The sequence below is a fragment of the Scyliorhinus canicula genome, chromosome 5, assembly GCF_902713615.1.
Source record: "Scyliorhinus canicula chromosome 5, sScyCan1.1, whole genome shotgun sequence".
Taxonomy (NCBI): Eukaryota; Metazoa; Chordata; class Chondrichthyes; order Carcharhiniformes; family Scyliorhinidae; genus Scyliorhinus; species Scyliorhinus canicula.
The window spans coordinates 185,015,293-185,087,381 of NC_052150.1; positions in this window are offsets into that span (position 1 = coordinate 185,015,293).

The window sequence follows — 72,089 nt, forward strand, 5'->3', positions numbered from 1 at the left end:
TCAAGCACCCCTGCTGACTTATGGGAATCCTTGGCTTGTTATTGATCAAAATGGAGGCGGCTGTTCCGCAAAGGCGGGAAACCTTGTCAGGAATGTGCAGAGGTGAAGTTGAGGCATCGGACTGGAGGGCACGAACTTCCTAACTTCCAAACCGTCAGGCAGGACGTGCCTCGCATGTGGCAGAGATCGCATATTGGATTTATCAGCCATGTCTGAACCCAACGAACTGGAGTGGAAGCAAAGTACCCTCCATCCTGGGGAACTGCCTCAGAAGGAGACTGCTGTCATGTAGGAAATGCTGCAGCCAATTTCTCACAAAAAGCAATGAAATAAATGACTAGCTAATCTAGATTTATAAATGCACACACCTTTTTACTTCCGGGTAAAATAGAAAATAAGATGTAATTTTATGGAATAGTTCTGTGCCCATATATCATGGAATAGTTGTCTATCTTGCCAAACTGGCTCCACCAACGAAGCATCTGGCAGATGGGATCAATAGTCCAGCAGAGCTGCAACAGTGTAAATGTTCAGAGAATGCTGTGCATGTTTTTTCACTTTGCCAAAAGTCCTGTTGCTTTGTTACTCATTCTCGCAGATGATTATGTGCAGTCACTACTTATTACAACGAATAAACTAATAAAAAGAGCAGATATTTATGAATCTGGCCCACAGACTCAAAAGATTGCCAAATCACTTGCTGAGCTAAGTAATACGATCCAATATTTGGGCAGGTAATAGAAATCATTTGGAAATGTTTGTTTTCCTTCATTCATTCCTCGGTGGTCTTTATTTGTATTTTATGATCCTTAAAACATGAGAGGCAGTAGCACCAAGTACTACTCCTCTGTTTAGATCATCTGTTTGATCTAATCTCGGAGATATTGAATAATGCCAATCCATTTACCCTTCCGATGCACCGTCCTGTCTGTTCCGTCGTCCCACTTATCAAAACTGAAGAGACAATTTTCCACATCGGGAGGTTTTTTCAGCTTCCAAATACTTAGGGCGCGATTCTCCGCTCCCGCGGAAAATCGCGTAGGCCGTCGTGAAATTGGCCGACTTTCACGATGGCCCGATACGCCCCACTCACGAGCTATTCATGCCCCGGAAATGGGCTAGGAGGTTGGCACGGGTGAAGGGCACAGATTAGCTGTAGGGGCTAGGGCATCTGTAAACTATGTTAACCATTAAACTCAGGGGCAGCACGGTGGCCTAGTGGTTAGCATAGCTGCCTCACGGCGCTGAGGTCCCGGGTTCGGTCCCGGCTCTGGGTCGCTGTCCGTGTGGAGTTTGCACATTCTCCCCGTGTCTGCGTGGGTTTCGCCCCCACAACCCAAAAAAAAAAATGTGCAGAGTAGGTGGATTGGCCACGCTGAGTTGCCCTTAGTTGGAAAAAATAATTGGGTAATCTAAATTTTTTTAAAAATTAAAAATTAAAAAAAAAACCATTAAACTCACTGTTGCACCTAACTTGTAAGACTGTGTGATGTTTCCGTTGCCACAGGGATCGTGATGGTGACCGGGTGTCGCTGGGGTTGACGAGCGGTGAAACTTCGGTGCCGGGTGTGCAGTCCCGCCACCCACCCCCCCCCCACCCCTCCCACAGCTACCCCACGCGGGCAAGTGATGGAGTGTCCCTGACGAACTCAGCGGCCACCGAGATGGATGGTTCAGCTATTTCCATGAGTCAGACTTTGTCTAACGATTCTGAGCTCACAGCTCATCGCAGAGTGGGCTGTCATCAAACAACATAGCACTGATCACACCCGCTGACACAGCCATCAATGTCGTGGCCATAACCGTTGTGCCGCAGTGGTAAGGGAATGTACAACTGGAGCAGTGTACACAGAGCGGGGGTGCGGGGGGGGGGGGGGTGGCAGTTGTGTGTTGACCATCTGAGCGACTGCCGATGCAGGTGGTAGCGGTGCCGTTGCGCACAACGCATGAATCTGGCTGCCACCAAGGCATCGCGTGCCCGCCATCCTCGCCGGGTCCGTCGTGCAGCCTCCTGGGCATCACCAGCAGCCGGTCCTGTCTGCGTGCTGCTCCCGCCACTCCACCAACCTCCTCCTCCTCCTCCTCCTCCTCTGTGCTGGCACTACTGCCACTGGCTTCTCCCTCCGCCTCCTCCAGCAGGGCATCTCCCCTCTGCATCGCTATGTTGTGCAGCGCACAGCAGACCACTACAATGCGAGCGACCCTGTCGGCCTGGTACTGCAGGGCTCCTCCGGAGTGGTCCAGGCACCTGAATCTCATCTTCAGGAGACCAAAGCAGCGCTCCACCACACCCCTGGTTGCTGCATGGGCCTCGTTGTATCGGGTTTCCGCATTGGTCTGAGGCCTCCGTATGGGCGTTATCAGCCGTCCTCAGCGGATAACCCCTGTCGCCTAGCAACCAGCCCCTCAGCCAGGGGGGCCATCCCTCAAACATCGCAGGGATGTACGACTGCGCCAGAATGTAGGGGTCATGCACACTCCCTGGGATCCTTGCGCAGATGTTCATGATCCTCATGTGGGTGTCGCATACCATCTGGATATTCATGGAGTATGTCCCCCTCCTGTTTGTGAAGACCTCCCTGTCCCCTGCAGGCGGGCGCATGGGGACGTGAACACAATCGATGACCCCCTGCACCATCGGTATCCCAGCCACACTGGCAAGTCCACGAGCTCGTGAGTCTTGAGTTGCTCGGTCCTCGGGAAAGGTGATGTAGCGGTCCGCGATGGCATAGAGGGCATCGGTCACATCCTGGATACACCTGTGGACCGATGGCTGGGAGATCCCGGAGAGGTCCCCGCTCGGAGACTGGAAGGAGCCAGTCGCATAGAAGTTAAGAGTGACCGTCACCTTGACGCCAACCGGGATCGCGTGTCCTGCTCCTGTTCCATGTTGCGCAAGGTGCGCCATGAGGTGACAGATATGTATCACCGCCCCCCCTACTCAGCCGGAGTCTCCTCCTGCAGGTGATGTCCGTCATTGTTAGGAAAGAGATCCGGACACGGTACATCCTCGGCCTCGGTCGTCGCCTCTGGCGCCGTGGCTGCACCCTCAGTCTCTCCTCCTCCCCCTCCTCCTCCCCCCTCCCACCATGCTGCTCGACGACTGGCAACTCCTCGGCCCTTCCCTCTGCTGCTGCAGCTGGCCCTGCATCCACTGCGGGTTGTGGCAGCGGACGCTGCTCCATCTCCAACTGCAGTGCAGCAGCCCCAACCACTGTGCTGAACATAGCTGTTCTGTTCGCATACATTCTGCTAGCCGATAGAAGGGTGGTGGGGGGCAGAGAAACGACATGTTAGACGGAGGTTAGTCGACACCTCGGCAGCCGCCTGCCACGGGATACCTGTGTGTCCCGGTGGCCTGGTCGCGCTGCTGATACACGGCCAGCCTAACCCCTGGTCACTTTCTGCAACCAACGGGCAGTTAACTACGTCCTCCTCACCGGTGCGTCAGTGTCCTGTGGCCGTAAGCCACAAGGCAACCAGCGGCCGTGTCCTCGTGACCGTCCTGCCATGGCAGGGTGGCTGACATTTTGTAACCGGGGGTTGACGAGTCACTCCCTCCCTCCCTCTCCCTCCCCCCCTCACCCCTCCTCTCCCCCACCCCTCTCCCTCCCTCCCCCCTCCCCCTCTCCCCCTCCCTCCCCCTCCTCACCCGCCTCACACCTCCCCCCTCTTCCCCTCCCCCCCTCCTCTCCTCCCCCTTCCTCCCTCTACTCCCCTCTCCCTCTCCTCACCTGTCTCTCCCTCTCGCCCTCTCCCTCTCTGCCTCTTGTCTTCCCTCTCCCTCTCACCTTCCCTTCTCCTCCCTAACCCCACCCCCTCCCACCCTCCTCTCCCTCCCCTTCCTCTCCTCCCCCTCTCTCCTCTCCCACCCTCGCCGCCCTCTCACCGCTCCCTCTCTCCCCTCTCCTTCCTCTCTCCGCTTCCTCTCTCCTCTCCCTCCTCTCCTCCCTCGCTCTCGCCGCTCCCCTCTCTCCTCTCACTCTCCTCTTCTCTCACCCCTCTCTCCCTCTCTCTCCCTCTCCTCTCTCTCCCTCTCCCTCCCTCTCACCTCCTCGATCCTCCGGTCAGCCAGCACGACTGTCTGACGACTTTAAAAAGCAGGTGTGATAGCCGGCGTCATAACCTGGCATCACAAATTCGGGCCGGAGAATAACGGGGGGCCAGATAGTCGGCTGTTTGGCTGTATCGGGGTGTTTGACGAGATTATCCACGGGAAAACCGATGTAAAAATTTCGGAGAATAGCGGGAGCGCATCGGACCGGCGTCGCGTGAAAAACCGGCGCGACCCGCTATTCTCCGAACCGGCGTGAGGTCGGAGAATCACGCCCTAAATATGTTTAGTACATGAACAGAGCTTTCTGGAAGTGCATTGCATCATGATGTTTTGGGTGTAACTCTGAAGTGTATATATATCCACTGTTATCAATGTTGATCTGAGGATTTGTGGAGATTGTCCCTTTAAGGGCAACGCCAAAGAAGAGGGTCACCTGACTTGAGGGACCAATTGGGATTGAGAGTGGCTATCAGCCCAGGGGGTGAAGTCCTCTCTCAGGCAGAAGACATGTCGTGACTGGGGCAACCGTGTGGGCTGCTGATCTCTGTACAGTTTTTCTTCGTAATAAATACCCAGTGTGTTTCGAAAGAAGTCGACAATGGGCATTGTCACATTTGGCGACGAAGATAAAATTATGTTGACGCAACCTGTAGTCACCATCTGTGAGTATCTGTGAAAATCGAAGTCTGAAGAACAATATCCACCCAAATGCTTCTCTTTGGGCAAATAGACCCATTTGAGATATTGCCAGACCCTGAGGGGTGGTTGCGGAGCAAGATTGGATTGGCCAGTACCATCAGAAGTTTAGAATGGAAAACAAAAGAGAAAATAACCCTCAGAAGCAAGAGCTAGGACTATGAATTTGGGGGGAAAAATGGAGCTCAATAGAAAACAAAAGGAGCTGCTGCAAAGTTTTTAAAAAATAAATTCAGAGTACCCAATTCATTTTTTCCGTGCCTCCAGGTATGAAAAAATCTTCTCCAGGAGGTTTCCTTTTCTTTAATGTTAATTTAGAGTACCCAATTAGTCTTTTCCAATTAACGGGCAATGTATTGTGGCCAATCCACCGAACCTGCACTTCTTTGGGTTGTGGGGGCGAAACCCACGCAAACATGGGGAGAATGTGCAAACTCCACACGGACAGTGACCCAGAGTCGGGATCGAACCTGGGACCTCGGCACCGTGAGACTGCAGTGCTAAACACTGCGTCACCGTGCTGCCCTGCAAAGTTTTTTTAAAATAAAAAAGCACGGAGCTGTGTTTTGGGTGGAAAGTGAAAACTCCCCCTATGGAACTGCAGCGTGGCCTCCAGAATGGCAGGAAAATGAAGAGGCCGAGATTGCTGGGCTCCCATGCAGAGCAGAGCCATAGCGGGTTCTGGGTAGTGGTCCCTGCATTGAGAGACTACAGGCAGCAAAGTCCGATGTTTCAAAAAAAGTCCTCAACCTGTTTGCAAGCGAAATTGAAGAATTAAAAAAATTCTTAAAAAGGTCCCTCGGACCTTCAGTGTCAAATCAACAAAAATTGGCACATCGAAAGCAGAGGAAAGATGGACTCTCCAAACAGCCTGAGGGGGATCTCAGGGAGACTTATAACATTCTAACAGGACTAGACAGGGTAAATGCAGGGAAGATGTTACCAATGATGGGTATGTCCAGAATCAGGCGTCACAGTCTGAGGATTCAGGCTAAACCATTTCGGACAGAGATAAGGAGACATTTCTTCACACAAAGAGTGGTGAGCCTGTGGAATTCATTACCACAGGAAGTAGTTGATGCTAAAACATTGAATATATTCGAGAGGTGGCTAGATATAGCACTTGGGGAGAATGTGATCAAAGACTATGGGGAGAAAGCAGGATTAGGCTATTGAGTTGGATGATCAGCCATGATCGTGATGAGTGGCGGAGCAGGCTCGAAGGGCCAAAAGGCCTCCTGCTCCTATCTTCTATGTATCTATGTATAAATAAAGCTGCAGCGATCACCAGAAGGGCTTTCTCCTAGCTGAAGTGAAGTTTTAAAGTTTTTTTTTTAAGGTTTCAAGGTCACCTTTTTTTAAAGGTCACCAAGACTTCAACAGCGTGAGGAAAATGGAGAACCAGTAGCTGCTGATGGCTGAGAGGAGATGACAGTCTTCAATGTGTTTAAAGAGGTAATGTACTGAAAGCAGCAACAGCAAGAAGTGACAAACGGCAATGGGCAGGAAAGTTGGAGAAGACCCCAGACAGAGGGCACTTCTCAAAAAAGGTCCATAAGCAACAAAGACCTCAGGAGACAACTGGAGACATCCGCAGAAAGGAGGGCAACAGAGAGATCCGGCATGCAGTGAAGCCCAAAATGGTGATCGCTGAAGTTAAGACAAGTAGAAATGAAGGTTCCATTTGTGAAAAATGTCCAGTAAGAACATGATGGACTCCCCTCGGAAGAAACGCAGAAATTAAAGACTTCAAAAGGAACTGGCAGCTATTGAGCATAAAGAGGAATCGGCAAAAAAATAAAATAAAGCTCAAGAGAAGATATTTAAACAACAAGCTGAAATGACTGACAGCAAACATGGAAAGATAAGTTGCAAAAATTTGCAAAATTAAGTTGAGGAGGAGGAGAATTTAATGAGGCAATGGAGAATAAGCTGAACTTTGTGAAAAAGCAACCAAAAAATAAGAAGCACGCCAGTGAAGAATTGAATCAAAAGAAGAACTTGAAGAAGGGAAGCTTGGCAATGAGAAATTAACTGAATACGTAATAAAAGCATTCAAATTGACAGCTGAATCAGCAATTCAGACAGGGAAAGGAACTGAGATTACTGAGAAGCCGAGATTGGGTGGCACGGTAGCACAGTGGTTATCACTGTAGCATTACAGCGCCAGGGTCCCAGGTTCAATTCCCGGCTTGGGTTACTGTCTGTGCGGAGTCGACATGTTCTCCCTACGTCTGCGTGGGTTTCCTCCGGGTGCTCTGGTTTCCTCCCACAGTCCAAAAATGTGCAGGTTAGGTGGATTGGCCATGATAAATTTCCCTTAATGTCCAAAGAATTGGTTAGGTGGGGTTTCTGGGTTACGGGGATAGGGAGGAGGTGTGGGCTTAAGTGTGGTGCTCTTTCCAAGCACTGGTGCAGACCCAATGGGCTGAATGGCCTCCTTCTGCATTGTAAATGCTATGATTCTATGATGTGCCAGAACATGATTGCTGAAATTGTCACGCGAATGGAAAAGCACGAGAACCAATCTGATAAAATGGTCACTGAAAAAGATGCTGAATCAAACTGCTGGAAAGAGAAGAAACTTTATCACATGGCCTAAAGTACCAGAAACAGAGGGTGTGATTCTCTGATCGTGTTTCTCGGCGGCGTCAACATGGCCTCAGGAGCAGAAATTCTGGCCCCTAATGGGGGCCAGCACGGCACTGGAGCGACCCACACCGCTCCAGCTGCCGATCCCCGGTGTCAGATGGGCGCCGCTGGTCTGCACATGCGCAGTGGGGCCGGTGCCAAAGTGCGCATTCGCAGTGGAACCGGTGCGATTGCCACGCATGCCCAGTGGCTCCCTTCTCCGTGCCAGCCCCGACACAACATAACATAGGGCTACAGTGGCCGGCGTGGAACAAAAGAGGCCCCCAGCCTGAAAGGCTGGCCCGCCTATCGGTAGGCCCCAATCACGGACCAGGCCACAGCGGAGGCCACCCCCGGGGTGGGACCCCTCTCCCTCCCACCAGGCTGCCCCCAGATGCATCCACGCCGAGGTTGCTGGGTAAGAGCAGGTGTGGACTGCACCGGCGGGACTTGGCTTTTTTAGAGTGTCCGCTCGGCCCATCCCTGGCCGAGAATCGCCAGGGGAGCCCCGTAGAGCGGCCCCCGACCGGCACCGCGCCAGCGCCAATGGAGGTGATTCTCCGAAAATCGGCAGACCGCCGTCGGGGCGGCGTTGCACAATTCGCGCTGGTCCCAGCGATTCTCCAGCCCGGCCCCAGGGTAGGAGAATCCCGCCCAGAGTACTACGACCATTCTTTCACATAATAATAATAATATTAGTGTCACAAGTAGGCTCACATTAACACTACAATGAAGTTACTGTGAAAATCCCCTCGTTGCCACACTGCGGCGCCTGTTCGGGTACACAGAGGGAGAATTCAGAATGTCCAATTCATCTAACGAGCACATCTTTCGGGACTTGTGAGAGGAAACCGGAGCACCCGGAGGAAACCCACGCAGACACGGGGAGAGCATGCAGACTCCGCACAGACAGTGACCCAACGGGGAATCAAACCCGGGTCCCTGTCGCTGTGAAGTAACAGTGCTAACCACTGTGCATTGTGACATGCCGAGATTGAGAAAAAACTTGCAAGATCATATTACGAACTGGACATAGTTAAAGCTTAGCAATACAAGTTGTGTGTTTAAACACGCAAGCCTCAACATCTCATTAATGAAACATCACCATTGCAGCAATTTAAAATAAACCTGTATCAAGTACATAATATGATATGGTGTTAGATCCCTGGAATTGTTGTCTCTCTGACTGGACTCCTGTCCTAGACATGGAGGGACAGTTCGTTTGTACACATGTGGACGGCTTAAGGAGTAGAGACACTCCAGCAGTTAGTGCGGCCATCACAAAATTATATTGAACCTGTAAGCACTAAAGTACCTGATCGTCTTGTTATAGACATAACTGGTGTCTCTAGAAACAAGTAGTGATGAAATGAAATGAAAAATGAAAATCGCTTATTGTCATGAGTAGTCTTCAATGAAGTTACTGTGAAAAGCCCCTAGTCGCCACATTCCGGCGCCTGTCCGGGGAGGCTGGTACAGGAATCGAACCGTGCTTCTGGCCTGCTTGGTCTGTTTTAAAAGCCAGCGATTTAGCTCAGTGAGCTAAACCAGCCCCTGTAAAATTTCTGTTAATGCTGATTCTGTGGCAGCATCCCAGACTACAGAATTATACCACTCCTACAAGAAACAGAAAACCCCCTGAAAGACTTGATTTGTCCAATTCATGTGTACAATGTTTAATTAGAATTTAGGACTAAATAACTTAGTTACTGAAGATTGTATGAAGGAGTTAAAGGGGGAGGGATGTGATGATTGTCCCTTTAAAGGCAACATAGCAGAAGAGGATCATCTGGCTTGAGGGACCAATTGGGATGAGTGGGTGATCACCCCAAGGAGTGGGGTCCTCTCTCAGGCAAAAGATATCGAGAAAACATGGCTAGCACTGTAGCTTCACAGCGCCAGGGTCCCAGGTTCGATTCCCCGCTGGGTCACTGTCTGTGCAGAGTCTGCACGTTCTTCCCATGTCTGCGTGGGTTTCCTCCGGGTGCTCCGGTTTCCTCCCACAGTCTAAAGGCGTGCTGGTTAGGTGGATTGGCCATGCTAAATTGCCCTTAGTGTCCAAAAAGGTTTGGAGGGGTTATTGGGATACGGGGTGGAAGTGAGGGCTTAAGTGGATAGGTGCAGACTCGATGAGCCAAATGGCCTCCTCCTGCACTGTATGTTCTATGTTCATGTAGGGTCTGTGGCAGCTGAGTGGCTGATGGCCTCTGCACAGTTTTTCTTATTTTGAAACACAACAGGTATTTATTAAGACATCTGCATCCTGCCTCATTACGGTTGACTGAGCTGTTATGTATTTCCAGCTTTTTGTGTTTTAATTCTCAAGTTCCATCGTTTGCAGTTTTTTGTTTTCATTCCACCGTTATGAATAACCGATAACCAAATGTTTCAACTTAAATATTCAAAATTCCAAATCACCTTCTCTCCACCATTGATATATTCAATCCTTTCTTTTATAAATTTAGAATACTCAATTCAATTTTTCCAAGTAAGGGCAATTTAGTGTGGCCAATCCACCTACCCTGCACATTTAGAACATAGAACATAGAACAGTACAGCACAGAACAGGCCCTTCGGCCCTCGATGTTGTGCCGAGCAATGATCACCCTACTCAAACCCACTTATCCACCCTATACCCGTAACCCAACAACGCCCACCCCCCTTAACCTTACTTTTTAGGACACTACGGGCAATTTAGCATGGCCAATCCACCTAACCCGCACATCTTTGGACTGTGGGAGGAAACCGGAGCACCCGGAGGAAACCCACGCACACACGGGGAGGACGTGCAGACTCCGCACAGACAGTGACCCAGCCGGGAACTGAACCTGGGACCCTGGAGCTGTGAAGCATTTATGCTAACCACTTTGGGTTGTGGGGACGAAACCCACACAAACACAGGGAGAATGAGTAGACTCCACATGGACAGTGGCCCAGAGCCAGGATCGAACCTGGGACCTCGGCACTGTAAGGCCGCAGTGCTAACCCACTGTGCCACCGTGCTGCCCGATGTATTCAATCCTGAATGATTTTAGCATATTGCTTCATTGGGGTGACACTTTTGCTGCAGGTTACTCCTTTTTTCTGGTTAGCTGTCCTTCAAGTCCCCTTGGGACAGGTCAACAGGCTGCAGCAGTTATACTGGTTTTCAGCCAGTTCATCCAACTTAACTGTGATGGGTATTAGTGTCATTAAAATCCTGTCCTTGTCTGATGTCCAAACAACCACTCAGGGCTAGCAATCATAAACATGGGAACCCTAGCCATTTATCTTTCTTCTTGGCCCAGGGGATTGTTGATGTAGATAAGGACCATGCCTGCAATGCCCTCACCACAAACCCAACTGAGCATAAACTAAGAATGGAAGCAGAAGTACTCTCACCCATACAGGTCCAATCTTACACGAAGGATGGTGCATTTACTCAAACATTATGCCGGACAGGTTTTCTGAAACTTCTTATGATGGTAAACATAAAGATGAAATTGAGAAATGTGGAGGACATTTCCACACGTACAAATCATTTTAAACTGTAAAGTGTTAACATCAGACGCGCACGATGCAGATGTAATGATGATGATGTGGTATCACATGATTGAGTAGCAAGAGATCTGAACTAACCATTGATGCCCAAATCTTAAAAATGAATACAATTTTTAAAAAGATGCAAGCTAAGAGACAGACCCAAGAAGCAGGAAAACCCCTGAAAGAATTGATTTGTCCAACTCATGTGTATAATGTTTAATTAGAATTTAAGACTGTGGGTTAGCCCTGCAGCCTCATGGCACCGAGGTCCCTGGATCGATCCTGGCTCTGGGTCACTGTCCGTGTGGAGTTTGCACGTTCTCTCCATGTTTGCGTGGGTTTTGCCCCCACAACCCAAAGATGTGCAGGGTAGGTGGATTGGCCACACTAAATTGTCCCTTAATTGGAAAAAAATAATTGGGTACACTAACTTTAAAAATAAGAGAATTTAGGTCTAAATAACTTAGTTATTGAAGATTGTATAAAGGGGTTAATGTCAGGACAGCAGTGAGCACAGACACATATCAGCACACAACACCAGCGAAGTAGCAACAATTCTAGCATTCAGTATGGAAGCACACAACATGCAGTACCACTCCTGGAACCATTTTCGAGCATTGAAGGCGCAGAACTGGAACAGCTGAAGAAAGGGGTTATAGAGAAAGAGCTGCTTCTGGTTTACACCAAAAATATCAAATGGACCAAGTCAATGCACTCTTTCATGCAGTTGGATCTATTGCTGATGTTGCTATAGCGAGGCAGAGAGTTGATGAGACTTCAATTTCTTATGTCGAAGACCTGTTAGCATCTGTTTCATATTTCAGTATTCATAGAAACTTAATAATAAAAAGGGTAAAATTTAACAAGAGAAAGCAAAGAACAGGCGAAAGCATGGCAACAGGAAACTGCAATTATGGAATCTTAAGAAAGGAGTTGTTTCATGCTAGACACGTAGTAGGTGTCCAAGCTGAACAATTATCAGATCTCTTACAGACGAGGGGATTCAACACTAGTCAAGGCAGTACTAATTGAGAGACAAACTGAACTTAGAAAACAAAATTGGGTGTTTGTTTGCGGAGAAGGCAAGGTCATGTGGAGATGACCGAGTGAGGCCATTAAGCTTTTAGGCTATAAGAGAGAGAGTGTGCCAAAAGCCTAAGCCCACCAAAATGGAGAAAGACGTGACAACCATCATTTTGAAATAGAATCGCAGAATTTGGCAGCACATAGGGAGGCCATTTGGCCCATCGTGTCTGCACTGGCTCCTGAAAGAGCGATCTAGGTAGTCCCACTCCCCAGTCTTATCTCTGTAGTCCTATAAATTCATCACTTTCAAATATATTTCCACCTCTCTTTTGAAACTTCCGATGGAACCTGCCTTCACCACTTTTCCAGGAAGCTGGAGCTGGATTCTCTGATCCTGAGGCCAAGTGTTGGCGCCGTCGTAAACGCCATCGCGTCAACAGACGCCCAGGAGCAGCGATCCTGAGCCCTACAGGAGGCCAGCATGGCACTGGAGTGACCCACGCTGCTCCAGCTGCCGATACCGGGTGCCGCGAGTCTGCACATGCGCGCTGCGAACGGCACGAATGAGCGCATCCACGGTAGCTTCCTTCTCCCCGCCAGCCCCGATGCAACATGGCGTAGGGCTACAGGGGCCGGCGCTGAGCAAAAGAGGCCCCCGCCACAAGAGGCCAGCCTGCCGATAGGTAGGCCCCGATCGCGGGCCTGGCCACGGTGGAGGCCCCTGGGGTCGGACCCCCCTCCCCCCCCAGTATGCCGACGCCCGCAGAATGGATGCCGAGGTCCCGTCGGGTAGGACCAGATGTGAACGGTGCCAGCGGGTCTCGGGCTTTTTTGGGCAACCACTTGGTCCATCCCGGGCAGAGAATCATCGGGGGAGGGGGGGGGGGGGGGGGGGCTGTGTAGAGTGACCCCTGACCGGCGGCGAACCAACCTCGCTGCGCAGATGGCACCGATTCTCCGCTCACCGGAGAATCGGTGGACTGGCGTCGGGGTGGCGTCGCGCGATTCGCTCCCAGCCCGGCAATTCTCCGACCCGGCATGGGTTGAGAGAATCCCGCCCCACATTCCAAATCCCAACAACTCTCTGAGTGAAGAGGTTTCTCCTCAACTCACCCATGGCTCTCTTGCTGACTCTCTTGAAATTGTGACACCTAGTCACTAACGTATCAACTAGCGGAAACAGAATATACTTCTTTAGCCCAGTAAATTATTCATAATTCTGAACACCTTAATAAGGCCACCTCTTCATCTTCTCTGCTCTAAGGTCAACAAGCCCAATTTCCGTAATCTTTCCTTATTGGGACGGAGTCCCACAATGGGCGGGACCCAGTTTCGCACAGCGACGCCGGATCTAACCAGCTTCCAGCATATATCGGCCTCAATTGGGAGACTCCAGTCAGGCACTGATTAGTACTGGTCCTCGCAAATGTGGACCAGGCAGAATGGACCAGGGGGATCTCAGAGGCCATTGGAAGCCCCTGGGTGGTCAGGGGCAGGGCAGGGTGGCATCCTGGCTCTCTACTGGCACCCGTGCAACTTGGCACGGCCATGTGGCACTTGGGGGTGTGTGGGGTAATGCCCATGTGTGTGGGGGATGACAGCGCCCATGGTTGGGGGGCTTGGGGGACAACCAAGCTCATTTCGAGATCGGGGCACCCGATCAAAATGGTGGCCCGATCTCTGAGGAGCCAATCTGGCAAGTGAGTTCAGCTCCTCAGTGATAGAAAAAATTCCAAGTGTGAAACTTCCCAGGGCCGAAGAGGTGACTTAAATGTGGTTAAATAGCGGTGGGGAACTCACAGACAGAGCCAAAGAGAAACTCCCAGTCAAACCCACCTGAATGACACTTGGAAACTTTTCTGTTAGATCGTGCCCAATATTTAAGTCTGCAAATCCCTGTGCAGTATCTAACGAGTTAATTCAGGATGGCTCACAGATCTCAGGCACATTTTATGAGTAGGTTGCCGACAGCATTCTTTCCAAATTGAGTCGTGCAACATGAAAATAAAAATAACAGCACCATCCGGAATTATGACAAAACCACATTGAGGTAGCCACTCACAGGCATTGTGGCTTCATTGTAGGGGTGCCAGGGAGGGCGCGTTGGAAAAGAACAGAGCCTCACTCCTCCCATAGTCTTACAAAGTCTTGAATCTTTCGAGCAGTCCACACAAGGGTTGGCTGTACTATACTTAATTTAAATTGGAAAAACACTTTTGTCTTTGGAGAATCATGCCAATTTGGGAGGTTTGAAGGGTTAGAACTTGCGGTTGCCTGCTCTCAGTCCCAGGAAGTCAAAACAAAAATGTGGAGGTGCTGTCCAGTGGCTCCGATTGTAAAGCTTCAATCAGATAGGCAGAAGATCTCAGACTTAAGCTCTGGTCTGAGCTAAATTATCAGATTGCCACCATGGAACTATGAGACAGCTAAAAGTGAATCAGCAAGGAGCCAAGAAAAAACCTCAAGCAAGAATCCAACTGTTGATCACAATCCAGCAAAGCCAGTTAGAATGCTCCGTGTGTGAATATAATGGGAAGGGCATAATTGGGCTCAGCATAGCCGGCGTGGTTAATTTTTTGCCAACTTACATTTTCCAGGATCATGCACAAAGATTAACGTACTGGATGGCCCACGCAACTTCTAATTTTAAAACCATGCATCTTGCAGAAGCAGGGAGCGGCTACTTGAGATTTGAAACCTCTATCTTTGATACATTTGGATTTTGTCAAAATATTGTTGTTGGAATCGTTGATGATCACAATCCAAACTTTGAATAGGGAGTTCATTTCAATGGAAAGTGGCTTGGAAGAATTGGTTGCGCTCCATCAGAAAGCAACTCCGCCACCAGCATCACTATTAATAGTAGCAAATTTGTTGCTAGCAATCTTACATTATGAGGTGCATTTAATACATACACACTCATTAAATGGGAGTAAGTTTATTTTTAATTCTTTCATGGAATGTGGGCATCGCTATTGCCCATCACTTGCGGACGTTGTGGTGAGCCACCTTCATGAACCACTGCAGTCTGTGTGTTGTCGGAACACCCACAGTTCTGTTAGAAAGGAAGTCCCAGAGACAGTGAAGAAACAACAATATCATTCCAAGTCAAGGTGATGACTTGGAGGGAAACATGCAGGTGGTGGTGTTCCCATGTGTCTGCTGTCTTTGTCCTTCAAGATGGTGGAAGTCATAGGTTTGGAAGACACTGTCAAAGGAGTTTTGCCAAGTTGCTGCAGGGCAACACACTGCCGACACTGCATTGATGATACAGTAGTGAGATTCAATGTCTAAGATGACAGATAAGACACCAATCAATCGTGTTGCTTTGTCCTGGATGGGATCAAACCTCTTGAGTGTTGTTGCCTGGCACTTGTTTGGCATGAATGTTACTTGCCATTTATCAGTCCAAGCTTGAATGTTGTCCAGGTCTTGCTGCATATGATGCCAACAACTTTAGTATCTGTGGAGTCATGAACGGTATTGTTATGAACCGGTTGGTGTTATAACTGGATGGGAAGATCCCAGAATGAAACCCTGGCTCAAAAGACTGTAGCTTATAGTTTATTTTTCATAAAACGTGGAGGAACAGTCCCTGGACTGCTAACTAGTTTTAACAACAAGGCTAAAACATTTATTAAACATGAAAAGTTGGATTATTATACAATACTCATTTAGCCTCCATTTAACTTAACAATTATGCACAGGTTTTAGGATTAACATGGGTTACAAAGTACATCTTAAACTACAATGTCTCATTGACACAAAAAGTCCTGTTTAAGCACTTAAGACGATTGTGGTGAGATATACTCCTCTCTGAACCCAAGTGAATGTTTGCAGATATCTTCTCAGAATCCCCAAGATGATTTCCAAACCCCTCTCCCAAAAACATGCTTTAAAATCTTCTCTCATAATTGTGCTTTCCCTTAGCGTTTTGCATTCTAAAATCCAGACCAGATTTTCCAAATTAAACTTTTAAGCAATGCTTCCGTTCCAATTTTAACAATAAATCCATTCCAGGATTTTGCACCAACCCTTTAGGATTTTCTGCTCTTGACTGCTGTGCAAACTGCTCCACAATTGCTTCAACTCTCGATTCCCAGACTGAATTAAAATTACATCAGATACTGTTTCTACCTTTGAAGGCTGTTGCCCCACTTTAAATCCGGTTACTACAGAATGATGAGGGGTATAGACAGAGTGGATAGTCAGAGACTTTTTCCCAGGGTAGAGGGGTCAATTACTAGGGCGCATAGGTTTAAGGTGATGTTCGAGGCAAGGTTTTTTACACAGAGGGTAGTGGATGCCTGGAACTCGCTGCCGGAGGAGGTGATGGAAGCAGGGACAATAGTGATGTTTAAGGGGCATCTTGACAAATACATGACTGGGATGGGAATAGAGGAATATGGACGCTGGAAGTGTAGAAGATTTTAGTTTAGACGGGCTGCATGGTTAGCCCAGGCTTGGAGGGCTGAAGGGCCTGTTCCTGTGCTGTACTTGTCTTTGTTCTTTGTTCTATAATTGTCTTTTTAATTCAGAACATCATCTCAAACACTCTTTCTGTCCCAATACCTGGTTATCTGGACTGTAACTTGTACTTCAGGAAGTGTGCCTCTCAGCAACTCCCATCCTGCCCATCCTGTCCATCCTGTTCCTCTAGAAGGAAGGGGCTGGTTTAGCAAAGTGGGATAAACAGCTGGCTTGTAATGCAGAATAAAGCCAGCAGCGCGGGTTCAATTCCCATACCGGCCTCCCCGAACAGGCGCCGGAATGTGGCGACTTGGGGCTTTTCACAGTAACTTCATTGAAGCCTATTTGTGACAATAAGCAATTATTATTATAGAGGAGTTGAGAAATGATCACTCCCCGAGATCCTGGGCGGGATTCTCTGAGCCTCTCTGAGTGAGAATGGAGCGTCAGAGCCGCGATCGGGTCCGATGACTTCCTGCAATTCTCCAGGGACCGGAGAATCACCGCCAGTCACATGTGCACGGTCAACGTGGCGCCGGTTGGTTGCCATTGAAAGAGGCTCACGCGGCGCTTCTCTGCCGACAACTGGCCGAGTTCCTGCCGGCGTGGTTCACTCAAGGTTCCACGCGGCAGAAGTTGGAATGGCAGCTGCGGACCCGGTCCGCGGCCGCCCTGATGGGGGGTGGGGGTATCCGTCACCGGAGGGGGCCTCCAGGATGGCCAGGCTCACGATCGGGGGCCACCGATCGGCAGGCGCGCGCTATCTGGGGGGTGTCTATATTGTCGAGGGCCGGTCCGCCATGTTGCGCGGGGCTGTCGCTGCGGGCAACCACCGTACGCATGCGTGGACCCACTGCCGGACGTGCAGGGCCCCGTATCGGCAGCAAGAGCTGCATGGAATACTCCGGGGCTCTGCTGACCCCCTTCAAAATGGAGAATCACTCTGGACCTTCTCCACGAAAGTCCAGAGTAATTTGCGCCCGTTTTCCCGCTCGTCTGAGGGCATAGTCCCACTATCAGAGAATTCCGCACCCTGTCTCCAACACATTAGTTAAACTAAAACTTTAAAATTCCTCTTCCTTACAAGGCCCCAGTTGCTAAACAACGCTCACCTGCTTATGTATTTTATTTATTCTTCATGCCATAGCGCTGTCAAAACGCAATAGAAGCACAGTTGGAACTTAACCAATCTCCACACGTACAAACACCTTTATCCAGCATGGGTCCAACCACAAGTTCGAACATTTCAGGCACGGGAACATTAAATTAAACCCACTCAAAATCAAACCTTTTCCTAATATTTACCAATGCAAATATAAATCCTTTAAAACCACCTTTATTTTCCTAACAGTATTGGACTTTGTGCAGCCATCAGCGAACATCTGCACATGCGGGATTCTCCCCTACCCGGCGTGACGGAGGGTGCCGGCGTAGGGGAGTGGCGCCAACCACTCAGGGGTCGCGCCTCCTCCAAAGGTGGGGAATTCTCCCCACCTTTGGGGGCCAGCCCCGCGCCGGAGCAGTTTGCACCGGTAGACTGGCGCAAACACCCGGCGCAGTCGGTAGCGGGGCTGGCCGAAAGGCTTTCGGCGGTCGGCGCATGCGCCGGCAGTGACGTCAGCGGCAGCTGGCCGCTGACCTCACTGCCGGCGCATGCGCGATGCGGGGTTCTCCTCCGCGTCCGCCATGGCGGAGGCCGTGGCGGCGCGGAAGGAGAAAGAGTGCCCCCACGGCACTGCCCCGCGGAGTGAGCGGGGGGCCCCGATCGCGGGCCAGGCTTCCGTGGGGGCACCCCCCCGGGTCCGATCGCCCCCCGCCCCCCCCAGGACCCCGGGGGCCCGCTCGCGCCGCTGAGTCCGCCGTTTCTGAGGTGGTGTACACCTCGGCGGCGGGAGAAGGCCTCCCAGCGGCGGGACTTCGGCCCATCCGGGCCGGAGATTTAAAGGTGAGTTTTAAAAAAATGAAATCCCGCCGGCGCCAGCTGTTTTCACAGGCTGCCGGCGGGATTTGCACAACGCCGGTTTTTTACCGGCGGGAGAATTAGGAGACCTGCGGGAGCGGAAATCACGCCGCTTCCCGCCAATTCTCCGACCCTGCGTGGGGTCGGAGAATCCCGCCCCTGGAGTACTATGTACAATTTTAGTTTCCTTATTTAAGAAAGGATCTAATTGTGTTAGGAATAGTTCTAAGACAGTTTATTTGTCTCTGGGGTTACCTTTTGAGGAAAGGTTGGACAGGTTGGGCCTGTATCGAGTGGAGTTCAGAAGATTGAGAGGTGATCTTAATGGAACATGTAAGATCCTGAGGGCACTTGACAGGGTGGATGCTAACAGGGTGTTTTATTTTGTGGAATAAACTAGAACGAGGGACATAGTTTAGGGGTCTCCCATTTCATACAGAGATGGGGAGAAGTTTTCTCTCTCAGAGGGTCACGTGTCTGCAGAACTCTTCCCCAGAGGTCGATGGAGGCAGGGTCATTGAATATTTTTAAGACAGAGGTACAAGGATTCTTAACTAACAGGAGAATCATAAGGTATTGGGGTATTGTGGCATTGAGGCAACATTCAGATCAGCTATGGCCTCACTGAATTATGGAACAGGCTTGAGGGCCCTAATAACCTACTCCTGCTCCTCATTCATAAGTTTGTATGTACAGATGATACCTGGAAATTTTCCACATTGATGGGTAGATGCCAGTGTTGTGACTGTACTAGAAAATTTGGCTAAAGGTGTAGCAGGTTCTGGAGGACATGTCTTCAGTACTATCACTGAGACGTTGTCAAGGCTGAAAGCCTTTGCTGTAAATAGCACCTTCAACTATTTCTTGATATCATATGGCGTGAATTAAATTGGCTGAAGACACCTTTATTGTTGGGGACCTCAGGAAGAGGCCGACGTGGATCGTCCACCCGACACCCATGTGATAGAAACCTACTTTATTATAGGTATGAAAGGTTTAAGGAAAGAAATGATTTAGGTGACATTATACTATTAAAAATCATATATATTAGCCATAACAGCATAAAATGTTGAGAGCACGGGAAACATCTGATAAGAAAGTTAGTGTTCGGACGGACTATGAAATGAATTGAAATGAAAATAGCTTATTGTCACAAATAGGCTTCAAATGAAGATACTGTGAAAAGCCCCTAGTTGCCACATTCCGGCACCTATTCGGGGAGGCTGGCCTTGGTCTGCTTTAAAAGCCAGCTATTTAGCCCACTGTGCTAAACCAGCCCCTACGGGCATACAAAATGACTTTAGATTCATTGTTGTCATTATTGGGCAAGCAACACACTCCCACTCTCCCTCGCGGGGAGAGTCCAGACGATCAAAATGAACGTATTGCCCAGGTTCCTCTTTCTGTTTAGATCCATTCCGATCTACATCCCCAAGGCCTTCTTCAAAGTGCTGGACAAACCTATCATGGCGTTCGTATGGGGGGGGGGTAAAAATGCTAGGATCCCAAAGAAGGTCCTACAAAAAACAAAATCCAGGGGGGGGCTAGCTCTCCCGAATCTACAATTCTACCACTGGGCGGCAACAGCCGAGCGAGTAAGGGGATGGATCCAGGAGCCAGAAGCCGAGTGGGTGCGTGCGGAGGAGGCCTCCTGCATGGGGACCTCCCTCCGGGCCCTCGCCATGGCGGCACTCCCATCCCCACCCAAAAAACACTCCAGCAGCCCAGTGGTGACAGCCACCCTCCAATCCTGGAACCAACTGCGGCAGCAATTTGGCCTGACCAAAATGTCGGACAAGGCTCCCATCTGCAACAACCATAGGTTCACACCAGCACTGACTGACGCCACCTTCAAAAGGTGGAGGCAGGACGGGGGGACACTGACAGTCAGGGACCTATACACGGACGACAGGATCGCAACACTGGACGAACTGACAGAGAAATGTCGGCCAGCTGGGAGGAACGAGCTGCGGTACCTCCAGCTCAAAAACTTCCTACGAAAGGAGACAAGGACGTACCCACAACCGCCACGACAGACACTACTGGAAGACCTACTGGACGCAAGTATCCTAGAGAAAGGGAACTGTAGCGACTTGTATGACCGACTGGTAGATAGGGACGACACTGTACTGGACGCATAGAACATAGAACACTACAGCGCAGTACGGGCCCTTCGGCCCTCGATGTTGCGCCGACCTGTGAAACCATCTGAAGCCTATCTGACCTACACTATTCCATTTTCATCCATATGTCTATCCAGTGACCACTTAAATGCCCTTAAAGTTGGCGAGTCTACTACTGTTGCAGGCAGGGCGTTCCACACTCCCACTACTCTCTGAGTAAAGAAACTGCCTCTGACATCTGTCCTATATCTACCACCCCTCAATTTAAAGCAACAAGAAGGAAATGGGAGGACGACCTGGGGATGGAGATAGGGTGGGGACTCTGGAGCGAAGCACTACATAGGGTCAACTCCACCTCCACGTGCGCAAGGCTCAGCCTGACGCAACTAAAAGTGGTACATAGAGCCCACTTAACAAGAAACCGTATGAGCAGGTTCTTCCCGGAGGTGGAGGACAGATGCGAACAGTGTCAAAGAGGCCCAGCCAACCACGCCCACATGTTCTGGTCTTGCCCCAGACTTGTGGAGTACTGGACAGCCTTCTTCAAGGCTATGTCCAAAGTGGTGGGGGTGAGGGTGGAGCCATGCCCGATAGTGGCGGTCTTCGGGGTTTCAGACCAGCCAGATCTATTCCTGGGGAGGAAGGCGGACGCACTTGCCTTTGCCTCCCTGATCGCCCGCCGTAGAATCCTGTTTGGCTGGCGGTCAGCAGCACCGCCCAGAGCTGCAGACTGGCTGTCCGACCTCTCGGAATCTCTCCAAATGGAGAAAATCAAATTCGCCATCCGAGGGTCGGACGACGGCTTCCACAGAACGTGGGAGCCATTCATGCAATTGTTCCGGGACCTGTTTGTGGCCAACGAACAAGAGGAAGAATAGTCGGGTGGCCAAGAATCAGGGGAAAATGGTTGGGAATCGGGGGAAGGTTGCGGGGGGGGGGGGGGGGGGGGGGGGGGGGGGGGCTACGGGTTCGTTATGGGGGTTTGATGGTTAGCTAAGGCCCAAAACCAAACTGTAAATAAATGCCAATAAACATGTGCCTCGGCCATATTGGGGAATGTAAAATATGTATGCCGGCTAAAGGGGGGAGGCCACAGTTATTATTACGAAGATGCTTACCTGTAAATATATATGTTAATTTTTGCGCGTTCTTTTTTTTTTCTCTCTCTAACAATTTGTAATTTGTTCAATATAAAACATGAAAACTGAATAAAAAACATTTATTTAAAAAATTATTGGGCAAACATCCCAGTTCTGGAGAACATGGTGGGAAACAGATGGTTTGAAACAGACAGAAGTTCTCCCATGCCACATTATTTCTTAAAACTTGATAGACAGACATTTCATCGAATTAAATGAATTATAAATATTTTAACCCAATCACAGTTTGAAAGGGGACAGAACCTTAACGATTATGTTTTACTTCTGAGATAGGGAGAGAACTGTCTCTCGCGCTCTCCAAAATCAGCTTTAAGCTCTCATCTCACTCTCTCTCTCTGCATTCATCCTAACCTAACCTTTGAAAACCTAGTCCTACCTTGCTTTGCAAACAGCTATTTACTTTTGTTTCATTTTTGCATTGCGCATTTTGATCTGAAGAAATTACCCCGAACTGAATTGTATCTTGAATTCAACTCAACCATCTGTATTTGCAATGGCCAAACAACTTTTAGATTCTGGACTCGTATAAAATTTGACTTGATCAATAGACTTTGAAACTGACATAAATAAAGATATTCTTGACTTCAGTCAAAAAGCTCAGTCTCGAGTTCTGTATGATTGATATATCAGTACGGTGACACGTAAATGTATATATATATATAACTTTTGTTAAATTTAGAGTACCCAATTATTTTTTCCAATTAAGGGGCAATTTAGCGTAGCCAATCCACCTATCCTACACATCTTTGGGTTGTGGGGTGAAACCCACGCAGACACAGGGAGAATGTGCAAACTCCACACGGACAGTGACCCAGGGCCGGGATTCGAACCCGGGTCCTCAGCGCCGTGAGGTAGCAATGCTAACCACCATGCTGCCTACGACACGTAAATATATTAACAAAATACAGATTTATCACTATGGCTGAAGATTATTGCAGATGGTTCACCCTTGCTTATTTTGCACTGATGTGCTGGGTTCCCCCATCATTGGGGATGAGAATATTTGTGGAGTCTCCTCCTCCAGTGAGTTGTTTAATTGTCCACCACCATTCACAACTGGAGGTTTGTTGGTTGTAGGATTTCTTGGCTCTCTTTATCGCATGTTATTTCTGGATTATTACATTGTGTGCCTTATAAACTACAGCAGTGAAACAATAAAGGATGGTACTGATATTAGACCAATGGCTTCATTGTTGACACTGTTATAGGTATGGCAGTAAATGCTATATTTACTGTAATCATGTTTAATTTACCCAATAGAAGTAACATTATTGTAACATCTATTTGTACTCTGCTGACATTCCTAACTATTGGCCTTGATGAATCATTTGCAAAACTATCTTTTTTTTATCTCTTGTTCTTGGCAAGGGCAGCACTTGGAGAATGAAGCTGTTTCAGGCATCTGAGTTTTGACACCTATCCTGGATAATGGTGGCTCAGCCTCTCTCTCCAGTGCTGTCAGCCTGGTTATTAGGCAGTCACAAACTAGGGCAGATTGGGTACACCAGGGTAAAAGCAAATTACTGTGGATGCTGGAATCTGAAACAAAATAGAAAATGCTGGACAATCTCAGCAAGTCGAGGCAAGCAACAGGAAGGTCAGGGTCCTGAATGCGCACAGACCGAAGAGGCTCAGCAAAGCGATCACCCAGTCAGCACTGCACTGCACTGTTAGGCTTGCTGAGATTTTCCAGCATTTTCTCTTTGGGTACAGCAGGGGCCAGGAAGAAATGTCACAGGCTGAAAAGGGACAGGACCAAGTGAAAGCTAAACTTTTGCGCTGAAGTTAGCAAGTAGGTAGTGAAAGGAAAAAAAGAAAGACTTCACATCTTGTAGGTGTCCCAAACCGCTTTACAGCCAATGAAGTAATTTTCAAGTGCAGTCATTGTTGACAGTCAATTTACACACAGCAGAATTGGACAAACAGCCACCTGACTGAAAATGACCATATTAACATTGAGTAGTGATCTTTGTGAAGGATAAATATCAGCCTGAACACCGACAAGGGAATGACCTTGCTCGTCTTCAATTAGCATCTTGGGATCTCTTATGGCCACCTGAGAGGGCAGAGAGAGACTTGGTTGAATGCGTTATCCTAAAGGTGGTACCTCTGAAAGTGCTGCCACCTACAGTATTACCCTGAGTATCAGCCCAGGTTTTGCGCTCAAGACACTTAAGTGTGACTTGAACCCACAATCTTCAGACTCCGAGATGGGAGTCCTACCTTTTTGAAGGTCCACAGCTTTGTTGAGACTTTTAAAGTTTACAAACATGACCTCCAGTTGATACAACCCAATGGCTGTCCTTCACTATCACGTGTGTCTACAAATACTCACAATTTCTCCTGATGGGACAAAAGTTCTTCACAGTTAACATCAAGTAGGCTGACTGACAACTAGAACACCACCATTCCAGCAAAAAGTGATGGCCAGTCAACAGCACAAGTCAGTGATGATTTGAGAGGGAGGATAGTTTTTTAAAAATCTGCTATTGAGTGTGAGGATATATTGAAAATGATTTCCAGTGGCAATGGGAAAATTTGAGCCACAAAGCAGATGAACACCCTCGTGGTGTGCGGCAAATCATATTCATGCAGCCCACATCTCTGAAGTAATTCATTTAATTTATTGCACATGTTACCATTGGCTAATAATATCAAGGAGGGGTGAAGATTTTCTCGAAAAACTTTTTAACACCTGGTTATTTCACACCGTGTGAAATTATCAGGGCTGCTAGTAGTGTTATTCGTTCTAAAATTCAGAATTATAATTTTACCAAAACTAGACCTTTTTTTAGATTTCGAGAAGGTATTTGTTAAAATGCCAAATCAAAGGTTGTTGTAGAAAATAAAAGCTCTCACTGAAGGGGAGAATGTATTGGTATGGATAGAAGATTGGCTGGCTGACAGAAAACAGAGTTGGCATAAATTAGTATTTTTCTGGTTGGCAAGATGTAATGAGTGGGGAGCCACAGGGATCAGTGCTGGGTCCTCAACTTTGTAAAGTTTATTTAAGTTACTTGGATGAAGAGGCCGAGGGCAATACAAAGATAGGTAAATTGTGAAGAGGACATAAAGTGAGTGGGCAAAGATCTAACGAATGGGAGTATAATGTAGGAAAATGGGAAATTGTCCATTTTTGGCCGGAAGAATAAATAAGAAGCGTATTAGTTAAATGGTGAGAGATTGCAGAGCTCTGAGATTCAGAATCACAGAATCCCTACAGTGCAGAAGGGCCATTGAGTCTGCACCAGCACCTTGGAAAGAACACCCTACCTAGGCCCACGCTCCCACCCTTTCCCCATAACCCCACTTAAGCTTTTGGACACTAAGGGGCAATTGAGCTTGGTCAATCCACTGAACCTGCACGTCTTTGGACTGTGGGAATAAACCGGAGCTTCTGGAGGAAACCCACGCAGACAGAAGGAGAAAGCGCAAACTCCAAACAGTCACCCGAGGCTGGAATTGAACCCGGGGCCCTGGTGCTGTAAGGCAGCAGTGCTAACCACTGTGCCACCGTGCCACCCTATGTAGGTACAGCAATAAATTCAGAAAACTCATAGGAAAGTATTATTTATTGTGAGAAGAATTAATTACAGAAATAGAGAGGTTATGCTTCAATTGTACAGGGCACTAGTGAGACCACAGGCACGACTTAACCAAAAGAAAATCCATGCCTGGGTTTGGGCGCATTTGCTGGCGTGTTTCTCAGTGGCTGCAACACCGATAAACATCTCGCTATTTATGGCACTTTGGCGTTTTCTTTTGGCCTCTGTGAGATTCTCTCCACTGAAGCCACAGTTACAAACATTGAAAATAGAAGCAGGAGGAGGCCATTCGGCCCTTTGAGCCTGCTCTGCCATTGGTTATAATCATGGCTGATCATCAAGTCCAATACCCCGATTCTGCCTTTCCCCCCCCCCCCCCGCCCCACCCATCCCCATATTCCGTGATCCCTTTAGCCCCAAGAGCTATATCTAATTCCTTCTTGAAGTCACACAGCGTTTGGGCCTCAACTACTTTCTGTGGTCATGAATTCGACAGATTCACCACTCTCTGGGTAAAGAAATTTCTCTTCACCTCAGTCCTAAAAGGTTTATCCTCAATCTATGACCCTTAGTACTGGACTCCCCACCATCGGGAACATTCTTTCTGAATCTACCCTGTCTAATCCTGTTAGAATTTTAAAAGTTTCTGTGAGATCCCTTTTCATTCTTCTAAACTCCAATGAATATAATCCTAACCAATTTAGTTTCTCCTCATATGACAGTCTCGCCATCCCAGGAATCAGCCAGGTAAATATTCGCTGCACTCCCTCCATAGCAAGAACATTCTTCCTCAGATAAGGACACCAAAACTGCAGGTGTGGCCCTATACAATTGCAGTAAATTATCTCTATTCCTGTACACCTATGAAGGCCAACATACCATTTACATAAGAACTAGGAGCAGGAGTAGGCCATCTGGCCCCTCGAGCCTGCTCCACCATTCAATGAGATCATGGCTGATCTTTTGTGGACTCAGCTCCACTTTCCGACCCGAACACCATAACCCTTAATCCCTTTATTCTTCAAAAAACTATCTATCTTTTCCTTAAAAACATTTAATGAAGGAGCCTCAACTGCTTCACTGGGCAAGGAATTCCATAGATTCACAACCCTTTGGGTGAAGAAGTTCCTCCTAAACTCAGTCCTAAATCTACTTCCCCTTATTTTGAGGCTATGTCCCCTAGTTCTGCTTTCACCCGCCAGTGGAAACAACCTGCCCGCATCTATAATGTTTCTATAAGATCCCCCCTCATCCTTCTAAATTCCAACGAGTAGTCCCAGTCTACTCAACCTCTCCTCGTAATCCAACCCCTTCTGCTCTGGGATTAACCTAGTGAATCTCCTCTGCACACCCTCCAGCGCCAGTACATCCTTTCTCAAGTAGGAGACCAAAACTGAACACAATACTCCAGGTGTGGCCTCACTAACACCTTATACAATTGCAACATAACATCCCTAGTCTTAAACTCCATCCCTCTAGCATTGAAGGACAAAATTCCATTTGCCTTCTTAATCACCTGTTTCACCTGTAAACCAACTTTCTGTGACTCAGGGGCTGGTTTAGCTCAGGGGCTGGTTTAGCTCACTGAGCTAAATCGCTGGCTTTTAAAGCAGACCAAGCAGGCCAGCAGCACGGTTCGATTCCCATGCCAGCCTCCCCGGACAGGCGCCGGAATGGCGACTAGGGGCTTTTCACAGTAACTTCATTAAAGCCTACTCGTGACAATAAGCAATTTTCATTTTCATTCATGCACTAGCACACCCAGGTCTCTTTGCACAGCAGCATGCTTTAATATTTTATCGTTTAAATAATAATCCCGTTTGCTGTTATTCCTACCAAAATGGATAACCTCACATTTGTCAACATTGTATTCCATCTGCCAGACCCTAGCCCATTCACTTAACCTATCCAAATCTCTCTGCAGACTTCCAGTATCCTCTGCACTTTTCGCTTTACCACTCATCTTAGTGTCATCTGCAAACTTGGACACATTGCCCTTGGTCCCCAACTCCAAATCATCTATGTAAATTGTGAACAATTGTGGGCCCAACACGGATCCCTGAGGGACACCACTAGCTACTGATTGCCAACCAGAGAAACACCCATTAATCCCCACTCGTTGCTTTCTTTACAGCCTGCTGCACGTGCGCGCTTACTTTCAGTGACTAATGCACAAGCACACCAAGGTCTCACTGCGTAACCATGGCCGGGATACTCCCCTACCCGGCGGGGTGGGGGGTCCCGGCGTGTTGGAGTGGCATGAACCACTCCAGCGTCGAGCTGCCCCAAAGGTATGGAAGTCTCCGCACCTTTAGGGGCCAAGCCCTCATCTTGAGGGGCTAGGCCCACGCTGGAGTGGTTCCCGTCCAGCCGGCTGGCGTGGAAGGCCTTTGGCGTCATGCCAGCCGGGGCCGAAGAGACTTCGTCGGCTGGCGTAAGTCCGCGCATGCGCCGGAGCGTTAGCGGCTGCTGATGTCACCCCCACGCATGCGTAGAGGAGGGGGTCACTTCCGCCTCCGCCATGGCGAAGGCGGAAGGAAAAGAGTGCCCCCACGGCACAGGCCCGCTCGCCGATTGATGGGCCCCGATCGCGGACCAGGCCACTGTGCGGGCACCCCCCCAGGACCAGATCGGCCCGCGCTCCCCCCAGGACCCCGGAGCCCGCCCGCGCCACCTGCTCCCGCTGGTAAGGTAGGTGGTTTGATCCATGCCGGCGGGAGAGGGTTGACAGTGGCAGGACTTCGGCCCATTGCAGGCCGGAGAATCGCCCGGGGGGGGGGGGGGGGGGGGGGCGACAACTGGCGCGGCGCGGCGCGATTCCCGCCCCCGACGAATCTCTGGTGGTGGAGAATTCGGGTCACGGCGGGGGAGGGACTGATGCCGGCCCCCGGCGATCCTCCGACCCGGCGGGGCTCGGAGAACCCTGCCCCATGTCTCTCAATTAACACCCATTCAAATAATAATCTGCCATCCTATTTTTGCTACCAAAGTGGACACCTCACATTTATCCACATTATACTGCATCTGCCATGCACGTGCTCACTCACTCAGCCTGTCCAAATCCCGCTGAAGCATCTCTGCAGCCCCTCACAGCTCACCCTCCCACCCAACTTTGTATCATCTGCAAATTTGGTGATGATATATTTAGTTCCCTTGTCCAAATCATTAATGTATAATGTGAACAGTTAAGATCCTGGCACAGATCCCAGCGGTACCCACCAGTCACTGCCTTCTAATCAGAAAAAGACCCATTTATTCCAACTTTTTGCTTCCTGTCTGCTAACCAGCTTTCTATCCATCTCAAGACATTATCCATAATTCCATATGTTTTAACTTTACAGATTAATCTGCTATGTCAGACCTTGTCGAAAGACTTATGAAAACCTGAATAAACCATGTCCTTGGGTTCTCCCTGATCAACTCTACATGTTACATCTTCAAAGAATTCTAGCAGACTTTTTCAAGCATGATTTTTCTTTCATAAATCCATGCTGACTTTGTCTGATTACACCAGTGCTTTCCAAATGCTGTGCTCTTAAGTCCGTGATAATGGACTCCAACAACTTCCCGACTATCGACATTAGTCTCACTGGTCTATAGTTCCCTGTTTTCTCTTTACCTCCCTTTTTGAAGAGCGGGATTATATTCGCTACCCTGGAATCTGTAAGAACCATTCCTGAGTCCAAAGAATTTTGGAAAATGATCACTGGCAATGAATCCACTGTTTCTACGGCCACTTCCTTAAGTACTCTGGGATGCAGATTATCTGGCCTTGGAGCTTTGTCCGCCTTCAATCCCATTAATTGCCCCAAAACCATTTCTTTAATAATACTAATTTTCTTCACTCCTCACTAAAACTTGTGCTTCTCAGGACTTCCGATACATTATTCATGTCTTCTTTTGTGAATTCAGAAGCAAAGTACGAATTCAGTTCCTCAGCCATTTCTTCGTACCCTGATATGAATTCCCCCGTTTCTGACTGTCAGGTGCCTACATTAGTTTTTATTAATCTTACTCTCTTTACATACCTGTAGAAACTTTTACAGTCAGATTTTATGTTCCCCCATAATTTACTTTCGAACTGGATTTTCCCTTCTTAATCAATCCCTTGGTCTGCCTTTGCTGAATTTTAAACTGTTCCCAATCCTCAAGTCTATTGTTTTTTTCTTGCTAATTTGTATGCCTCTTCTTTGAATCTAATAATATCTCACATTTTCTTGTAAGCCATGGTTTGGCCACAGTTCCCTTTCTACCCTTGCACCAAATGGGAATAAACAAGTTGCAATTCACCTATTTGTTCTTGAATGCCTGCCAATGTGGGTCAGCTGACCTTCCTTCCAGTAATGTATCCCAGACAGTCATTGCCAGCTCATGCCTCATACCATCAGAGTTACCTTTCTTGAGGTTCAGGACTCTGGTCTCAGAATCTGCTACCTCTCTATTCACCTTGAGGAAGAATTCTACCATATTATGGTCACTTATCTCCAAAGGCTCTTTCACAACTAGATTGCCAACTAATCTTTTCTCATTGCACACCACCCAGTCCAAGATGGCCTGTTCACTGCTGTAGGAATGGCTCCTCGCACATCGCCATTTTGTCTGGCTGCCCTGATTACCCCTCCCTTTCCGCCTACACCGCCCATTTTCAACCTCCCCAACCTCGGAGGCTCCCGGGAACACCCCATCACATCACCCCCTGCGCCCCCCTCCCGCACCACCTGGTAAGGCCCCCCCAGGCCTAATCCCTGGCACTGCCAACCTGGCACCAGGCACCCTGGCAGTGCCCCTGCCACCCTGTCGATGCTACCATGGCATCCTGGCAGTGCCAGGCTGACATTCCAGAGTTCCCAGGTGGCACAGATGGTGCCAGGCTGGCAGTGCCAAGGTGCCATGGGGGGGGGGGGGGGGGGGGGGTCAGAATCCCACCCTTCCCTGTCCCGACCACCTATCGGTCTCTAGCCTGGGAGATCCCACACCTCCCCCACCCTCCCGCCTCACCCCCACGCCCCGCATCGGTGCCATTATGACTGGTCCACGTTTGTGGAAACCAGCGATAAACGGCGTCCAGGTGAGCTCTCCTAGGCTCGGCTGTTATGTCCCAGGCACCAGGAGTCAAATGGCTCGTTTAATTATGCTGATCTTGATCATGCTCAGCGAGGGCAAGATCCAGATCACGAAGGTCTCGCGAGACTCTGTTAAATCTGGCGAGGCGTTCCAAGCCTCTTGTGTGATTCAATGGCCTTGATCCGACACCAGGTCAGGTGTGAGAAGGCCGTTAACTTGCGCACCACATATGGGGTACTATGTACAGTATTGGTCTCCTTATTTAAGAAAAGTTGTAAATGCTTTAGAAGCAGTTCAGAGAAAATTGGCGAGACTAATATCCGTAATGTGTGCGTCTTGTGAGGAAAGGTAGGACAGGTTAGGCTTGAATCCACCAGAGTTTAGAAGAATAAGAGGAACACTGATTGAAACCTTTAAGATCCTGAAGGGTTTTGACAGGGTGGATGTGGAGAGGATGCTTCCTCTTGGGGGGAAAACCTAGAATGAGGGGTCATGGTTTAAAAATAAGGGGTTCAGGGGGTCACATAATGTGAGCACTGGAGCGGTTGTGTTTTTGTGAGCTCCGGCTCTCTTCTTCTTTTTATCCATCATTTCATTCTGGTGCACACATCAAAGTCATCTTTTTCTGGGTTACATGGCATATGCTATGTCACTGGAAGTTCCTAGTGTTTCTGTAAGAGCTGATATATAGGGCCAGATTTAATAGCCATGTTGCACTGAAGAGAGAGTACGACGAGGCCGTTCAATCACGGGAGAGGCCAAAACCGAGACACTCCGGGCGCCGATCGGTTTGCGATCTAACCGGCCCACCCTGTGGCGTAATGAGAAACCAATAATCACCACTTAAGCCTAATCTCCAGACAATTAAGGGGTGAAACCGTCTAATGGCATCCCGTGACCTCAAGGCCTCCCCAGCAAGTAACCACGCGGGCGCCGATTAGCACTCCATTTTAAAAACATGAAGCTGTCGGTAGGGCTGCTGAGGGGATCCGAGGAGGTGAGTAGCCATCTTTTCTCCCAGGCAATGAGCCGGGGGTAATGAGGATGCTGCCCTGGTGCTCAGAGGGGAATGGGGGAGCCTCCCCGGGGACAGCCTCCGTCGAAGTGGTCCACCATCAGGGGGGAGTTTTGTGGAGCAGGGGGGGGGGGGTGGGCGTGGGGTACCCGCAGGTCCTGGTAGGAGGGCCTGCAGGTCCAGCATGCCACCCCCTGGATCATGTGTTCCTATTCCTGGGCAATCCACAGTCCACCTGCCCCACCAACCACCCACAACTACCACTGACTGTGGATGCCTTTAGCTGCTCGGCTGAAGGCTATTGCTAATTGGGAATTTGCTATTTTAGTTTTTTGGGTTTTTTTTCCTTTTTTAAAATAAATTTAGGTTTCCCAATTATTTTTTTCCAATTAAGGGGCAATTTAGTGTGGCTAATCCACCTACCCTGCACATCTTTGGGTTGTGGGGGCAAAACCTACGCAAACACGAAGAGATTGTGCAAACACCACACGAACAGTGACCCAGAGCCACGATCGAACCTGGGACCTCGGTACTGGCAAGTGTAGTTAAGTGAGTACTTCACAGCTCCCAAATGGATTCCTGTGGGTAGGCGGGCCATGTAGCAGATGGGAATTATTGCCTCGCATCCCAATCAGACCGTGATTCTGGACACTGTGCCTGGACACCGTGGGAGCCAACACCATGGACACAGCAGCCGACATCTGAGCACCCAGGGACTGGGCCCCCGCACCGAGGACATTTTGGCGACCAGAATGTGGGCATTTACAATGGGGAGGGGACCAGCACCTGATCCAGGTAACATGAGTGGGTGTCTGTGATACAGGAGCTGGGTGTGAGTGTCAGATGCAGGAGCTGGGGGGGAGGCTGGGGTGCGAGGGTCCGCTGTGTCGGATGGCAGGAGCTGGGGAGGAGGCTGGGCGAGGCTGGGGTGCAAGGGTCCGCTGTGTCGGGTGGCAGGAGCTGCGGGGGAGGCTGGAGGAAGATGGGTGGGGTGTGGGGGAAGAGGCTTCCAGAACCTCCATGTCCAGGGAGTTAGGGCATGGGATTGGTGCTTGGCCAGCATTATGTAAGCAAGTACCAGAGGCATCATATTGGTTGAGGTCAACGATATTTAATAATTTACACATCTGTTATCAACTGCTCTAATCCCCCAATGGTGCCACTCCACTCTCCCCATTCTCCCAGACCCTCCCCTCGACAGTTTCTGGCCTTTTCGAGACGCACCCGAGATGGGGGGCTGGTTCCTGGCCGACAGGTTATCTGCTGCGGTCGTGGCTGATGACACCTGCCGCGGGGTGAGGGTCCCGGATTGGCAGTAACAGCGGGTCTGGCCCATGGAATGGAGGATGATGACAATCCGCTTTGCGATGAGCTCTGGTGCTCCGCATGGTTGGATGGCTGACTTCCGCCCACAGTAAGGCTTTCCACCATCCACCTGGGTTATCCCTGCATGCAAGTTGGCCATTCCATCACACGGTCCGATCGAATGCCTGGGGTGGCAGAGGTGGTGATGGTGCGGGGGGGGGATGAGGGTGGAACATTGAAGCGGTGAGCATTGTCTGAACTGTGACCCCTGAGCCACACCCAAACCCAATTCCGCCCATTCCACTCCCCCCCCAACCTCTCAGGTGTGACCAGAGGTGTGACCAGCCCACCTCTCACACCCTTCTGACAGAGCACCGAGGCAGGTTGTAACATTGTACACAGATGTCTAATGTGAAAACATATACAGATTTGCGCCCTAGCCCCTATTGCTAAACTGTTCCCGACACCCATGCCAACTTAACTGGTGTCTAATTTTATGACCTTACGGGCTCGAACGCTATGCCTATGTGGTGGATCCCCAAACGGTACATCAGGAGTGGAGGCGGTCTGCTGTGATTTCTGCTTGCGATCTGGGTCCCCTGTGTCTTCTGGGTCGACTGGGCCTGGATGGGTGTTCTGGCACCTCCCCTGCAGGAGTCACTGGCACGAGCCCCATCACCCTCAGGGAGCCCGATGGCCCCCGGGCTACTCCATGGGATGGAAGTACAAATGGAGCTATCACCTGAGGCTCCTCCGTCACCTGGCACTGCCAGTCCTGGAGGCCCACTGCGTCTCGACCAGGGTCTGCCTGCTCGCGGCCATGGAGCAAAGGGAGTGGACCACCTCCATCTGGGACTGCGCCACATCATGCTCCGAGTGTGCTACCACCTCATGGGTCTGTGCCACATCAGCCAGCGACTACGCTATCTCCCTCTGGGACTGGGCTACTTCCCTCTGTCTCTATGCCATGTTGGCCTACATCTGGCCAATGCTGCTGATTCTCTCAGCCATGGCCTGCTGTTACTGGGCCACACTCAGGAATGCCACTGCAATGTCCAGGTGGCCCTGGCATATGGCTGCCTGTGATGGGCCAACCCTGTCCTGGGTCTGCCACTGCCTGCACAGAGTGCACCAGGCCTTGGATATTCTGATCCATGGCCGATACCTTAGTCCGTGATGCTCGATCAATGACTCCAGAAGCGAGATTGGAAGACAATTGACGGCTTTATTGGACTAGATGTTTCCCCCAGCAGCGCAAGTACAGAATGCAGCTTCTAGGGAGACGCAAACTCTTATACTCAGCCTTACTGGGCGGCACCAGCAGGCAGGCTTCACCAATGATATTGCTGTCTCAGGTACCTCCCACACCAGTGGTCTTACAGCATCAACCTGGGTACCGTAATAACCCTAATACCGACTACCACATTCACCCCCTGTTAAAAACAAAGAGTCAGCCGGGGGTGGTGGTCTTGCGCTATACAGTGGTAGAAGTTGAGGTTATGGTGGTACCCGGAATACATTAGTACAGTGTTTTGCCTCGTTACATGTCGCAACTATTTATGGTATTTATTTACATTCAAAATGAAGCAATTAGACGATCAGAGGCCCTGGTTGCCCTCTGCGATCATTGCCGTTTCGGCGGTGATGCAGGTGCCTGCTCGGGCATCCGTGGCTCCGGGAACACAGCTTCAGCTTCTTCGGCAGCTTCATCACCCCTTGATGGGACCGGTGGGAGGACTGATCCACCTGGGCAGGGGGCAGCTGTGGGGTGCGCCGGTGGGAGGGAGGGTGGGGGTGGGGGGGGGGGTGTAGGGGGGGATCCAGTGGGCGCCAGGTCCCATAGGGAGACCATATCCTGTCAGCCGTCGGGGTACGCCACATAGGTGTATTGAGGGTTAGCGTGAAGGAGGTGGACCCTCTCGACCAATGGGTCCGACTTGTGCGCCTGCACGTGTTTGCGGAGCAGGATGGGTCCAGGAGTGCCAGCCAGGTTGGGAGCGAGGTCCCGGAGGAGGACTTCCTAGGGAAGACAAGGAGACGTTCGTGAGGTGTTTGGTTTGTCGTGGTACACAGCAGTGATCGGATGGAGTGGAGAGCATCAGAAAGGACTTCCTGCCAGCGGGAGACGGGGAGATTCCTGGACAGTAGGGCCAGTAGGACGGTCTTCCAGACCGTTCTGTTCTCCCTCTCTACCTGTCCGTTTCCCCGGTGGTTGTAACTGGTCGTCCTGCTCGAGGCAATGCCCTTGCTGAGCAGGAATTGACGCAGTTCGTCGCTCATAAAGGTTGACTCCCCTATCGCTGTGTATGTAGGCGGGGAAACCGAACAGTGTAAAGATACTGTAGAGGGCTTTTATGACGGTGGCTGCGGTCATGTTGGGGCAGGGGATGGCAAACGAGAACCGGGAGTACTCGTCAATCACGTTCAGGAAGTACGTGTTGCAGTCGGTGGAGGGAAGGGGCCCTTTGAGGTCCATACTGAGGCGTTCAAAGGGACGGGAAGCCTTTATCAGGTGCCCTTCCTCTGGCCTGTGGAAGTGTGGCTTGCACTCCGCGCAGATTTGGCAATTCCTGGTGGCGGTCCTGACCTCCTCGATGGAGTAGGGCATGTTGCGGGTCTTGATGAAATGGAAGAATTGAGTGACCCCCGGTGGCAGAGGTCATCGTGGAGGGCCGTCGGTCCACTTGTGCGTTGGCACATGTGGCGCGGGATAGGGCATCAGGAGGCTCGTTTACCGGGACGATACAAGACCTCATAGAGCTCGATCCTCCACCGTAAGATCTAATCGTTCTTTATCTTGCCCCGCTGTGCATTACCGAACATGAAAGCAACCGACTGTTGGTCAGTGAGGAGAGTGAATCTCCTGCCGCCCAGGTAATGCCTCCAGTGCTGCACAGCTTCTACTATGGCGTGGGCCTCCTTTTCAACGGAGTAATGACGGATTTCTGAAGTGTGGAGGGTATGTGAGAAGAGGGCCACGGTTCTGCCCGCTTGGTTGAGGGTGGCCGCCAGAGCTACGTCGGACGCGTCGCTCTCGACTTGGAAGGGAAGGGATTCATCGATTGCTTGCATCGTGGCCTTTGCAATGTCTGCTTTGATGCGGCTGAAGGGCTGGCGGGCCTCTGCCGAAAGGTGAAAATCCGTGGACTGAATTATGGGCGGGCCTTGCCCGCATAGTTGGGGACCCACTGGGCATAATATGAAACAAATCCTAGGCAGTGTTTCAGGGCCTTGGAGCAGTGGGGGAGGGGAAACTCCATGAAGGGGCGCATGCGTTTGGGATCTGGGCCTATAACTCCATCATGCACTACGTAGCTGAGGATGGCCAGACGGTCAGTGCTGAACACGCATTTGTCCATGTTGAAAGTTAGGTTAAGGATTTTTGCGGTATTGAGGAATTTACGGAGGTTGGTGTCGTGGTCTTGCTGGTCGTGGCCACAGATGGTGACGTTGTCGAGGTACGGAAACATGTCCCGCAAACCGTACCGGTCAACCATTCGGTCCATCTCCCGTTGGAAGACCGAGACTCCATTTGTGACACCGAAGGGTACCCTTAGGAAGTGGTAGAGCCGCCCATCTGCTTTGAATGGAGTGTATTTGCAGTCGCTAGGGCTGATGGGTAGCTGATGGTAGGCAGATTTTAGATCCACCCTGGAAAAGACCTTGTATTGTGCAATCTGATTGATCAGATCAGATATGCGGGGGAGAGGGTACGCGTCGAGCTGCGTATACCTGTTAATGGTCTGACTATAATCGATGACCATCATGTGCTTCTCCCCGGTCTTGACAACTACTACTTGAGCTCTCCAGGGCCTGTTACTTGCCTCGATAATACCTTCCATCAGTAACCGCTGGACATCTGAACTAATGAAGGTCCGGTCCTGGGCACTGTACCGTCTGCTCCTGGTGGCGACGGGTTTGCAATCCGGGGTGAGGTTCGCAAAAAGGGAAGGTGATGCGACCTTGAGGGTCGCGAGGCTGCAGACAGTGAGGGGGGGGGGGGGGGGGGGGGGGGGGGGGGTATAGGGCTGCCGAATTTAAAAGTTAAACTTTGGAGGTTACATTGGAAATCTAGCCCTTGGAGTGTGGCAGCGCAGAGGTGATGGAGGATGTAGAGGCGGAAATTTTTAAGTTCCCTCCTCTGGACCGTGAGGTTCGCTACACAGAACCCTTTGATCTCTACAGAGTGAGACCCGGAGGCCAGGGAGAGTCTTTGATTAACTGGGTAGATGGGAAAAGAACAGCGCTTACCATGTTGGGAAGCTCTCTGTGCTCCCGGAGTTGATTAGGCAGAATGATTTATGCCCATTGATGAGCACGGTCGTCGTCATGGTCGAGAGTGCTCGGGGCCGAGACTAGTCCAGGTCACCGAGGCAAGTCGTGTCAAAAGCTGGAGGTTTTCTTCGGGCGATGTGTGGTCATCTGAATCGGGGTCCTGAGACTCCAGCCAAGATGGTGGTGCCCAGTGGTCGCACATGGCTGGGGGTGTGCAAGATGGGGACACCCATCCATCGCACGTGGTCCCTGGGGAACATGATGGCGGCGCCCGGGGGCCGCACGTTGCTCTGGAAAAGGAAGATGGTGGCGCCCGCTGGCCGCACGTGGCTCGTGGAGAAGGTTGGGGTGGCGGTCCCGGTTCGCCCCCAGTGACCGTGGCGACCGCCCGGGCCTGGCATACCGCCACGAAATGGCCCTTTTTACCGCACCCTTTGCAGGTGGAGGAGCGGGCCGGGCAGCGCTGCCGGGGGTGCTTGGCTTGTCCGCAAAAATAGCAGCGGGGCCCACCGGGGTTACTTGGTAGTCGTGCAGCACAAGCTTGTGGGGGGATGGGGGATGCATCGGAGTCGGCCGCGGGGGGCTTCCACGCTGCCCAAGGGGCTGCTGCGCGGTCAGGGACGTACGCGCGGGCGTTTCAGGAGGCCACATCCAGGGAGCTAGCAAGGGCCCGTGCCTCCTTGAGGCCTAGTGTCTCTTTCTCTCACAGCCGCTGATGGATTTGGGAGGACAGCATTCCTGCAACGAAAGCATCCCAGATCAAAAGTTCTGTGTGGTCACTGGCTGAAACTTGCGGGTAGTCACAGTTCCTGCCTCACACCAGGAGCACACGGTAGAATTCCTCCAGCGATTCCCCGGGGATTTGCCGCCTCGTCGCTAGCAGATGTCGGGCACAGACCTGGTTAACTGGCCGAATGTAGTGTCCTTTCAGCAGGGCCATCGCGGCCTCGAAATCGTCCGCATCCTCGATGAGGGTGTAGATCTCTGGGCTCACCCTCGAGTGAAGAACTTGCATCTTCTGGTCCTCCGCGGGTGTAGCTGTGGCCGTCCTGAGGTACCCGTTGAAAGTCGCCAGCCAGTGTTTGAAAGTTGCCGCTGCGTTCGCCGCGTGGGGGCTGAGTTGCAGACACTCAGGCTTGATTCGGAGCTCCATTCTTTAAAAACTAGTCCAATAAATTGATACTCAATCAATTACTCCAGAAGCGAGATTGGAAGACAATTGAAGGCTTTATTGGACTAGATGTTTCCCCCAGCAGCGCAGGTACAGAATGCAGCTGCTAGGGAGACACAGGCTCTTATACTCCGCCTTACTGGGCGGAACCAGCAGGCAGGCTTCACCAATTATATTGCTGTCTCAGGTACCTCCCACACCAATGGTCTTACAGCATCAACCTGGGTACCGTAATAACCCTAATACCGACTACCACAGTCCGCAAGGCCTCCACCGTGGCGCCACCCGTGTAGTGTTGGCCTGGGTGGCTGCATGGTCAGGACTACCTCCTGCTCCTGCAGGCGGTTGGAATCCTCCAACTACACCTGTAGGTGCTGGATGCTCGCTGACCCCTCATGTAGTCCCTGGCTCTGTGACAGCATCTCCACAATCGATGGGGCTGTCTGTTCCAGAAGCCTGAATCACATCTAGACAACAGTTAGTTCCTGGGGTCGCCTGCCCTCCGACCATCCATTCCCTCAGGGTTCCTACCTCCACCTGCTGTACCAGGGCGTATGCGTGGTGTACACCTGAAGATGTCCCAGGAGCACCTTCACTAACATGCCCAACCGAGGTGAATGTCTTTGGGATGTTGGAGGATGCTGTAGAGAGCTGTGATGGGAAATCTGTGTCATCTCCGGACTCGAGCTCTGGGGTGTCCTGGTATTTGAGTCAATGGCTCCCTTCCGTGTCGGTTGCACCCTCGTCGCTAGTCAGCACCTGGGGTTGGGAGCGGTGGACACCAGAAGGACCCGCCCCATCATTAGCAGCTCCTGCAAGGCACAAGACAGGACGCATGAATAGACCGCGGGCCAGTTAAAACTGGGGGTGTGGGGGTGGTGTGGGCGTGAGGGGGTGTGGGTGTGAGGTTGGTTTGGGGGTGGTATCACAGGGAACAGAAAATGCACAGTATTAGAGACTCCGACGCATGTAGCCCAGGTGGGTAGCTGGTGGCTTCAGTGACCAGGGGTACCGGCCATGGCAGCCGGTATGGGTGCCGGCATGTGGTGCAGGGTGGGCGTTCGTCCTCCCTCCATGTGGGGGCAATTCATGTCTCAGGAACGGAGAATCCGGCTCAATATCTTTATCCTTCAGACCTGCCCCACCATGGAATATGATGCAAAACACCTGGGTGCAGAATTAATTAGGTTGAGGATGGGAATGTTGCGTGTTTCCCATCGGACTCCACAGTGCTGAGATGGAAGAACTCCGCCCAATGTAGCAGCAGAGTCATGCAGAATATTTGTGTGAACAATATGAACAAAGATAATCGCAATCTTAACTGTCTACACAGAAGCAAGCAGAGGAAAGGACTCCCAAAATACTCATGCCACCCTTTACTGATGATGACAGAGTAGCACTGACAGCAGGGTCAGGTCGGGGCCAAGGAGACAGAGCTGGGGAATAGGGCTGTTTGGATTGCTCTGCAGAGAATCAGCATTGACTTTAAATGGGCTGAATGGCCTCCTTCTGAACCTTAATAACTCTGTGACCACGAATCTATGACTCGGCTGAACTCCTGCCCTTTGAATTAGGGACTGAAAGATGTGAGGAATCTATGGCGAGGAGCAAAATCAGCCAATGTTGGGTAAACCTCTCCACGATATAACACTAATACTGCTATTAAAACACATTCCATCACAAAATCTGTAAAGTGCCCCAGAGAGCTTAGCTGTTGAAATTATGTCAAAATATGATCCCGTGGTGACAGCTCAAGTAATCACGCTTGAAAGATGTGACGCAGAAATACTATCATACAACATATCATGCTGATATAAGGACAATGTACAAAGGGAATTATGTTTAAATGTCGAGCTATTAGGCAGTCAGGGTAGTTAACAGTGTATTGTGCAGCTCTGATCTTGTCTTTCTCATCAATCTGATACTGAGCAGCATTGCAATTCGGAGGTGGCTGGTCAAAACCCACCCACCCTGAGGCATTCGATTCTTTTGTCTGTAGACCTTTGTGAAAACTAATCAGGCTCAGCGAACCGACATTCAGCGGAGAGTAAAAGAGCTGAAGAGGCAGCCTAATATCCTGGAGCATTGATCAGCTTTTCTCTGGAGCCTGACCAAAGCCCAATAATTGTACAGTATGATAGCAGGGTGGAGACTGTCCGGCTGGCAAGGGCTCAATGTGCATTATGCTCAAATGATTAAAGGCATTTCAGACGCCCTAACTGGAGTCAGCAGCTCGTCCTTCAGTCTCTGAGCCCTGTTGTCCTGCTTCGCTGTGAGGCAAATGCCCAGCCAAAAAGGCACTCTGCTCAGCCACTTAATATTCCTCAAACTGCAGCCTGATTTTTCTGATCAATAGCAAGCTTTCTCTTACCCTTTTGTGAAGCAAAGGAGAGTCCAGTCTCTCCAATAGAATCAATGTAATTAAACAGACTGTAGATTTGTTATAATAATGCTATTATAAACACATATCACCAAATGCTTCAACCTTGCGACAGAAAAAGTGCCCAAACATTCAAAATTAATCAAAATGTGAAGGAGAAACATCACACACAATTTGTTCTAACTGCAGCATTCCACTTCACGGCTTTGCATTGTTGGCTCATCTGTTAAAACAAAAACCATTAGCATCAGAATATTTAATCGTTTCAACCAGAGCTTCCTTTTTCTTCAGATGCAACTGAAATTTTACAATAGTAATCGACTTATTGAATACTTCACTTTGGAATAATCAAGGGATTATTGGCTATTTGAGTTTGAATCTCCAAAGGTGAACTGTTATATAATTAGAAAAAAGCATTTGCAGCCTTGGTGTCTGGCTCCAAACACATTCTGTGGGTCTTGGGTACGGTATTGTGAACATAGATGCCAACTCTCGTGATGCTGCACAGTTATGTCTACGTTTTTGCGACATGATTTCCCGCTGACAACATTAAAACCCCTGAAATCCTCAGTGAAGTTCTTGTTAAGGATGTAACACGATTTGTCACACTTTGATGGGCATTTGTTTCACTTCAGCTTCAGAGTTTTGAGGCGTCGAGGGGAACAAGAATCTTCCCGTTTCATCCACTCATCTGACGCTGAGCCTGAATAAAATAAGCTAACATCTAAAACTTTGCACAAGCTGTTATTTAAAAATAATAACATGGGTGTTCTTCATTTTTTGAAAGTACAAAGCAAAATTCACATTCCATTTACATTTCACATGAGGTGAAGAATACGCCTCAAAATGTAACCCTTTCCTGACCAAAAATCTCCTTCAGAAAGCAAATATAGATTCCTCACTGTCTCCAATGCTATTCTGGAGCTACAGTCAGGACAAGTATCAGGCAAAGGCTGTTTCAGTTGTTTTTTTTGTCATTATTGTAAATGGTTCTTTCAACCTCCTTTGTGTCCCTTCACAGGAACTAACCAGCGAATGCTGAAGAGCCTGTTTCTAGGAGAGGGATCATTTTAACTTGACGCTGCACATTTGACAGGTTTTGGGTGGGACATGTCTGTTGCCCACCCCTTGCTGTCTCCGAGGAGCCTGGAACTCATGAACCCTTCACCTGAGAGTTGTGGGTGCCAAATGGGGATCATCCTGTCCCTGATGGATTATGATAGAGTGGGAAATGAGCCTGCTCCCATATCAAGCTAGGGAGAAGTGAAGGAGGAGCAGGAAGGGATCCAGGTTGTGAATTTTTCCCGGCATAAAATAAGCTTTGCCCATTTGTGCAACAAAATTGCAAACAGTTCCTGTTTTAGCTTTCTCTCTCACTTCTCTCCTATCTCGTCTCATGCCTTCTCTGAGCTCATCATGTCCTTGAGACCTCCTGCCAGTTGCCTCAAACCTAGTCCCTCTAAGCTGCCGATGGCAAAGTTGACAATACGATGGTGTGGGCTGCTATGAAGTGGCAGAGAGATGAGGTAAGTTGGGGCATCAGAGCCAAACAGGTCGAATGTGCAAAGGGCAGATGGCTGCAGCACTTTGAATGATCCAGCAGGACTGGGTACATGATCAATGTCACTTTATGGGTAAACAAGAAATTGTAAGAACGTATCATTGCAGCCCTGCTCTTTATTAACTGGCTTGGCAAGGGGTAGATATTGTAGGTTCAGTGCCTGACAAGAATCAGTGGGGAATTAGGACTTATTACTCATGTTAGACCATGCATCCCATCTGGTATCCTGTCGAACTACGCATTGGGTGGAATTCTCCCAAGCCCCCACCAGTGGGTTCAATGACAGACATGATGGAGGGTGGGGGGGGGGGGGGGGGGGGGTGGCATGATGGAGAAATGGCAGGATGCCCAGAAATTGGTTTCATTCTGGCGTATATTTACAGCGGGATCTTCCACTGGTGCCCACCATGACGAATCGAAAGAAATCCCAGAGGCTGCCGTGGACTTCTTTGGTGTCCCATTTATGGGATGCAGGTGAATGCCCAACGCCATCCCCCCACCCCACCGCAGCACACACCACATTCTCTGCAATGCCAGTAGGAAGACAGGCTAGCATGAAACACACATCCAGAACAATGTGACATGCATGGACTCACATGGACAATGCCTGGGGCTGCATCCAGAGTCCAGGATGGAGGCTGCCCACAACGCTGAACCCTGGAACACCACAGCAGTGGTTCAGGGGGATCATCTGCAGGTAGACCTTCCAGATCAGGTGTCCTGGAGGGGGTCCATCTTTCAACTTCAGAATGTTCCTGGAGATCCATCTTCATTCTCAGGAGGTAACACCCTCTTTCTGCATTAGAAGGTCGGTGATATTGGACACCTATTCAATATGGCGCCCGGACACTGAATAATGTGTAAAAACACCCGGATGCATAATTAATGAGATCGGGGCCTGAAGGTTGTGGCATGCGGTGCCACCAGCCACAACAGGAAACAGACCATGCTCCCGCCCCCACCACTGCTTAGTCGTAAAAAGGGAGAATTCCGCCTCATGTATCCAAGGACACAGATGTTACATTATGAGAAATGAGAGATTAGTTTAAGGTTTCAGTGAGTCACTCATTACAATCAATATGTTTTAAATCATCAAAGGAGGGAGGGTGTGGAGAAGTAGAGAAAAGGCTGGAAAGACACAAAAGGGAACGACATGGGAGGGAGAGGGAAACCCCCCCCCCCCCCCCCCCCCCGTCAATCACAGGGGAAACACAGCCGAAGTCGACGGGGGAAGAAGAGAAAGGAGGGGAGAGGAAGGGGACAGAAAGGGGGGGGGGGGTAAACACCCACCCCCCCCTGCAAAACCAACCAGGGGACACACAAGGGGGGGAGGGGCAGGAAGGACTGGGGGGGGGGGGGGGGGGCAGGGCTGGGGGGGTCCGGAGGGACCACACGCCAAGCCAGAGGGCGGCAGAATGTAAATATGGTAAATTAAGGAAAGGACAAGACAAACCTTTCTGTATCATACAGTAGATAAACACGGCCAACAATGTACATAATTGTTTGTGAATTTTGAAAATGGCGAAAAAAGGTTTCTTTTTAAAATCATCAAAGGATGGGACAAGGTCGACAGAAGCTTAATGTTCCAGTGGTTGAAGAGGTTTTAGTATTCATAAGCACTGGTGACGCGAGTATTGAAACTCGGAGCAGGAATGAGGTGGTAAGGATTCATAAGAGACTGCAAAGCCGTTTCACACACAGGGAAAGAAAATATCCTTGTTTATTTTCATACAGTAGTTGGAATCAGTCTGAGCCCCCAGTGCCCAAGGGGGAGGCCCAAGTCATTCAAAATGCAAACCTGGAAATGGTTTGCTTCCATATTTGATTGGCAGCTGATTTTCAGTTAAACGGACAGGAATGTAGATAGGATTTTGCCCTGATAATTGTTTGGAAATATTCCTCAGTTTAGTTTTCAGCAGTGGGATCTATTTGTCATACTGCACCCGAAAAGCAGCGCAACGCGACCAGTAGATGCCGTGAGATCCCACTTCCAGAATGTATTTGGCTTGCGAGGTCTTGCGAGACATCTCGGTGTGAATCCCACCCATGGTGGGCTGGGCCAATTTCTGGCAAATCTGCATACTTTTGGGTGGCACGGTGGTACAGTGGTTAGCACTGCTGCCTCACAGCGCCAGGGACCAGGGTTCAATTCTGACCTCAAGTGACTGTGTGGAGTTTGCACATTCTCCCCGTGTCTGCGTGGATTTCTTTCCGGAGCTCCGGTTTCCTCCCACAGTTCAAAGATGTGCAGGTTAGGTGGATTAGCCATGCTAAATTACCCCTTAGGGTGGGGTTGCTGGAATAGGGTGGGGGATTGGGCCTAGGTGTTAGTTCTTTTGAAGGGTCAGTGTAGACTCGATGGGCCGAATTCCCTTCTTCTGCACTGTAGGGATTCTATGAGAGTGGGGCAGCTAGTCTCACTCTAATATGCATTATGAGGTCTAACTAAGGTGTGGGATCTAACCCCTTCGCATTGGAGACCTCGGGTAAGTTCCGTTCAGTGTTAGTCTCCACAAACAGGGACCAGATGGAACGACACTTGTTGGGGTCTCCCAAGGAATTGGAGGCCCCCTGGTGCATGCCCTCTTGGCAGAGTGATACCCTGGGCGCTGCTGGTGCTACCTGGACATCCTAGTACTGCCAACCAGGCACCCTGGCAGTGCCAGGGTGGAATCATGCCAAGGTGCCAAGCTGGCATTTTTAGGAGACCTTGATTGGGCCGAGGGGTGCCCTGAGCAGGTGCGGGTGTGGGGCGAGGGGGATGGTGGGGGGTGGTGAGTTGGGGCTTGCGGGGGGATCTGGGGTCCGAGAGATCTCTCGCTGTACTGAGGAGTTCTGGCGAGCAGAGTTCCTCAATGCAGAAAAAGGGACTATGTGGGGCCTCGTCGGGGAGGCCCCCAATCTACCTGGCTGGGCGTTAGAGCACCGAGGTCCAGGAAACACCCGGCTAATCTCATGCACAACGGGACACTGTCCCCATTTGGTAGATCACACGCAGGTTAATTGAAAAGTTTGTCTGAAGCCTTTAGACAAAGATAATTGGGACATTCTGTATCTGTGGATCATGAAGAAGGATATCATGCACGTTATCTTTTAGGGCAGCAGTCTTTTCTACTTATTGGAATAACTACTTAAGCAAAATAACTAAAGTAAATCCTACAGTGTGAGTTTGGTACCATTTATTCTTTTACTATTGAACGCATTTGTCAAATTCCAAGTCGCAGTCCAGTGAAATGTGTTTCTGCTGCCTTCAAAGTTAAGCACAATCAGAGGGCATATTGTAAAACCAATGAACTGAATTAAGTTCAATCTGGGACAATTCCAACTCTCTCCTGACTGTCGGGGGTCTTCCACCTTTTACCCTCTGTAAATTTGAGTTCTACCAAAACTCTGCTTTCATTAGCATAATGCACGTTAAAGTTTTGTTCACCCATCTGCCCCATGCTCGCTGAGTGACATTGGCTCCCATTATAATAGAACTTCAATTTTAAAATTCCCCCCCCCCCCCACCCCCCGTTGTTTACAAGTCCCTCCAGGGTCTTTCCCACTCCCCATCACTGTTACCAGCACCAGCCCTATAATCATCTGTCATCTCTGTGATGCTCCTTAAAAGCTACTTATTTTTAACAAAGCTCTTACTCATTTCTCCAAATATTTCCTTCCATGGCTCATTATCGGATATAGCCTGATGGCGCTCTTGTGAAGCACCTGGAGACATTTTATGATGTTAAAGATGCTATATACATACAAGTTGTTGTTGTCTTGTAAGGGAAGGAAACATTTTGCATCCCCAACAAAGCAAATAATGGCAAGCGGCTGGAGCCGGATTCAGGAATTGCCTTTGTTGGGATTTCAGACACTTTACTCAGGATCGAGTGTGTGCACGGAGACTTTACACAGCGAACTGTGGTATACTTGTCTCCTGCAAAAGACATGTGGGTCCCACTGGTGCAGTCAGCTCAGGCCAGGACTACGCCCTCAAAAGTTAAAGCAGCTGATGTACAGGCTGATTCCTTTTTTAAAAAAGTGAAAGGGTCCCGGGCACCGAGGGGGCACGTCAGAGCTGGGTGGGCATCAAGGCACATTTCTCCTCATGTGTCCCATTTCTACTTAGTTTTCAATACAGTTCAGGCCAGAAAAGTACATTAAAGTCTTCTTGTATACATGGTTGTCAAACCAATTTCTTTGCTTGCTTACAAAATATGCAAAATGATGTGGCTAGAATCAAAACCCATCATTGTGTGTCTTGTATTTATGTAACTGTAGTAGAACTAATGGACAACCCGTCTTTGTTCTTCTTCCACAAGCAAATAAAAATCGCCGGAGTCTTTTCATGTGAAGGCAATGGCCTTTTCCAAACAATTTCAATCTGAAATTAGATGATGTTTAGACAGGACATATTGAATTGATCATATGATACCTCGGATTTGAGAGTAATATACATTAAAATGTCACATTTATATAGTAAACCTAAAAGTGGTAATAGTTCATCCATTTTACACAATGTGCTGCCCAATGATATCATATTGTTTCTGAAATAATGACTTAGTGGCCTGGCTAACCACTGTTTATTACATCATGTTTATCACAACAAAGGCAGGTAATGTTCCAACAACTGTACATTTACGATACTGTGCTTGGCCTGAGGGAACTGGCAGATTATAAAGTACTGTGTCTTTGCTTTGTGAATCTGATACTTATCAGATTTATATCAAAGGCTTTGATACTCCCTGACACAGACCCTGAGGAGATTGTTCTTAATAGCACTCACTGTCATTGGCTCAATGCGATTTACTTTTCAATGAAATATAGCTTCTGGCTTCAGCTTCTGACAAACTTACAAATTTTGTTTGATTTTTTACATCTGGTTTGTAATCATTTGCTCTATATTGATAAAAACGAATGCTGACTGAAGTGGCAATAAACCATTTTGTTGGGCTCCAAGAAAAGAGGCTGACAAAGAATCAAAAGAAAGTTAAAAGTAGTCTTCTGTTTAGTAATAGCCAACATTTCCTTCCAGGACTCTAAACGAAAGAAGTAACCGGATGAGCTGCCGAATAACGATCCCAGATCACGCCGGTGTCAGTGTGGTGGATTTCTGCTGAACTTATTGGACATCCATCTCCTGGTGTCGTGTGGGGCTCAAACTGTAGTCCCAGGACCACACTCAGTTCCTGGGCCCTGGTAACTCATTATTTTACACAGAGTCTCAGAACTTGCAGTCTCCGGTCATACGACCCAGGCTGTGTGTCGAGACCCAGTGCAAGTCCCGACATGTAGGCCTCTGTGGGAAATGCCTGTGAAGTTTGAACTGCCCCTGCTTCCCTGGCAATTTCCCTGCTCCCTGGAACTCTCTGAGCTAGAGTCGGACACTTCGGATAATTCCAATTTACTGAGCCAGGAAATGTTAGACAGAAAACTCCAAGTCTAACTACACAACTGACCCACCAATCACTCACATTAACACCTTGACTCCCCTCCCTCAACTACCCCCACTAACCACTCCTCCCCTCATCTCCTCACCCCCGCCCCCCTCCCCCCACCCGCCGACCTGACCCAGGGGAACATAGGACCTGGGAGCGGGAGTTCCTCACTCAGCCCTTTGAGCCTGATCCGCCATTCAATATCATGTCAGATCATAGTCTGCTCTCACCTCCTGTTTGCCATTCTACCCCCCCCCCCCCACCGTGCCCATACCCCTCAACTCCTTTGACTATCAATAACTTGTCAACTCTGCCTTGAATAAATTCAATGGCCGGGATTCTCCCCTACCCGGCGGGGCGGGGAGTCCCGGAGTGTTGGAGTGGCGTGAACCACTCCGGCATCGGGCCGCCCCAAAGGTGCGGACGTCTCGGCAACTTTAGGGGCCAAGCCCTCACATTGAGGGGCTAGGCCTGCGCCGGAGTGGTTCCCACTCCACCGATGGCGTGAACGGCCTTTGGCGCCACGCCAGCCGGGCCTAAAGGACTTCGCCGGCCGGCGTAAGTCTGCGCATGCGCCGGAGCTTCAGCAGCTGCTGATGTCATCCCGGCGCATGCGCAGAGGAGGGGGTCTCTTCCGCCTCCACCATGGTGAAGACCATGGCGAAGGCGGAAGAAAAAGAGTGCCCCCATGGCACAGGCCTGCCCGCCGATTGGTGGGCCCCAATTGCGGGCCAGGCCACCGTGAGGGCACCCCCCGGGGTCAGATCGCCCCACGCCCCCCCCCAGGACCCCGGAGCCCGCCCGTCCGCGCCGCCAATCCCGCCTGTCAGGTAGGTGGCTTAATCCACGCCGGCGGGAAAGGTCTGTCAGCGGCGCAACTTCGGCCCATCGCGGGCCGGAGAATTGCCGGGGGGGGGGGGGCGTCTACCGGCACGGGGACCCGCCGACCGGTGTGGTGCAATTCCCGCCCCGGCCAAATCTCGGGGGGGGGCGGAGATTCGGGACACGGCGGGAGCACGATTGACGCGGCCCCGGGCGATTCTCCGACCCAGTGGGAGGTCGGAGAATCCCGGCCAATGACCCTGCCTCCACTGTTTTCTAGGCAAGAGAAGTCCATATGCTAATATCCCTTTTCCTCATCTTCATCTCAAACAGTAGCCCTCTTATTTTTTTTGGAATAAATTTAAAGTACCCAATTAATTTTTTCCAATTAAGGGCCAATTTAGCATGGCAAATCCACCTACCCTGCACATCCTTGGGTTGTGGGGGCGAAACCCACGCAAACACAGGGAGAATGTGCAAACTCCACACGGACAGTGACCCAGAGCCGGGATCGAACCTGGGACCTCGGCGCCATGAGGCAGCAATGCTAATCACTATGCCACCGTACTGCCCAGCCCTCTTATTCTTAACCCGTCTCCCCTGGTTCTAGTCTCTTCCACAAGTGGAAACATCCTCCTGGTATCAACCCTACGACATCCCCTCAGGATCAAATATGTGTCAATAAGATTACCTCTCCCAACGGGTATAGGTGTGGTAGTATGACTAGGGTTATTACGGTACCTTAGAAGTGAGCTGCTACTGGCGCAGAGGACTCGCTGCCCATTGGCCCGGGTAAGTCATGTGCCTCTCAGCCGATTGGCTGAGAGGTAGGTAGCTCCGCTTACATGGCGGGATATAAGAACCCGTGCTTCCTGGCAGTCGGCAATTCTTCTGTACGTCTGCTGCCGGGCACACATCTTGTGCATTAAAGCCTTTTGTTTGGATCACATCTTCGTCTCGTGTCCAATTGATGGTGCATCAATAGGCCCAATCTTTTCAACCTTTCTTTATAGGATAAGCCCCTTATCCCAGGGATGAATCACTTGGACCTTCTCTGAATTGAATCTAACGTAATTATATATTTTTTTACAAATGAGGAGACCAAAACTGTACACAGGACCTCAGATGAGGTCAAACCGAGGCCCTGTACAGTTGCAGTAAAGCTTCCATTCCTCATGCAATAAATACCAACAGTCGATTTGCCTCCCTAATCACTTGCTGCACTTGCATACTGTTGAATCCACACAGAGTAGTCACAAGGAAAGAATGGTAGGGTGCAAAAAGAATTGTTTATTGGTTGAGCATCCCTCATCTGAAATTCTGGAAAGTGAAAAATTCTGTAATCCAAACATTTTACTCAGCGTCATGAGTGGGAAATCCCACAAGGCTCTGGGAAGGTTCCCGGGCGATGCGCAGGTCCTAATGCGCCGCACATACGCAGGTTCCAATGCACCGCACACGCGTAGGTCCCACTGCACTGCACATATGCAGGTCCCAAAAGCACCACACATGCGCAGGTCCCAATGCGCTGCACATGCGCAGGTCCCAACGTGTCACACATGCGCAGGCCCCAATGTGCCGCACATGTGCAGGTCACAATGCGCTGCACATACGCTGCTCCCAGCGTGGCACAGAGGTGCAGGTCCCAACGTGCCACCCATGTGCAGGTCCCAACGTGCCTCACAATGCCATTTTACTTCAGCACCAGCAAACAACTCTGAAAAATTGTTCTATACAAATAAAGAGATACAGAGTATACAAAATGAAGGGCATGAAGAAAATGTTTTACTTCACATAATGATTCCTCTAAGTTTACTCTGCAGGATAACTTCATGGTAGAAGCGATAATCAGAGTTAATAAACTGGACACTGATAATAGAAAAATATTTCAAATCTCCAATTTAATTAAAGATTGGACTGGAACAATAAATATTAATGAGTCCGATGTTCCATTAAAGCTGGATATGGGTGCACATGTAAATTTAATCACAGAAGAAGATTTGAAACAAGTGCACAAGATTTTCAGAATTAAAGAGTCAAACTGTAGGTTGACAGACTACAATGGGATTGTAATAATGACCAAAGGTTCCTGCTGCCTCACGGTACAGAATGGTGACATCTGCATGCCATTGGACTTTGAAATTGTGGAAGATACGTCATCACTAATTGGTGCAGATGCATGCGTTAAATTTGGTGCAAAGAAAGCAGAAAAAGGACAAGAAAACCACCTAATAGACTTAATTTTTAAAATACCAAGAACTGTAACTCTGTAATTGCAATTATGATATGCATAATAACTTTAAGCATGACCTATATGAAGGCATTCTCCAATATGTATGTAAAAAATGTTAGAAAGAATTTCAAGCATTTTCTCAAAGATAGGGGGATGTGACATTATGGGAAATGTTCAGAATACAAATGGTTAATGTCATATCATAATCAACCACTAGATGGAGCGAGATGAGAACTATTTCCAGCATTGACTCACAGACTTCTGGGAAAAGGCTGGAGAGAGAGAGCATAGGAGAAGTGAACGAGATCAGAGTACAGTTATAGATAGAATGTCGAGACTCGTGTTAGTTGAGTGTAGATTGTAGATTACTAGATTGTTTCTGTAGGAGTAATTGGTTGAGCTTTAATAAGCAGTGTAAATAAATGTTAGCTTTGTTGATGAACTTAACTTCTGTGATCTTTGTGAACACTACAACATCCATCCTGAGAACAGGAATCACAAAGAACACCACAGTATCCTCCTCCTCCACATGGTGCCAAGTCCGCAAAGTCAACAGGTGTTGCACCATGGGTGCCATGGTGGGAAAGTGGTTAGCACTGCTGCCTTTCAGCTCCATGGTCCCGGGTTAAATTCCGGCCTTGGGTGACCGTGTGGAGTCTGCACATTCCCCCCGTGTCTGCGTGGGTTTCCTCCGTGTGCTCCGGTTTCCTCCCACATTCCAAAGATATGCAGGTTAGGTGGATTGGCTATGCTAAATTGCTCCTTAGTATGCAAAAGGTGGGGTTACTGGGTTATGGGGAGAGGGTGGAGGTGTGGGCTTAAGTAGGATGCTCTCCAAGGGCCGGTACAGACCCGATGGGCCAAATGGCCTCCTTCTGTCCTGTAAATTCTATGATTCTAAGATTCAATCTCATTGTTGAGGGGGAGCCTTATGAGGCACATGCTCTCCAACATCAGTTCGAAAGATCAGTGCCGCCTGTACACATTGGGTTGTCGATAGTCTCCCCCTCTGGGTCCCTCCCTGGCTTCATTGGCAGCTGGGTCCTCAGGGTGTGGGGTCATGGGCCACCACCTCAGGCCTCTATTGATGCTGCTGTCGCCACCATCTCCGGCGTCTGACAGCACCACGAGGTCAGCTTGCGCAGGGTGCATAATATCATCCATACTGTGATATCTGTAAGAAATTGGAGAGGGTGAGAAACTGACAATCAGCTATAGCTTCCACCCTGGACCCGTGAGTCCCCCCCCTCCCCCCGCAGCCTCACATCCCCTGCCATGCCTCATGGTGCCATCCAACACGCCCTGCACATGCACCTCTGGCCGCAGCAAGGGCCCCTGGGCTATGGACCCCAGACCATGCACCCCAGACACCCGCTGGAAAGATTACCTGGACCGGGTGCTGGTAACTTCCCTGATTCACACACCCACCCTCTGTCACGGGGATGTCCCCAGTACTGTGGCCCAGCGCTTGGGTGTTGGGATGTGGCCTGCTGTCTCTGTGGTGCTGTTGCCTCCAGAGTTCAGGCAAAGTGTCCAGGCCTCACAGCCTGATTGGGATGCGAGGTAGTTAGAACCGTCTGTGCCTGGCACATGCACCCCCTGGAATCCACTTGGGAATATTTTGTTTACTAAACAGTCAACATTGTACAAAAGTATTAAAAAAAGGATAAAAACAACTTACTTACATCACAGTAACCATTCTTTTTTTAAATGTATTTTATTACCAACATTTATCAAAACAGGTTGCAACACATAAGCACGCCGGGAAACATACTTCCCAGCAATCAACTATACAGTCTGTACAAATTTATTCCTCTTCCCCCGCCCCCCGCAATGAACAGCTCCTCAAACACGATCACAAACATCCCCCACCTTTTCTCAAACTCCTCTGCAGAGCCCCTTAACTCATACTTTATCTTTTCCAACCGCAGGAATTCGTAAAGGTCATCCAACCAAGCCACTACTCCCGTTTTCAACCAAACCGCCCTCCCCATTGTCAACCTGTCAAACTGCCCCTGCAACATTTTTCTCTGCGCCACTCCCTCCGTGGTGGGCATCCTCAAATACTCCCTGTCCACCACTACTATCTCACTCACTGAATGGTCATGTTCCTCCCTCCTTTCCCTGTCCGCACGAGCCTGAAAATAAAAATCCTCCCCGGACCACTGCCTTCAGTGCTTCCCAAAAAATAGTTGCCAACACCTCCCCATTCTGATTCAACTTTACATACTCCTTAATCGCAGCCCGCAACTTATCACAAAAACCTCCATCTGCCAATAACCCCGAGTCAAACCACCACCCTGACCTCTGCTCTCGTCCCAATCTAAACCGAATCTCCAGCCAGTGGGACACATGGTCCAAAATAACTATCCCCACATACTCTGCCCCTCCACCCCAACTAAAATCTCCCGACTCACTATAAAGTAATCAATCCTCGAATACTCTTTATAGATAGAACATAGAACATAGAACATAGAAAATACAGCACAGAACAGGCCCTTTAGCCCTCGATGTTGTGCCGAACCTTTGTCCTAGATTAATCATAGATTATCATAGAATTTACAGTGCAGAAGGAGGCCATACGACCCATTGAGTCTGCATCGGCTCCTGGAAAGAGCACCCTAACCCAGGTCAACACCTCCACCCTATCTCCATAAACCAGTAACCCCACCCAACACTAAGGGCAATTTTGGACACTAAGGGTAATTTATCATGGCCAATCCACCTAACCTGCATATCTTTGGACTGTGGGAGGAAACCAGAGCACCCGGAGGAAACCCACACACACGGGGAGGATGTGCAGACTCCGCACAGACAGTGACCCAAGCCGGAATCGAACCTGGGACCCTGGAACTGTGAAGCAATTGTGCTATCCACAATGCTACCGTGCTGCCCTTAAGAACAAATTAATCTACACTCCATTGTACCTACCCAATCCCCTTGAAGGTCCCTAATGTTTCGACTCAACTACTTCCACAGGCAGTGCATTCCATGCCCCCACTACTCTGGGTAAAGAACCTAAAGAACCTACCTCTGACATCCCCCCTATACCTTCCACCATGAGGCGACCAGAACTGCACACAGTACTCCAAATGTGGCCTTACCAAGGTTTTGTACAGCTGCATCATCACCTCACTGCTCTTAAATTCGATCCCTCTGCTAATGAACGCTAGTACACCATAGGCCTTCTTCACAGCTCTATCCACCTGAGTGGCAACTTTCAAAGATCTATGAACATAGACCCCAAGATCTCTCTGCTCCTCCACATTGCCAAGAACCCTACCGTTAACCCTGTATTCCGCATTCATATTTGTCCTTCCAAAATGGACAACCTCACACTTTTCAGGGTTAAACTCCATCTGCCACTTCTCAGCCCAGCTCTGCATCCTATCTATGTCTCTTTGCAGCCGACAACAGCCCTCCTCACTAGCCACAACTCCACCAATCTTCGTATCGTCTGCAAATTTACTGATCCACCCTTCAACTCCCTCATCCAAGTCATTAATGAAAATCACAAACAGCAGAGGACCCAAAACTGATCCCTGCGGTATGCCACTGGTAACTGGGCTCCAGGCTGAATATTTGCCATCCACCACCACTCTCTGACTTCTATTGGTGAGCCAGTTTCGTTATCCAACTGGCCAAATTTCCCACTATCCCATGCCTCCTTACTTTCTGCATAAGCCTCCCATGGGAAACCTTAACAAATGCTTTACTAAAATCTATATACACTACATCCACTGCTTTACCTTCATCCACATGCTTGGTCACCTCCTCAAAGAATTCAATAAGACTTGTAAGGCAAGACTTATCCCTCACAAATCCGTGCTGGCTATCCCTAATCAAGCAGTGTCTTTCCAGATGCTCAAAAGTCCTATCCCTCAGTACCCTTTCCATAATTTTGCCTACCACCAAAGTAAGACTAACTGGCCTGTAATTCCCAGGGTTATCCCTATTCCCTTTTTTGACCAGTGGCATGACATTCGCCACTCTCCAATCCCCTGGTACCACCCCTGTTGACAGTGAGGACGAAAAGATCATTGCCAACGGCTTTGCAATTTCATCTCTTGCTTCCCATAGAATCCTTGGATATATCCCGTCAGGCCAGGGGGACTTGACTATCTCAAGTTTTTCAAAATGCCCAACACTTCTTCCTTCCTAACAAGTATCTCCTCGAGCTTACCAGTCTGTTTCACACTGTCCTCTCCAACAATGTGGCCCCTCTCATTTGTAAATACTGAAGACAAGTACTCGTTCAAGACCTCTCCTATCTCTTCAGACTCAATACACAATCTCCCGCTACTGTCCTTGATCGGACCTACCCTCGCTCTAGTCATTCTCATATTTCTCATATATGTGTAAAAGGCTTTGGGGTTTTCCTTGATCCTACCTGCCAATGATTTTTCATGCCCTCTCTAAGCTCTCCTAATCCCTTTCTTCAGTTCCCTCCTGGCTATCTTGTATCCCTCTAGCGCCCTGTCTGAACCTTGTTTCCTCAGCCTTACATAAGTCTCCTTACGACAGACAGGTCTCTGACATGGGGGTCTTCAATGGGATAGACAGGCAGCAGCTGGAGCTGCCCCCATTATGTGTATACATGATCCGGGGGTTGGCATGCCGGGCCTGCGGGCGCTGGACTACCCCCGCTCCCCAGAGCAGGGGTGACTCCCCCACCCCCTCTCCCATGCACTGGGCAGTGGCCCCACTGCCCCTGGTCTGATTGCTCCAATCCAAAGATTGTCACTCACCTCCTCGAATGCCCACGACAGACATTGCATTGGCATCAAATTTTAAAATAGGTGCACTGAATGGGGGCCCCACGTGACCGCTCGCTGGGGAGGCGGTTAGATCGTGGGTGACCGTTTGATTGGGGCCCTTCCTGTTAATGTTATGGAGATTGGAATTAATTGGTGATTATTGGTTTCTCGCCACACCGCGCTCACTAACGGGAACAGCTCAGTTAGATCTGAATTCAATCGCCGCCCAGCATAGTTCCCGATTTCGGCCTCCCCCACAATCTTACCGACCCGCTCGTTTTCACGCTGGGCACGACGAGGCTGGTAGATCGCGCCTACAATGTTTTGCCTCAACTACTTTCTGTGGTAGAGAATTCCACAGGCTCATCACCCTCTGGGTGAAGAAATTTCTCCTCATCTCAGCCCTAAATGCATCCTCAGACTGTCTGTGACCCCCTGGTTCTGGACACCTCCACCATCAGGAACATCCTTTCTGCATCTACCTTGTCCAGTCCTGTTAGAATTTTATAGGTTTCTATGAGAACCCCCTCATTCTTATGAACTCCAGCAAATACAATCCTAAATGATTCAATCTCCCCTCATATGTCCATCCCGCCAACCCAGGGACTGGTTTAGCATAGGACTAAATCGCTGACTTTTAAAGCAGACCAAGACAGGTCAGCAGCACGGTTCAATTCCTGTGCCAGCCTCCCCGGGGCTTTTCACAGTAACTTCATTTGAAGCCTACTTGTGACAATAAGCGATTTTCATTTCATCAGTCTGGAAATCTTTCGCTGCACTCCCTCTAGAGGAAGAGCATCCTTCCTCAGGTAAGGAGACCAAAACAATGTTCCCGGTGTGGCTTCACCAAGGCCATATAGAATTGCAGCAAGACATCCCTACTCCTGCACTCGAACAGTACTGTGGCAAAATAAGTAGGGTGTTGTGTACATTTACTTCTAAATTATACAATAGTTGAGAAACAAAAGCTTTCTTCATGTTACTTGGCAATTCCATTGAAGCAGGTGAACCCTATGGAAAACCTGGAATTATCTGGGATTTTCCAGAGTTGGATTCCCAGAATTCAAGAGAATGAGTTCAAGGCATTTACTAAGTTTGCTGCAGGGGCTGCCATGGAGAACTAGCTCGTGAATTGACTCAGAATATCTTCCGGAATTTACCAAATCTTCCCTTTTTCTGTGGCTCATGCCGAATGATTTCTCCTCAGGCTGTTCAGTTACAAGGGCCTCTAAGTACGCCCTCATTGTTGGGAATGATTACAGTTTATTGGGCATGCCAGATGTTCAACTATTTAATGGAGAATGTTTCTTATCTGTACATAGGTCTAACCACAGGCAGTAATGAATGCGTTCTCAAATAAAAATACCTACCAATGCTGGAAGCCTGAATTAAAAACAGTAAATGGTGGAAAAACACAGCAGTCCACCTGCATGATGACAATGAGTCTACATTTGAAATATTAGCCTGTCTTTCGATCTCCGCAACCCAGTAACCCCACCCAACAGTAAAGGGCAATTTTGGACACAAAGGGCAATTTAGCACGGCCAATCCACCTAATCTGCTCATCTTTGGACTGCGGGAGGAAACCGGAGCACCCGGAGGAAACCCACGCACACACGGGGAGAACGTGCGGACTCTGCACAGGCAGTGACCCAAGCCGGGAATTGAACCCGGGACTCTGGAGCTGTGAAGCAATTGTGCTAACCACTACGCTACCATGCTGCCCATACATAACAGGGCAACACAATGTAACTACATAGACACCGGCATTGGGTGAAGCATACAGGAGTTCAGTATTAATCAGGTCAGTCCATAAGAAGGTCATTTAGGAATCTGCTAACAGCGGGGTAGTATCTGTTTCTGAGTTTGTTCGTGCGTGTTCACAGACGTTTGTATCTCCTGCCCGATGGAAGAAGTTGGAACAGAGATTAAGCTGGGTGGGAGAGGTCTTTGATTATGCTGCTTGCTTTCCCCAGGCAGCGGGAGGTGTCGATAGAGTCAATGGATGTGAGGCGGGTTTGTGTGATGGACTGGGCGGTGTTCACGACTCTCTGAAGTTTCTTGCGGTCTTGGGCCGAGCAGTTGCCATACCAGGCTGTGATGCAGCCAGATAGGATGCTTTCTATGGTGCACCTGTAAATGTTGGTAAGAGTCAATGTGGACATGCCGAATTTCCTTAGTTTCCGGAAGAAATATGGCACTGTTGTGCTTTCTTGGTGGTTGCGTCGCCGTGGGTGGACCAGGACAGATTTTTGGTGATGTGCACACCTAAGAAATTGAAGCTGCCAATCACCTTCACCTCGGCCCCGTTGATGCTGACAGGGGTGTGTACAGTACTTTGCTTCCTGAAGTCAATGACCAGCTCTTTAGTTTTGCTTGCATTGAGGGATAGATTGTTGTCGCTGCACCACTCCACTAGGTTCTCTATCTGCCCCCTGTATTCTAACTCGTCGTTATTCGTGTTCTGGCCCACTATGATCGGGCCATCAGCAAACATGTAGATGGAGTTGGACCCAAATTTTGATTGCAGTCGTGTGTGTACAGGGAGTAGAGTAGGGGGCTAAATACACAGCCTTGCAGGGCCCCGGTATTGAGGACTATCGTTGAGGAGGTGTAGTTGTTTATTCTTATTGATTAGCCTGATACCCTTTCACCACCTTGTTAATTAAGAATCTATCCGGCACTGCCTTAAAATATTCTAAGACTTTGCTTCTACAGCCCTTTGAGAAAGAGAGTCCCAGAGACTCACCAACCTCTGTGAGGGCCATTTCTCAGCTCTGTCCTTAATGAGTGACCCCTTATTGTTAATCAGTGACCACTAGTTCTAGATTTTTAACTCATTTTTAAAAATGGAATCCATAGGGCGGAATTCTCCGCTCCTCACGCCGGGTGGGAGAATCGCGGGAGGTCCGCTCTCCCACCCCCGCCGTTTTTCACGAGCGGCCTGCCATTTGCGACCATTTCACGACAGCGGCAACCACACCTGGTCGCTGCCGTCGGGAACACGGCGTGAGATGCCCGTTTGGGGCCTGTGGCCTACAGGGGACTGAGCACCACGACCATGCTCGTGAGGGGACAGGCCCGCGATCGGTGATCATCGGGCCAGCGTCTCAATGGGACGCTCTCTTTCCCCTCCGCCGCCCCGCAAGATCAAGCCGCCACGTCTTGCAGGGCGGCGGAGGGGATGACGGCAACCGCGCATGCATGGGTTGGTGCCGGCCAACCTGCGCATGCGCGGCTGACGTCATTAGGCGCGTCGGCCACGTCATTCTTGACGCACCGGGCCTTGACGCCAGCGACAAGGCCCGGCGGCCAAGTCTCCCGGCACGGCCCTCCTAGCCCCCTGGTGGGGGGAGAATAGGGGGCCAGGAGAGGCCTCCGACGCCGTCGTGAACCTCTCCGGGTTTCACGACGGTGTCGGGCCTTTGGGACAATTCCGCCCATAGAATCAGTACAGTGCAGAATGCGGCCATTCGGCCCATCGAGCCTGCACCGATCCACCAAAAGAGCCTCTCTCTTCCCCGCCGTATCCCCTGTAACACTATAACCCAACCTAACCTACACATCTTTGGAAGCTACGGGCAATTTAGCATGGCGAATCCACCTAACCTGCACATCTTTGGAAGCTATGGGTAATTTAGCATGGCGAATCCACCTAACCTGCACATCTTTGGACTGTGTCAGGAAACCGGAGTACTCGGAGCAAACCCACACAGACACGGAGAGAACGTACAAACTCCACACAGTCACCTAAGGCGGGCATCAAATCCGGGTCTCTGGCACTGTGAGGCAGCAGTGTTAACCACTCTGCTACCGTACCGCCTGACAAGGGATGCACAAGAGATGCAGATGGACTGCTATGGTTTCCCACCATTTTCTGTTTTTAATTCAAACTTCCAGCATCACTAGGTATTTTTATTTGAGACCAGATCCCCTCCACATCCTCCCCACCAATATCGCTCAGGATCATAAAGGTTTCAATCAAATTGCCTCTCACTCTTCTAAACACCTGTGGAAGAAAACCTAACCCTCCAACCGTTCCTCATAATACAACCTGCCCATTCCTGGAATTAGCTTAGTAACCCTTTTCGGAGCTGCTTCCAATGAACCTTTCCTGAAATAAGGAGACCAATACTGTACACAATGCACCAATGCCCGGTACACCTAAAGTATAGCCTCCCTACTTTTGTTATCAATTCACCTCACAAATGATAACATTCTATGAGCTTTCCTAATTACTTGCTGGATCTGTACACTAGCTTATGTGATTCATGCACTAGGGCACCCAGATCCCTCTGTACCTCAGAGCTCTGCAATCTCTCACCATTTAGATAATATGCTTCTTTTTTATTCTTCCAGCCAAAATGGACAATATCAGATTTTCCCACATTATACTCCATTTGCCAGATCTTTGCCCACCCACATAACCTACCTATCTCCTTTCATTAGCTCCTTATGTCCTCTCCTGTTTTTTTTTTACATAGAATTTACAGTGCAGAAGGAGGCCATTCGGCCCATCGAGTCTGCACCGGCTCCTGGAAAGAGCACCCTACCCAAGATTAACACCTCCACCCTATCCCCATAACCCAGTAACCCCACCCAACACTAAGGGCAATTTTGGACACTAAGGGCAATTTATCATGGCCAATCCACCTAACCTGCACATCTTTGGACTGTGGGAGGAAACCGGAGCACCCGGAGGAAACCCACGCACACACGGGGAGGATGTGCAGACTCCGCACAGGCAGTGACCCAAGCCGGAATCGAACCTGGGACCCTGGAGCTGTGAAGCGATTGTGCTATCCACAATGCTACCGTGCTTATTTATTATATTTCTTTGTTGCTGCAAAGAGAAAAGGTATGGATGTGCCAACACTCTGGATTCTTGCAAAACACGATAAAAGGTTTTTTAGAGATGTTGCTCCAACAATCAAAGGTGGAGAACTGCTGAAGGCCCATGCACAACACATAACGTGACACGTAACTAGCAGGAATGAATGTATTCTCTGCAACATAGCACCCCGCTTACTTCATTACAAAAAATTAACATTTATACAACAGCACCTCTTACGTATTATACGTATATACAATTCAATAAGATAATCTCTGATTTTGGACACCTATTCCTTTTGTTTTTAATTTAGAGTACCCGATTATTTTTTATTTCCAATTAGGGGGCAATTTAGCCTGGCCAATCCACCTAACCTGCGCCTCTTTGGGGTCTGGGGGTGAAACCCACGCAGCCTCGGGGAGAATGTGCAAACTCCACACGGACAGTCACCCAGGGCCAGAATTCGAACCCAGGTCCTGAGCGCCGTAGGCTGCAGTGCTAACCAATGCGCCATATGCCGCCAGTCTATTCCTTTTTAGTAGAATTTAGCGTTCTTGAACTTAGCAACTTGAGAACTCAGTGGTGTTCTCATTGCTCTCTGTGGATGGTACTTTCTCTCGTACTCTAGTTTACTCATTATATCAATCTTTTTTCATTCTTTGCTGTTGTTTATATTCTTTCCAGTCATCACACCTGCCACTTGACTTAGCGTAAATATGTACTTTTTCATTAGGTTAGTGGTTAGCACTGCTGCTTTACAGCACCAGAGACTCGGGTTTGATTCCAACCTTGGGTGACAGTATAGAGTCTGCACATTCTCCCCGTGTCTGCGTGGGTTTCCCCCAGATGCTCTGGTTTCCTCTCACCCTAAGACCGTAAGACCATAGGACATAGGAACAGAATTAGGCCACTCGGCCCATCAAGTCTGCTTCATCATTCAATCATGGCTCATATATTTCTCATCCCCATTCTCCTGCCTTCTCCCAATAACCCCTGATCCCTTTATTAATCAAGAGCCCATCCATCTTTGGCTTAAAGGCATTCAGTTATTTGGCCTCCACAGCCTTCTGCGGCAAAAAGTTCCACAGATTCACCACCCTCTGGCTGAAGAAAGTCCTCCCCAACTTAGTTTTAAAGGATTGGCCCTTTAGTCTCAGACTGTGCCCTCTGGTTCTAGTTTCTCCTACTAGTGGAAACATCTTCTCCATGCCCACTCTGTCCAGGCCTCGCAATATCCTGTAAGTTTCAATAAGATCCCCCCTCATCCTTCTAAACTTCAACGAGTACACTCCCAGAGTCCTCAGACGTTCCTCGTACGACAAGCTCTTCCTTCCAGGGATCATTCTAGTGAAACTCCTCTGGACCATTTCCAAGGCCAGCACATCCTTCCTTAGATAGAGGGCCCAAAACTGCTCACAATACTCCAAATGGGGTCTGACCAGAGCCTTATACAGCCTCAGAAGTACATCCCTGGTCTTGCATTCTAGCCCTCTTTACATGAATACTAATATTGCATTTGCCTTGCTAACTGCCGACTGAACCCCGGGTAGGGGTCGCACGGTAGCACAAGTGGATAGCACTGTGGCTTCACACTAAGGGCAATTTAGAATGGCCAATCCACCTAACCTGCACATCTTTGGATTGTGGGAGGAAACCGGTGCCCCTGGAGGAAACCATGTGGACATGAGGAGAACATGCAGATTCCGCACAGGCAGTGAGCCAAGCCGGGAATCTAACCTGTGACCCTGGTGCTGTGAAGCAACCGTGCTAACCATTGTGCTACCATGCTGCCCATGTGCTAATACCATCATTAATTAACAGAGCCACCCCTCCACCTGTTCTCAACTTCCTGTCCTTCCTCAGTGTAACATCTCCTTCAATATTTAGATCTTAATCTATGTCATCCTTGCCATGTCTATATTATAGCTATCCAACCATGCTTATTAATATTTATTTGCACTATCAGTTCATCTGTTTAGTTTTAAATGCAACATGCATTCAGATATGGTCTGGATAAGGTAAGATAATAATCTTTATGGTCACAAGTAATCTTATATTAACACTGCAATTAAGTTATTATGAAAAGCCCCCAGTTGCCACATCCTGGCGCCTGTTCGGGTACACAGAGGGACAATTCAGAATGAGGCCAATTGGGACCATATACACTTACCATCGCCTTTAGCCTCCCCTCCAGTGCTCCTGTCACAATCACATATCTACCCCCCCGGATCTGCAACCACATTCTACATCTGGAACCGTACCCTTTTGCTGACCATTATAGCCACTCCTCGAGCCCTTCCATCAAATCGAGAGTGAAACACTTGACTAAGCCAGCTCTTTTTAAGTCCCACCTGGTCCTTCACCTTCAAGTGAGTCTCCTGCAGCATTGCTACATCGGCCTTCAAACTTTTAAGATGCCCACACACCCTTGACCTTTTGACTGGGCCTCCCAAACCCCTCACGTTCCACATGACTATCCTAACTGGGGGTCTCTCACCCCCTCCCCTTCTTCTCCAACATCATCAACCCACTGGGTCCTGCCCCATGGGCTGACCCACCCCTGTCAATTATTAACATCAGATCCCGTCCCAGAATACCACCCCCCCCCCCCCCCCACCCGCCCCCGCACTTCCCCTCAAAATAAATCTCACCCAGTATGAATCTTATGGTATACCCGGCAAAGCTCAGGGTGACGTACAACGCCAAAGATTTTTATTTTGAAACGGTGAAGGTGGCTGAGGCGTTCATGAAGGCAGAAGGCTTGGGACAGAAGTGAGAAATGGAGCTGGAAGAGAGATCGGGGACTGTGATTGGGGAGCTGGACAATGTATGAATGTGGGTTCTGCTTTGCCCAGTGTAACAGCTTCTCCTTCATGTGGTATTTATGGAAGCAGATAATTACTGCTCTCGGAGGCTCATTTACTTTGGGTTTCGGCCTTAACGACCGATGAGCTCGGTCTAGTTCATACCGGGAGGGGTTCTCACCCTCTCCCATCAACTCCGCCAACTCTGTTGGCCTTGAGCCCTCTGCCCCTTCAGGCAAGCCCACAGTCCTCAGATTGTGCCCCCTCGAGCGGTTCTCCAAGTCCTCGAGCTTTGCTCGGAGTCCTCTGTTGACCTCCACCACCCTCCGCAGCTTGTCCCCCATCGAGGTGAGCTGGTCACTATGTTGCGACACGGCCTCCTCCACTTCTTTCATTTTTTCACCTTGTTTGCTGTAAGATCTACACTTTCCTGTTATCACATATATTAAGTAACGCCGACCATGAACTAACGATGCAGAATCTTGGGTACAAAATAATTTTATTTGGTATCTATTGATCGATTATAAAAGAAATTCTTGTCACCTCGGCCGATGTCTTTGCCCAGCTTCCCTTAATGGGGCGATTGCCTCCTCCACCAATGATTTCAGTGCGACTGCCATCTCCTTACCGCAATGCCTCTATATGCCTCGCAAAGTGCTTATCCAGCTCCACAGCCATCACCTCGGTCATCTTTTCCACCGTAAGTAGTGCAGCCCCACCATGCGGTCCGGCATCCGCCATCTTGGGAGCGCTTTTACTGGTCCTCTCATTCGACAGCGAATCCATGTTTCCTCTCTTCTTCACATCTATTTTTGGTATCATTGAGCGACTGATTATTTTTTCTCTTCTTTCTTCAGTCCTAAAATAAATAAATACATTTTAAAAAATAAAAAAACATTTTTTTTTCTCAAAAGTCAAAAAATCTCTTGACCCGGGACCGGACTTCGAACTTCTCAAACATCCATTTTCAGCGGGAGCCACCCAATATTCTCTGCTCCCCCTCTACCTCGCGTCCTGGATTCGGGCCTTGCCTCGTGTCAAGCTCCACCCCCGCCGCTCACTTCGGGCTCGATGTCCCCTGCTCCTCTGGCTGCCAGACACTCCCGCGAGGCTACTCACTGGCTCCAAACCACCCGACCTGGCGCCTGTCCCTCAGGCCCCAAAGGTCGAAGAAATTTAATTTTAAAAATACAACGAGGAAACCCCCGAAAAAGACCGGGAGATCGCATACCGGCGGGAACTTTTCCTTAACACGGTCGCTCCACACACGAGCACCACCAGAAGTCTCAACTTCATTGCACTGTTAAGTGACACTAATGAAGGGCAGCACAGTGGCCTAGTGGTTAGCACAACTGCCTCACGGCGCTGAGGTTCCAGGTTCGATCCCGGCTCTGGGTCACTGTCCGTGTGGAGTTTGCATATTTTCCCCGTGTCTGCGTGGGTTTCGCCCCCACAACCCAAAAATGTGCAGAGTAGGTGGATTGGCCATGCTAAATTGCCCCTTAATTGGAAAAAATAATTGGGTAATCTAAATTTTTTTTTAAAGTGACACTAATGATTAAGATGATCATCACTACAGTTGTGACACTACACTCCGTATGCTTTACCTGATGTCTATGTCTATGTATGTACATCATGTATCTATTGTACGTCCTATATTTTTCATGTCTGTAGCGATCTGCCTGGACTGTACGCAGAACAATACTTTTCACTGTACCTCGGTACATGTGACAATAAATCTAAATCTAAATCTGATAGGAAAGTGGAGTTGATACAACAGCCAGATCAGCCATGACCTTATTGAATGCTAGAACAGGCTTGAAGGGCCAAAAGGCTGATCCCCTAGGCCTGTGACTAAGTCCAATATTACTCTGCCCTATCAGTCTGTAAACAACCACGCTATCATGCTTTCACGCTATCAATGTTTGTTATGCTCCCCGCATGGCAAGCACCCTCACCTGCCCCCACCCCAACACGCTTCTGACTTAATCCCAGCAGTGATGGGAATTGTGAGAATCTCAATTGGTGGCAGGGTGGGAAGATTGTACAAGGGCCCTCCCACCACGGACTTAACAGGGATGGAGGTGGGAAGGAAGTGGGGTCCCCACCTGCCATCCTCCTGTCCAATTAAATGGCTCCATCAACAATCTCACCAAGTGGGAGAGCAAGATCCAAAGTTTTCAGACACTGCGTGGAGTCCTTGGTGGAGGAGGTAGAAATCAGAAGGAATGTTTTGTATCTCCAGAGGACCTGGAGGACCTCGACATATTACTCAATGTGAGTAGATAGCTCTGAAGACCAACGCCAGGAATCAAGCCCTGAGGAGTGGATGCAGGGCTGCAAGATGTTCAATCACCTGACACAAGAAGTTAAGGTCAATGAATGCAGCTTCTGATATACATCTACCAACTACAGTAGTAATCACAAACACTACTAAATCTCATCTGGGAGGAAACCAGAGCACCCGGACGAAACCCAAGCAGACACGGGGAGAACATGCAGACTCCACACAGATAGTGACCCAAGCCGGGAATCAAACCTGGGACCATGGAGCAGTAAAGATACTGTGCTAATCACTGTGCTACCATGCTGCCCAATGGTATGCACTTTGGTGGAAAGAACAAAATAACGAAATATTATTTAAATGGTAGGTGGATTGGCCACGCTAAATTACCCTTAGTGTCCAAAAAAGGTCAGGTGGGGTTACTGGGTTACGGGGATACGGAGGAGGTGTGGGTTTAGATAGGGTGCTCTTTCCAAGGGCCGGTGCAGACTCGATGGGCCAAATGGCCTCTTTCTGCACTGTAAATTCTATGATTCTATGTACCAACAATCTCTGTCATTATACTATCAATGGCCTCATAGCTGACATTCATATGCTCCACCAGACCACCACACACTTAACAGTCATCCAATCCTCACACTGACAGCACACACACCCTATTAGCTACTCAAAAATAGCAACCACTTCAGTGCAACAGATTCCCCCATTAAGTAAGTAAAGTCACTATAGGCCCAGATGACCATGGGCTGTTTTTTCCCTTTGAAGGGGTGAGCTAGCTGGTGGTAATTTAACCTGAGGGTCACCACCCCTCAGGCGAGGGGCAAGGTTGCAAAAGCAGGGCCTCATGAACAACCTCAGCCTGGACAGGAATTGAACCCTTGCTGCTGACCTCTCTCTGCATCATAAACCAGCCACCCAGCCAACTGAGCTAACCCGGCTGGAGATCTGGTGTGGACCGTTGGGGAAGGCCTACCATATTACATAGCTATGTCCTCTGCGACCTGCCACCCAACCAGAGGCCCACAACTCTCCATTGCATGCAGTGCCACCAGGAGCAATGAGGGACAATGATGAGCCCAGGAACAATGGGGGACCTGAGGCCAAAGGTGAGTGAGGGTCAGATGAGGTTCATGGGGTGGGGGTTGCAGGAGAGAGTGAGTGGGGGAGGGGGGGGGGGAGAGTCATAGGCAAGGGCAGGGTGTGACTTTCAGTTGCCATCACCTTCCCAATATCATATTCTATAACGCACTGAGCGCTTTTGAATGAGCCCCTCCCCCACCCTGACACCGCAACCATGATACAGCTCCATTGTCCCCTGAGGGAGCAGGTTCAAAGCGCCAACCTGCACCCTCCCTTTTCTTGGCACGTGCCCTCTTCCTGCCATCCCCAGGGGTGCCCAACCTTTCACAGCACGCTTCCTCGCTAAATGGCTGTTAATTGGCCAGTCAGAATGAAATTGTGCCCCAGGGCTGCTGAATCCGTGCGCCTGATGGGCAAAAACTTTTTAACAGCTTCATAAAGTTCTGCGTACAGCGTAGTAGCAAACAGCAAGATAACCTTTCTACATTGTATCCGTGAAGCTTTCCATTTGCTGTGTAGATGCTGATATATGCCAGAAATCATTACATTCTTCCTCACCAATCAGGAATAGAAATTGCTGACCTAAATAATCATTATATAGACCCATTAAAGTGCTTCAATTTTAACATCAGAATGGGTTTTCCGAATTGTGTGATACAAATAGTTTCAGAGTTAATAGCAGTTAATAGCAGTCATATACATTCACCAAGCAACCCATCCCTCTCTCTGGCACAGCTTTGGTCCATCCTGTTTTGTGTCCTTAAGTCTGAAGTGTAACATTATTCCACCAGATGCATTACTAATCTGCTTTCTTTCTCCGCCTCTAATATTTCTCAAGTTTCTGCTATTGAACAGTTACTTTGTGCAGTTGTTATTCTCTGGCTGTGCAATTCTCCTCAGACAAAAGCTGGCTGAGACTTAAAAGGAACCATCCGCAACAATTGTTGGTGGCAAAAATGTTATTTTAAAATTTACTAACGAAAGTGGGCCAGTTAAAAATGTCAATGAAAGAAAGGTGTCCCAGTTACCCACATCACCCCCACCAGGCCCTTCATTTTAAACGTGGGCAGATTGCGGGTCATGCTAGCTATTCATCTCTGACCCATCTCCAGATCCAAGCAGCCTGTGATACCTTAGCAAGACGTAACCATTCTGATTATCCCTGTGGTTAATATGAAAGGAAACAAGCTCAGTTGGGTCCGGTGTGCAAAAGAGTGGCTTAGGAGTAATTAAACAAGTAACTTTTGCAAGTACGTAGCTCCTGATGAATAATTCTTGGTCTGCATTTGCTTCACAGATCTCAGTCAGAATGAAGTGGATGATTAAAATTAGCCTCAGTATCATTGGGGCTTATGAGGAGATAAATTGGCCTGGGATTCCACTCTTGATCTTTTCCAATGCCCTCAGCCACTTACCCCCACTAGAAATTGTGTCTGTGTAGAGGTGAAGTGAGGATAGAAGGTGCCTCCATGTTAAATTCTCTACAGACACTCATGTCAAAGTCTGAGAGGCGGCCAACCAGGCAACCAGCTGAGAGATAAGTGTCTTTGGAATGGGTTCCTTTGGCTGCAGTTCGGGGGTGGGACATGGGGGGATGAAGTGGATCATTTGAAAAAATAGACACAGCAAATTTACTCCATCAAGAAATAATGAGGCATGCACCAATTTGATGGGAATTAGAGGAGAGGGGAAGTGAATGCTACCTTTCATATCTTTTCTTTCAGCCTCTGGAAGCTGAAGAGTGTTCAAGGTTTTAATTAGGTGAGGCTCGGCAGCACGGTGGTGCAGTGGTAGCACTGCAGTCTCACGGTGCCGAGGTCCCAGGTTCGATCCCGGCTCTGGGTCACTGTCCGTGTGGAGTTTGCACATTCTCCCCGTGTTTGCGTGGGTTTCGTCCTCACAACCCAAAGATGTGCAGGGTAGGTGGATTGGCCATGCTAAATTGCCACTTAATTGGAAAAAAATAATTGGGTAATCTAAATTTATATTAAAAAAAAGTGTTTGTGTGGGTTTCGTCCTCACAACCCAAAGATGTGCAGGCTAGGTGGATTGAACACGCCAAATTGCCCCTTAATTGGAAAAAATGAATTGGGCACTCTAAATTTTTTTTTAAAGGTGAGGCTCAAGTCGTGCAGTGACTTCAGGAGCCTGGTGTCAGGCAGACCAATGGCATGTCCTGTACAGCAGAGTTGGTTTTGAGTGATCAGCACCTCGATGTTGGACATGTTGGTCTGGGAGAGGGATGCTGCTGTTGGACCATGTGAACATACGGACATAGGAATTAGGAGCATGAGCAGGCCACTCGGCCCCTTGGGCCTGCTCTAACATTCAATAAAATCAAGGCTGATCTGATTGTGAATTCAGCTCCACTCCCCCACCTACCTTGATAACCTTTCATCCCCTTACTTATTAACAATTTATCTGGCTCTGCCTAAAAAATATTCAAACATTCTACTTCCACTGCTTTTTGAGGAAGAGAATGCCAAAGACTCACAACCCTCTGAGAGAAATAAATTCTCTTCATCTCCGTCATAAATGGGTGACCCCTAATTTTCAAACAGTGACCCTGGGAGACAGCCTTTCTTGCCATTGGATTTGGAGGATCTTGCAACGTCACCGCTAGTGATACTTCTCCAGAGCTTTGATGTGCTGCTGTAGATTGTCCAAGTCTCCGAAGCACATAGCAGTGTGGCGATCACTGCTGCCTGTGAACAATGACCTTCATCTCAGTTTGAGATCCTGATCTCTAATATTTTTTTCCTCAGTTGGTTGAAGGTTGAGTTGCCACAGAAACATAGAAGCATAGAAAAACAAATAGGAGCAGGAGGAGGCCATTAGGCCCTGGCAGCCCTGGTGGGGATGACAGATTTTGTTGTCTCTAGGGGGTGATTTTGAGCGTAAATTCATACTGGTGAGATCTCGTTTTCTGATTTTTCATACCCTTTGCCGGTGATGTAATGAGGTTCCTGCCCAAACCACATTTCAATACAGTTAAATTGAAGGGATTCAATTAGCCCCAGTAGTAAAGGTAAGTCTAGCCCTTAGGGAGGGGAGAGGGTCTGGCACTGCCCTTGGCATCCTGGCACTGCCCCCTGGGGTAACAGTTCCTGAGTAGCAGTTCCAGCATGGCACTGCCAGGGGTGGGCCCTCTGGGGAGACCCATTGGGGTGGGGGTTCCTCTTATGTGTGGGGAAGGGTTGCCCCAATGCCTGTGTGGTTGGGAGGGGGCGGGTCTCCTGATTATTGTGGGTGGGGGATCACCCCAATACCTATGTGTGTGTGGTGGAGGGAGGATAACTTAAATGTTTGTGTGTGGGGGTGGGTGGTTGCCTTGATGTGAGAGGGTAGGTTGCTCACAATGCTTGTGTGGAGGGGCGGGGGAGTCACCACAATGCCTATGTGTATGTGGGGGTGTGGTGATATGCATCACTGAAAATACACAAGGGGTTAATATAAATACACTACGGCGAAGTAAACATTAGAGGGAGCAGCAGAGACATCATGACATGCAGATATACGGCTAATGAACACAACCAATGGGCAATCAAGACACCTAGAAATGACACTACCACAAAGGGGCATTACACAACCTATATATAAGGACATATATATATAGCTTTTATTTGAATGACTTGATCTCTGCTTGTGATGGTGCTAATTGAAAGAGGAATAGTGGCCAGGACACTGGGGGAGTGCCTCAAATGCTATTACGGGGACACCTGCATTCAACTGAAGGGGTCGGTGGGGGGGGGGGGGGGGGGGGGGATTTGTTCAACATCTCAATGAGAGGACAGCACACTTACACTGCAGCATGGTTTCACCAGTACCTGTCTGATGCTGGATAGTGAATAACGGCATGCTATCCACCCAGGAACCGTTACATTGAAGCCTAGTGTGATGATATGCAGAAAGCAATTCTGTATATAATATTATACACAACCTCCGACCAGCAGGTGGCAGTGTGGCATTGTAAGTCCACCATGCCGCTCTGTGCCTCGAGGCAGTTGGGAGTAAATTGTGTTGGTTGATAGATGTATTTTGCATAATAGTTAGCATTAGTAGTTTGTTATTTATTTATTCCAGTTATATTTACCACGCAGTTGTTTTTCAATAAATTATTTACACTCGGTGTTCTGTAGTACATCATTCATATCGGCCAGTCTACAAAGCATGACACCTGATTCTGTCTTCGCTTGACACCCAGGCAAGGGCCACCTGGTAAACGAAGCCCAAAATGTGATTGGATTTTCACTGCCCAAGCTGTGTGACTCTGAGGATAGCTGGTGTACCACTATTTTACTACATGCTGTTCACTATTACTCTGCAGCTGAGATCACCCTGGCAGCAAACTAGAAGCTCTGTATGGCTCACAATCGTCCAATGTTGAGCAACTTCCTCTGGGGGAGGGAGAGACATCGGCAGGATAGGGCCACAAGTTCCATCATCAAGTGGGACACTCATTGCCCACATTTTCTCTTTTTCCATTGCATCGCACTCTATTTCAGGCAGGGTCACATGGGCGAATTCCCTTACCACCCTGTCATTCCCCCCCACACCCTCTAAATTATTTTGAGTAACTTATAATAGTAGCTGTTGCAGATTGCACAAAAATGGTACAATCATTGCATAATGTATGTTGGAATTCTTATTGCTAACCTAATTGCTAACCAAAGTTTTGCAGCTTGGTGGAGTACCCTGCACCCCCCCCCCCCCCCCCATCTAATTATGCTTTATCAGTGGGGAAGGCAGGGAGGGGTGTTGGAATGGTTCGGAATAATCAATGCATTACTACAAGTTAGCTAATGTTTAATGCTGGGTGTATACTTGAATTCCTGATATCACGTAATTAGACACATTCCATTCCATATTTTATGCCAGACATAATCAGCTGGGAAAGAAGAACCTGTACAAAGCGGGCATGAGCCAGGAAAGATTGCTGAGGAGAATGGCGTAATGAACAGCATTCAAAATGTAGGTGAAAGTGTCTCCTATATCATGTTGCATTACACTTCATATATATGCCACCACACCCAAGTCTGCATTGCAATCTTGTAACTTTTGTATGGGTTGCAGTATTGGTAGTGACAGGTTTCTTTTTAACAAAACAATCTTTAAAAGATTATAATTATTTTGTTTTTCAATTCTCTGCATTTTTCTCCTCCCCGGCTCCTGAAAGCAGTAGTCATGTTAAAGCATCAGGAAGAGAAAAGATTGCGTGCTTATAAATCCTCAGTATTTCTCAGAGTGCTTTTCAGATAATTGCTGCGAAACCAAGTAATGACTTCAGCAGTGTGGTGGTCACTGTTGCTTGGAGGCAAATGAGCAGCCAGTTTTGCACACAGCAACATATTTTTGGTGGTAGTTATTCATAGGTGGCAGAGTGGTTAAATCTCCTGCCTCACAGCGCCAGGGATCGAGTTTGATTCCGACCTGTGGTCTGTGTGGAGTTTGCATGTTCTTCCCGTGTCTCCGTGGGTTTCCTCCGGGTGCTCCGGTTTCTTCCCACAGTCCAAAGATGTGCAGGTTGGGTGGATTGGTCACACTAAATTGCCTCTTAGTGTCCAAACATGTGCAGGTTAGGTTCGGTTACGGGGATGGGGCAGGGGATTGGGCCTGGTGGGGTGCTCTTTCAGAGGTTCGATGCAGACTCAATGGGCCAAATGGCCTCCTTCTGCACTGTAGGGTATTCCATGGGGTAAATATTGGCCTGGACACTGGTAGAATTACTGGTCCTTCATCTGATAGTGCTTTTCTGTTCAGCTAAGTCAGCAGAAAGCACTTGGTATAAAATATCAGGTTAGGGTTTTCATTGAAGTTCTCCTGATTATCCACAGTAATTCCATGAGTCGTCCTCCAAAGTTCTGGATGATACTCGGGAAAAACTTTCATGGAAA